The sequence below is a fragment of the Etheostoma spectabile genome, chromosome 9 (assembly GCF_008692095.1).
Source record: "Etheostoma spectabile isolate EspeVRDwgs_2016 chromosome 9, UIUC_Espe_1.0, whole genome shotgun sequence".
In the NCBI taxonomy this organism is placed as follows: Eukaryota; Metazoa; Chordata; class Actinopteri; order Perciformes; family Percidae; genus Etheostoma; species Etheostoma spectabile.
In genome coordinates, this window is record NC_045741.1 from 35,930,812 (window position 1) to 36,002,311 (window position 71,500).

Below are 71,500 nucleotides of genomic sequence, written 5' to 3' on the forward strand. Positions count from 1 at the left end.
AGACAAATCAGGTAGCATCTGATCTCTTCAGTTTTTTTCTCCGCTATGTATTGTGCACTGCATTTGAGGAAAAACCAGAGAGGAAACTTAAGATAACGTTTCCAACTGCGGAACGTCCTCCAACTGTTCATCGCTGTAACCTTTATTTATGTTTCATAATGCATGCACATTCACACGTTCAAAAAAACCAACATTTCCTGGTCACACTGGAGCACAATCTGGAGGTTAAAGGAGGAGCTGGGGTCCTGCTGCTGTTGCTACACAATTAAGTGTCACTCCTCTTTTATTACCACTATTATGTTTAATCATCTACATCCTTCTTCTCTACTCCTGTTTGCTCTGTCTCCCTTGGATTGCATGCTTGAAATGAGTAGTGGGGAGAAGAAACAATCCTCTGTTCTCCTCAGACCTGTAGCTCCAGATAGGAACTAGAGGGAAGAACATTGTGTCCCCGCACACAAACTGGATCTTCACAGCAAGACACTGTTGGTATTATCTCTGTCTTGATAGTCTGATACACTGTTCCTGGCCTGAGCTGTTGATAGTGGTAAAGTGGGGAAACCTAGTTGCTTCACGGGTAAAGATGGAGTATTATGTTACCGCAACGTTTTTGGCGTGAGCCCAGCTGGACACCCTCGTCTCACGTCATCTCCCTCTCTATGTTTCCCCCGAGCTTCTGAAGTGGAAAATAAAGACAAAAATGCCATAAAATAATGTTTTAGTAGCTGTAATGTTAAATCTTCTTGAAGTAAAATGTAACTGGACTGGCTTTACACCTTTACTACGTCTCTTTATACACGTTTAAGCTGTAGCTGTCATGATTGTCATATTACAATTACTTAGTGCCCTGGAACACACTGTGAAATGCTATAAAGGGGATTTAAGGTTTGAGTTAGGTTTGAATTATATTTTGGCATATATCGGGTGGTTTGGCTTACATGTTGGGCAGTGACGATGATCACAAAAAGAAACAAAGAGGCACAGAGCTGCATAAGCTATGTTGAGTATATTTTCTTAACCAATTTAGCCACAAAAAAACAATTAAGTTTGGTAAAACTGCCTGCCATAGAAACATATCAGCACCACATAATAAAGTGCACCATTCAAAAATTCTTATTTTCATCATTTAACGGCTTCTTGGACAACCCTCATACTGCACACACACTTTCCTTAATGTGCTAAATAGGCTCATATGTGCTCACTAATAATCTTAGCAGATTTAAAGCATATAAACTCTTATACAAACATCAGAACACTTTTTATTACCCAACTGTCCCACAGAAGAGGAAAGACTATAGGCTGTGTTGTGGCCAATGAAATAAAATTGATTGTCTAAATAAAACAGTCCTGCGTTAGAGGCTGATGACTAGGACCTTATGTTATGTGTGTGGTTTTGTGTCCTTATTCTATCATTATAAATTTCTATGCCAGGGACAATTTGTTGTTACAACAAACATACAGTATTTGGACTAATCTGCCTTAATTATACACTGTGACCCCCCCACTGCACTGACAGCAGGGCAGAGAAATGCCACTCATAACTGATGGGGCCCTTCTAACAACTCACAAAGCCATGTTAGCTCAGTCAATTTGCTCCAGAGGGCAGGGCCTCCTCTCTGTATTGAGTTTCTCCAGCGTGAATGTGAATGTGTGTGTTTTGGTGAGGGTTTCTGAATTAGGAACAGACAGTCACTCCGCAAACAAAAGCCCGATATACAGCAAAGGAAGGGTGGGAAAGAAAGTACAAGAATGCCAGCCGGGTGCAACAGAGGGGAACCATTGGTTACATCTGCCACCAGAGATGCATGTAACAGATAGTGCCTCCATTTCACATTCTTCAAATCTGCACTTTGATATCAAGCCTGCTTCTATACACACACACACACACACACACACCACCCCACACACACACAATCACACACTCACACACAAACACACACACACACACACACTTTACGCATGACTTCACAGACCTCTTGCTGTCAGACCAACACAATGTCTCCTGTCATCCCCTCACCTGCAGGGTCCCTGTTTTCTCCGTCTGCTCGTATGAGCCCACACAGTGTAGAGGACCCTATACCTGGGGTGAGGGCCCCCTTTCATACCTGCACCCTCCTGCTGTTTTAAAGCCCTGTTTCCGCAGGTTTGTGCTGAATCAGACGGAGGGAACCGTGATTAAGGGTTAAACCTAAGCCAACATGCATAGTAGCTCTTTCATCTTTTCTCACAGCGTGCAATTTAGATGCCAGCAGACACGCGAGGTAAGTAGCCTACATCGTAAAACGCAACAGGTCTGCGAGCCGATACTCACAATCTGTTATTATAATTAACACGGACACACGCTGCTTTCCTTTACAGCCCACTCCACTACAATCACTTCCCACTTCATGCACTTTGCGTTCTCTGAAAGCCTGTCCTGGAAATGCACATTCGAAACTATGATAAAAATGGATATATAACTAGTTTGAAAAAAAGTAGCCTACTCAATCTTGCGGGAATATTTGCACAACCTAGTTTAAAGACGTATTTTAAAAGTTGGGCGAAACCTGTAAACTCCATCCTCTACTGCATCCCTGTTTGTGCGTCTCTCACCAGATCGCTATGCGCTCCTTGGGGTACTCCAGCCTCTCGATGCAGCCCAGGTAATGTGGCAGGCTGTGCGCTGCGTTACGAGCCACAATGGCGATCATAACCTTCGGTTTAAGCATGGAAGACTCGGGCTTAAACGGCTCCTGCACCAGGGTCGACAGCTCCGACACGCCAAAGGGCACCACGGCGGTTAGCAGCGCCCACAGCACACCGACTCCCACGGCCCCGACCGTCCGCATCATCGCTTCCAGATTCCGCCGTGCGTCGTCCGAGCTGGACCGAGAAGTCCTGACACTGAGCGAGAGAGAACTGTGAGTGAGTGAGTGAGTGATGAGTGAGCGACGGAAGGAGGGAGGGAGTGAGCCACAGTGGGAGGGGGAGAGAGGAAGGAAGGTAACATCGGGGGAGAAGCTGGGTGGAGTGCTTCCTCTTTTAACCCTCCTACACCCGTGCTGATGGCTGTGGAGATTTTCCTAATAATAAATTGTCCAAACAAAATAAAAAATTAAAAAAAATGGCTCATCAACATACCAACCACAAATGAGTCAGTGTTTGAATTGGATAGTAAATGGATGTTTCTGTCTGTACTCTGTCAACAAAACGTAAAGGACACCGTGTCTGTTTCTCTGTGCACGTGTCTTTCCTTTTCCATGCCCCTGCCCCTGACAGCCTCGTGGATGCTGCGGAGCAGGAGACCATGAAGTCCACTGCTCTGACATCAACCTTCAGCCAGACTGCTGCACTTCTGTTTGTTTGTTCACACAAGCTTCTGTACCAACACAACTGTTACAGTAACAATGGGATTTGCATAAAGTGGTTACATATTACTTTAATCTCCCTCATCTGTTGTTAGCACATAGCAATTCATTCATAAGCAGATATAAGCCCATTTCTGAGGGTTCATTAATGAAATGTCCCATATTACAGTATATTGTCATTCATTATCTGTTTATGTACCAGCATCTATTTACAGACGCTTCAGAGGAGTTAAAGTAGTTAACAACTACATCAATAAACAAAATATTATATCTGCATAATAACCTAAATGAATTGGTGTGGTATAAGCCATGCATTAAACGTATAAACGTTTTATGCATGTTAAATGGGAGGGTGAAAAAGGAACAAATAACGCAGGGGACATTTATAATGCTAAAGGGAGAGTTGCACTATATAAAATGTTACAACAACATATACAAAGAAAACATTCATCACTGTCCAACAGAAATTAGCATGTTTCCTTTCATTTCTAAATAAACCATTTAAAACCGGATGCATGGTTTTCACAGGAGAGTGACAATATCATATTACGTAACACAGGAGTATTTTTTTTTTGGTATAATTGTGATTCAACTGAGATAAATTGCCTTTGTGACATTTTCAGTGTCTTTGCTGTTTGAGTTGACAGCCAAAAAATACAAAATTTAATCTAAGTATGAAGAAATACTGTAAATTATGACTAAACTAGAGACAAGTGAGACTATTCAAAAGAAAGATGTAAGAGGATACACATGAGAAATTGGGAAGCATATAATATTTCCTTCTATGAAATGAAAATAAAAGGAAAATTTCAGGTCTAAAGGTGTGCATGAATTTACTCAAAACATCAACAGTACCTGATGATGGAAAAAAAACAGTGGCATAAAACGCTGAACAATCAAAACAAATCATCAAACTAGCGCATGACATCCCAAACCAATATGACACCATGACACAAACATTTAACCATAATGGAACCAAAACACTTCAGAAGCTCCACTTCTAATCTTTGCAAAGAAAATCAGACATTGCTGTAAATGCACTGCTAAAGTATGCAAAGTTGATAGAAAACTGCCCACAAATATATCTCTAGCTCCAAAAGTTGGCATCTATTCTCTCAATGCTATGCCAGTATTATACTGCATGTTCTTATATGAATACAGTTAACCTTTAATAACCTTTTTGAATTATAGTGCAGGCAGACGGGGAAGCCAGCTTTCTTCTGTCCCTGTCTGGACTCAACTCTGTTTATTTAAGCTAGGACCTGTGGCGCTTGGTAATGTTTTCCCTCTTCGTTGAGGTAATGAGAGCACACTGCCATGTTCTCGGTTGCTGGATGCTCTTAGACGCCGACAATGAGAGACAAACTGAGAGAGCAATGATTTCATTATGTCCAGGAAATCCATTAGCTCCCTCTAGTGCTTTCCCAACGCCAGTTATATGTAGGATGTGTAAAACAGAACATGAAGGAAGCCACCACAAAATCACAACCTTCCTACACACACACACACACACTTGGCCAAATGTGGATCCCCAGACAACATTGAGATTTCCCAAAAAAAACTTTACTCAGGAAATGGTTGCTTTTATTCCTGCACACAGCTGTTTAAAACAAAGATCAGAGATCAGGATCATCTACAGTCCACAGCTGACAGGAGATGTCTGACTGAGAAGCTCGTAAACAGTAACTTCTGGGGCCGAACTCCAGTCAAACTTGACTTTGAATGTTTACCTTTCCTACTAAAATGAAAGGAAAATGCATATAAATAAATGACAAATTATAACTGTACCTTGTGTGAAAGTCACTCTGTCCTTTCTACTCAGTTCCCAAAGACACCCTCACCCTGTTGGCTCAGTGTCAAGCTTCAACACCGAAACATTTTCAATTTTCAAATGGCTCGTGCTCTCCTTCTTCTGTCATGGCAAAACATCTGCTTTGTAATTTCGGTTGCGTAACTGACATGCAGCCATTTGTCTCTGTAACTGAACCTTGGATGAGAGATTTTTAGTTATGTTTGGGATAAATGTATGTTTTAAAGACTGCCAAGCTTTTGGTTTGTTGAACTGTGGTTTCAAGAAAATGGTAGATATACGCTTTAAATAGCAGGGCAAATCCTTTATAACTTGGTTCAATGAATAGAGAAATATGTAAAAAACAAAAGAAAAAAAAACAACTCCACAACAAATATGTACCAATTGTTGAACTTTTTGTGTGAAAGTAGACACGAAGAACAGCCAGATGAGTGTTATTTACAATCACTTTGGCACTAATTTCAGAAGCTTGACGTCATTTAAAAAAAACTCTAGACACAAAACTCAAAACCGATGATCAAAACGCACACTTTTTCAAAACGCTAACACTTGTTTCAATTGCTTGAATACAATACACATAAACCTAAGATCATTTGTTCGTTTAACAAATCACCTGTGCAATATGACACAACTTAACATTAAAATATTACTACTTCAAAAAGAAATTGACACATTACATTTCAAAAGATTGTCCACTCATTTCATTACTGTAATATATGTACGAGCATATCTACTCGTACCACATTGTTTGCCATGCCCGAAGGTTTTTTTACCAAGATGCTTAACTAATTGCAATGTAGGAGAAAACCTGTGGCTAAATCCACATGATGGAGTTGATAAGATGTAAAATACTGCAATCACTTCTTTGTTTTGCTACAGTACAAGCAAGTTGAGATACACTGCATTTGATGTTTTACAGTACTGTCTTTTCTTTTCTAATTCCTAGCTAATTATTTAGCTTTGATTCAAACAAACCTATGTTGTCATTGTACTGTATTGTTTTTCATCAATACTTTTCAAATTTTGTTCAATGATTCCACTGTGTCTGTAGTATTCTCTCTACTACTGCACGACTTTTACAGGGATGTATTTTCATCTAGTACCATAATGAAACATATATCACCTATTTTGTACTAATGATCGTACGAACAATGGCACAGTGAAACCATGGGTAGCTTGTGTGTGGGTGATCTAAAGTAAGTTTCAATGGTAGTTCACAATAAATTAGTTCTGAACCAATGACTTTGCAAGTGCAATAATTCTTTAAAGATATGGATGCACAATGCAATGTCTTGAGCATTGGACAGCCTGGGTTACAAGTGATGACTGTTTTGAGTTTTTTGTCTAGAGTTTTGAAAAATGACAACAAGGTGCTGAAATTAGTAGCAAAGTGATTGTAAAAAACTGTAGTTTGTTTTAACATTAGAAATTATGGAAACTTATTAACTTAACAAAAACAAACTGCTACTAGCCTCAAACATGAGATATTAGAGAAACCGCACACAAAATCCCAAAGGCTCAGTGGAAACAAGTTGCATTCTGCACTCTGTGTGTGTGTGTGTGTGTGTGTGTGTGTGTGTGTGTGTGTGTGTGTGTGTGTGTGTGTGTGTGTGTGTGGCAGTGGGTCGTTTAGGACTTTGTGCCTCCTTCATGGCTGTCCGGGTGATGTACAGCTCTGAAAGATAGTGCTTTATCATGGAGAGCGTTCTCCGAGGGAACTCTCTAGATGCACGTGTGGGAGCGTCATGGAAATGCCCAAACCAGCAGATGGTGCTCTTGTTTTATCCTGAACATCTCTCTCTGTCTCTCTCTCTCTCTCTCTCTCTCTCTCCCTCTCATACACACAACACACACACACACACACACACCACACACACACACAAACGCACACACACCAGACAGTGTTAGAGAAAACCCCTCATCCTGATCAGATGATTGAGATTGTTGTGTCACCAAACAACTCCTGACACTGCTGTCTACTCAGTGGGCTCAAGTCACCAGGCTTGACCAGGAGCTGGCTGCTTACTCAGCTAAAGCGAATTTGGCAGACTGCAGTAAAAATACAATACGAGTGCAGAACCATAAAGCATCCAGGCTCTCTGGCTATCAATTTCAATACTCTGCTCGTCACTTCAGGGATGCAAAGAATTCACAAAAGATTTTGTCAAATTCTGCTCTAGACGTTAGGTAGATGCATCCAGACGGTTGCATAGTTGTTAAAACACATAGATGAATCATGGTGTGTTTACAATGAACAATTAGCTTTCCTGGGATTAAAGTAGGTCACTTCTTGTGGATGTGTGGCATTCATTTTTACCTTCTTAAAGCCTTGGTCCCGCCCTCATGTGAGTTGCTTCTTTGCCAAAGTAATCCAGAGTATGGATCTGCACAGGAAGGCTTTACATACAAATGGAGAGGGACAGAGAGAGAGAGAGAGAGAGAGAGAGAGAGAGAGAGAGGAGAGAGCAAAACTGCTGGGCTGATTCCCAAGAATATAGTTGGTGTACTGTAGGTGGATGGAAAGTGTATACTTCTCCACACTGAGTGAGAGCAGGATAGTTACGGGGCTGTTGCTGTCACATTTCTAAATGAACATGTTGAGAGCTGCAAGAGACAGATTACTCCAAAGTGGGTATTAGGCAGCAAGGAACTGCTAGGGAGCGTTAAGACACTGAGCAAAGGCCTGCTGGGCATCCAGGCAGGGATCCATCCCTTGACTCATACTCTCTATGTAGGAAATGTTTGCATGTAAACACACACAATCCCACACGAACACACACACACACACAACACACATTCTCTCCATCATTATAAACTTGCCAATAAAAAAGCCGTAACACAGACTTTTTTGATTCATAAAATTGAAATCTCACTAAAACAGTGTTTTAATCATTAGATGACATCAATTTGCTTTTCCAGTAATTCAGCTGTTCTACCAACCAGCCAGTAACATTTTACTGCTGACACATGTGTGCAGTTTCTCTTTTACTGCACATTCACACAAAACAAGCATTTTGTTTTTACACATTTTTGCACAAAACCTGCATATGTTATGTAGGTCTTCTGTGTCCAAGTCTCTTTCCTTTCTCTTTTCTGACTCTGTTTAACATAATAACATTATTATGCACAAAAATGTTTATATTTATAGAAAAAAAGTGACCACACAGTGATAGCGCTGTTTTATTTATTGTAAAGTTGAGGTGCTAAATAAACACCATGAAAGTATGCAATCACTCGATCCACAGAGAAATGCACACAGCCCGTACTCACAGCCATCAGGAATTCTGTACGGTTGTGATGTCACAACTATACCATATATGGGTAGAAAGTGCCGTTACAGTGCCGTTACAGTAATTCCCTGGCTGCAGTAACGGTTCAGAGACTCTGGAAATGCGGACTAATCAGAGTAGGCTGGGCTTTTTTCAGAGGCTTGAAGAGACAGGCGTTAAAACGGAGCGTTTCCCAGGTGAATTCAGACAAACAGTATAAGAAAAATTGTGTTTTTTGAAGAGTAAAGCATGTAAACATGTTCTAGTAGAAACACAAATTACAAGTGTGAACCTGAAAATGAGCATAATATGGAACATTTGAAGCTGGGTGAACTACAGTCACAGCTATCCTTAGCTAAAGTACATTTTTCCAATGTTTCCTGGTACTGAAAATAATTTTTTTTTAACATTTCATCATCTTAGTAATTGAGTTTGTAATACCACATGCATAATTATAAAGATTTAAGGTTAGTAGGGTGGCAAGTCTTTTAATACATGGATTAACTGCAGACAACTGTTTCAGACGCTCCTAAAGCTGCAACCACAGCAGTAATAGTTATTTATAAAAAAAAAAAAGACTGAATCACACAGAGATACTACTATACACCCATGAAGCTTTCAGAATGGGCGTTGGAAGTGTAAGGGAGAAAATGGTACATTTTTGCATGCCTTCTGGGAATGTCCTGTGGTATTACCTTTCTGGAAAGAGGTTTTAAGTAATTGGGAGATTGGTTGGGAAAAAGGTTACCGGAATCTCCTCTGTTCTGTCTCTTGGGAGATGGCACACTTTTGCCACAGTGAACCAACAAAGAACGGCGTGCGTTAATAACCGCAGGCCTCATCTCTGCAGCAAGGCTGGTATTGAGGAATTGGAAGAGCACATCCACGCCAGGGCTCACAGACTGGACTCAACTGGTGACGGAGACCGCATCCTACGAATATTTGATTACCAGGAGTAACAATGTCAAAGGGAAGTTCCATTTGGTGTGGGACTATTTATTTTCATATATTAAGGGCTTGATATATTAAGATATATGTGTTAACACACATGCTTCAAACACAACCCAGTTGATATAATCACAAACAATGTGGTGTTGTCCTTTAAGTTTAAGGGGTGTTGTCCTTTAAGTTTAAGTTTAGCTGTTACTGCCTTTTGCTTTGTTATTTGCAAATGTGTGTGTGTTAAAAAATAATTAAATACTTTCACGACAAAAAAAACAAAAAAACAATTACTGATCTTTCATCGTTCAGACACATTTTCAGCTAGGAATGTGAATTTGGCTAAGATGTACTTAAGGATTTGGACTTAAATCAAACTAGAAGCCAAGAAAATGTAGTTCCTAAGGGCTCTCACACTTAAAGCTCTATGTCTCTCTCTCTCTCACACACACACACACACACACACACACCGACACACACAAAGCAGGGAGGAGCGGGCTCTTTATTGGTACTTACATCAGGGTGGAAAGAACATTTTCTTGCCTATATTCCTGTCTGAGGTTAACAGGCAACATCCGTCTCTTCCTCGCTCTCCCACATTCTCACTTTCCCAACTCCCTCGTCTTAATTTCTCGCTCTTACCTCACCTACCTCTCTCTCTCTCTCTCTCTCTGCCTCCAACACACATTTATTTCTCTATCTGGGGAGCCTTGTTGCGAGCACTGGCCCATAGGGACCCTTTCTCGCTGCTGATGTGCAGTGCCTACTGATTGTAACCTCATGTGCCCCTGCAAGTGAGTCATGTGAGGTAAAGAAGGAATTTGTGTGTATGTGTTTGAGAGAGTTAGATGCAGCTATTAAAGAAACAGTTAGACTGCTGAGTGTTTTTTTCATGATGTGGTAATCTACTCGACCACTGACACTCACTTAAAGCATTGTGGCGTCCACTCCCACAGGGTCCACATTAGGCCGAGCCGAGGGGCAGGATTCAGATTCAGCAGTGTTGGATTTTACATACCACACACATTATACAGTCATTTGCGAAGAAAGGTTGCTCAGTTGTAGTATTATCACTCTATTGGTCATTGTGAGGACAAATGATCAGTGTCCTTATTATGATGGATGAAAACTATTATGTTTTGCATTCTAATGAGTTTTGCCATAAAACTCTTTGAGAAAACTATTTTCTGTTTATATCTTATTATTGATTCCCTGCACGTACATTCCCAATAAGGGACATAAAATAATCTACTACTAACAATAACCCACACATTTTCTGTGCTATTTGTTGTGTTGTGTTTGTTATGACAATTACATTAAACCTGCAATAACATAGCATTTTGAGGCAGCAGAAACACTGACATATCCCTTGTAAAGCTCATATGGCAAATATGTTAGCAAACACTTGCTTACGTATGCATCAAACAGATACGGAGCAACATTAGCTTTCATTTGGAATCACGTTTGTGTCCACCTTATAAATGTAAGGACAGTATATGCCCTCTCTTTTACCTCTGTTTTGGTATGAATAGTGTGTTTGAAAGATGCTGAACTGGCCAACAATTATTGTGATGACTTTGCATTTTTAAGCCATGTTTATTTAGTTTTTCTATAATTTGTATAGATTAGTTCATTTTTAATTAGGTAACTTGATGTTTGTAAGTTGAACCTGGGAACAAAAAACAACAACAACATAAACAACCTTAAATCCCCCCCCAGCAAACACACCTAATGTTAAATTATGTATAAATTTGATTATGGGTGAAATGCTTTGTTTCCGACAATATTTTGCCTACCAGACTGCAGAAGTGATATTGTGCCAGCAGGTGGCTTAACACAGTCCTGGTACTCGGAGTCAGTCTAGTCTGGCTGCATGGCTAGAGGCAACATGACCACAGGAAAATAGACTTCACACCCTCAGCACACTGCCGGCATGATGCTGCTCCATTACTTAGACACACAGACACACACAGACACAAAGATGCCACACATATTAAGCGCTTCTTTGTTTTTATTTTTAATAGAAAAAAAGTATTCAAAATAATACAACAGGAAGTATCTGGTAAAGATGACAACAGAAAATGTGATCCAGTCTGTGTCTACACAGCAACCACGCATCCTCTACATGAGCTCAGCCCAGATTTCTGCTTCAGAGCCGGAGTGAATCAAAGCAGAAATAAAGCTTTACAGAACACCGCTGATTGATGCACACGACAGTCTGCTGGTGAAATGAAAGGGATTTCTGTGTGTGTGGTCTATATGTACATGCTGAATGTTGGAATGAGAGTGTGCTACAATATGTACAATAAAATACTCCATGGTGTGTGTGTGTGTATGTGTGTGTGTGTGTGTGTGTGTGTGTGTGTGTGTGTGTGTGTGTGAGAGAGCTCGGATCTGCGGTGTTATGGTTTATCAAGGAGGATGGATTGGGTTGAGATGCAGATGCTCTGAATTAACACAGCTTTAGTATGGGAGTTAGATTCCTGCCCAAAAGGTTGTACACAAAAAAATGTGTTGCACACAAATAAAGTTGTTTGTACATAAAAAATGTGTTGCACACAAATAAAAATTGTTTTGCAAACTGTCTTCAAACGTTACACACACAAAAACTTGTTTTACAAACTGTCCCCAAACGTTGCACTCAAAATATCATTTATAAATTGTCCCCGAGTCAAAACGGTCTCTGCTCGCTCAAAACAGCCCTCTCCTCGAGTACGAAACAATTCCACACCCCTCTGTGGCAAATTTCTGCCAAAAGTCACATGATACATTAGGAGTATTTCTGATTTTGTGACAGCAGGGAGCGCTCTTTCACAGCTAACACCATGAGCACCCCCACAGGGAGTTTTTCCAAACTTTCCCCCGGTGAAATTTAATATCTGACCCCCTGGTTAGCTTCTCCCTTTATTGTGGTATTTTAAATAGATAGAACCAGAGTGGATACCAAGATAAAGGCATTGTTACAGATCATAAATTCGGGTTTTATGTTGTTGTTTTTTAACAAAAAAATAACTGTCTATTGTATAGGCACTTGAAGCCTACAACAATATTTGATTTGAAAGTAACATGGTCCCTTGCCGTGACATAGCGGTGCCTTTAACTGAAAATTGTAAATGCTCTATCTGCATAGTTATGGCAAAAGTCAGATATTATATTTCACCGTGAAAGTTTGGAAACTCCCCTGTGGGGTGCTCATGGTGTTAGCTGTGAAATGCCGTCTGTCTTCCTCAGCCAAACCGGGCGTTTCAATTGTTTTGAGAGCGCCCCCTGCTGTCACAAAGTCAAACTACTCCCAATGTATCATGTGACTTTTGGCAGAAATTTGCCACAGAGGGGTGTGAATTGTTTCGTACTCGAGGGAGGCTGTTTTGAGCGAGCAAGACCGTTTTGTACTCGGGACAATTTATATGATATTTTGAGTGCAACGTTTGGGGACAGTTTGTAAACAAGTTTTAGTGTGTTGTAACGTTTGAAGACAGTTTGCAAACAACTTTTATTTGGTGCAACACATTTTTTTATGTACAAACAACTTTTATTTGTGTGAAACACATTTTTTTTTGTACAACCTTTTGGCAGGATCTAACTCAATACTTTAGTGTGCCTGCTGTGGTGATGAGGATGATAAGGGAATTGATGATGATGATGAAGATGCTGATGATGCTGATGCACTACGAAGGAAGCCAAGAGTATATATAAAAAAAATAAAAAAAAATCAGAAAGGGGAAAAAATAACTAAACAAGTGGATGTAGAACACAATAATAATTAAAAAAAAAAAAAAAAGGTCCTTGACTTCAGAAGGCAGGAGGAGTTTTGAGTTTCTAAATCACCGGCTCGCTCCTTACTCTCTCTTATTAAAATATCACGAATTTTACACTCTCTCTTCCCTCACCCTCGTTCACCCATTCTCTTAGTTCGTCATGGCCCAGGCTGGCCTGGCTGTAGGTAGGCAGGCCAAAAAAGTTCTGTGTGGATCCTGGTGTTGTGACGTAACTCCTCTGCTTTTAAACATATTCTCTTCTCAGGGCTTCCTTTCTTCTTCATTTGTGTGTCTCTTAGTCCTTTACACACGCACACACCCACACCCACACCAAAGACATTTGTCCTTACTTCCTTTGTCCATTTACAGGGCTTAAATATTCAGGATTGGACTACGGGAGGTACAGACGGACAGATACGGAGGGACAGATGGAGGGATGAGGAGCTGCTGCCGTCCTGCTTGAAGAAATTACTGTGTTTGGCCAGACTGTGTCCTTTTTCGTCACGTCCTCCTCCATTTCTCCCTCCTTTCATCTGTCTGTCCCTTCATTGCTCCGCCACCTCCATCTGTTCGCTCAGGGGCCTGAAGAGATGAGGCGCTAAGAGAGGACGGTTGTAGTCACTGAAGACAGTCTTCTCCATCCCATTCTCTCTCTCTGTCTGTCTCACATTTGTCCCCCACTCTTTCACTTTCGATTAAAATACTATCTTTGCCATACATTCAAAAACCCATGCATGCTCATACCAACAAATACAGTGTCCCTTCACATCAACCCCCCCCTCACCCCATTGGTGAAACACACACAACACACACACACACACACACACAACACCACACACCAAAACACACACACACACACACCACACAACACACACACACACACACACACCACACCAGTGGGGGGGAATGTTGGGGGCCTCTGTGCTATGTCCCGTCTTCCCCCATCTCCTCCTCCGAACAGTAGTCTCGCCCCTGCAAAGAAAGAGATTAGAGAAAATATGAGATGTAGATATTGTTTATGTTTTTCTAATTTAATTAAGTATACTCCGTAATAACGTAATAAACTCCCTCCCTTTCCTCTCCAGAGCCTGTCAAACTCATGCGTGCTGTCTCGATTTAAATAAGGCTGTCTCAGTGGTACGCTGAAAATCAGTGGTGGAAAGTGTATTTCAAAAAGTATGCACTACATGGAGGTACTTAACGGCTGTATTTCCATTGCATGCTACTTTACACATTTAATTTGCTACATCTCAAATGAAAATATTTTCCACAAAATTATTTTTCAATTTGAATTTTCCAATACATTTCTCTTACCGCTATAGTAATGGTTCCTTTGCAAATTAGAGCTGAAAGGATTAGTCGATTAATCAATCGTCAACGGCAACTGTTTGGACGATTAAATCGTTGAAGCAAAATGCCAAACAATTTGCAAGGATTTCAAATCGTTTTTGTTGGCCAAAACTAGCAAATATGAAGGTTCCTCTTGGGTTTTTGGAGATTATGTTCTTGAATCTAGATTTTTATCATACTTTGTGGACCAATCAATTAATGAACTATTTAAAAAAAAACATAATTGGCAGATTAATGGTTAATTAAAAGTAATAATTAACAGCAGCAAATAATTACATACAAAATATTTACACATCAAGCATAACATTAGCATTCATTTGGGGTTTCTGGCAAATATTCCGGTAAATCCGCTGAATGCTCCACAATGTTCACCAGCTAGTCGCTATGGTTATCTGTCTGTCTTTTGATGCTGAGAAGGTAGCGTACTGTAGATTTATCACAGCTTTGTCGTTAAGGTGGCCATCCAGAAACTATGCTGATGAAAGCTGTACCAAAATATGTAATGTTACGGGCTCGAAAACTGAAACAATTCAGGGAATTCTCCGTCGAGGGATACTTCTCTGTTGGTTCATTAATATGAGCGACTTACTTCACATTATACATTACAATGTCATTGTTAAAACTAAAATATTTACCAGTGCAGCTTTAAGGTTCTTTTCTTGATAATAATCAGTTAAGCATTTATTTATTTTCTTATTATTGGACTTGAACCCTAACACTAACCCTAACCCTTGAATGAAGTATTTCTACACTGTGATTTTGATACATTCTTCCCTGCAGAAAACACACTGACTAGTTTCAAGAAAGGTTGAAAAACACCAAAACTCAAACCAGCTATTCACCATCATTTCACCCTGCAACCTCGTCTACAGTCAGAAACAAACCCAGTGTAAAGGGGCAGACTAAGAGTAGTACGTGCTCATCGCTGCAGTGATGACCTGTTCCCCCCCCCCTCACACATGCAGCGCCGAGCGTTGAGTTTGTAAGCAGAGTGACAATGTGCACTAATGGATGTTTTTGTACAGCCTGTCTCTTTAAATGCTCAGACCCAGCTGTGTCATTAAATGCTAAGAGACCCAGTCCATGCCCCCCTTCTGCCAACACACACACACACCTAACCTTCTCAATCTTCTCATCCAGCATCCTGAAAAATTCCTGCTGGCTCTCTGACGTGTGAATACTGAAAGAAGAAAAATGGAAAAGCCAGAGGAGGGGAGAGGAAGTTGGAGACGAGGAGGAGAGGGGAGGCAACAAATACATCATGAGAATTTTCCATTACACACACACCACACACACACACACACACACACACACACACACACACCACACACACACACACACACACCACACACACACACACACACACACACACACACACACACACACACCACACACACACACACACACACACACACACACACACGTCACTGTAGTGTGAGAGAGGCGATGGATTTCATGAACACATTATACCAGTCTCTCATCCAAAGGCTAAATACTGTGCAGCCACCAACAACCAATATGTATACATATACAAACACACACACACACACACAGTCTGGGGTTGTCCAAGAGACAGCGTTACAAAAACCAGACACAACATATCATTTACTTCACATATCATAATATTTACATACTAATTCTACGTTGCATCTTAATGGACGGTGGACATAATGTTTATTAAAGGGTCAGTTCAGCCAAATTACTTTACACATTACTATTACAACAAATGTATCAGTTTTCACTGGAAGTCTTTTCTGTGGAAGTTAAACCTAACCCTATAAAAACAGTTCACAGTGAGCTGGCAAAAAAATCCCACCACCATGTCTATTAGTAGCTGTTCTGGGCCCATTAACAATATTTGTGATGAAGTTATCAGAGCAGTCCATAATACATAGATCATATATTGTTACAGTATCCACCATCAGTATGCAGACTACAGTTGGCCACTTACTTAGACTTGATGTTTGCTGAAGAGACCTCTTTCTGCTGTTTGCCCCTGTACTGCACATTACTCTTCTCCTAAACAGACACACACACCACCACACACACACACACACACACACACACACACATTAGCTCACACCAAACAGCCACACCATGTTGTAACATCTCTAATTAAGATTGTACAGTTTCCTGCTAGAGTGATGAACCAAAAATACTGAGAGAGTGTGAGTGAGTGTGTGGTGTGTGTGTGTGTGTGTGAGTTCCTCTACCACCTACTGTAGTGGCAAGTGGTAGGAAACAAATACTGGTCTAACCACATGTTGTGGCTGCACTGGAGGTTACCTGGCTATGTAAAACTGTGGTCTGTGTCATCCAATAACTCAACTAAATAACATACCATACTTCCCATTTTAAAAACAAGACAACAGTCATCTTCAACAAAGTATGCAGTTCAGAAAATGTGTGTTTGCTTTGCAATAAAACAAAAAAAAGCCAACCTGTGTGGGTTATTCCTCACCCCAGGAATAATAGAACTTTAACTGTTAAAGAGACTATACTCTTGCATATTCACAAAAATTTTCATCAATATGCACGGTCTCTATTTTAAATAAACAGATCTCAATGAGAACATCACCTCATGTCTGCATAACTTTATTTACAACCAAAGGGATAAAAAATCCTTTCTTTGCATGTGGCCGTCATCAGAGTATAACTCAAAAAGTATTTGATTAGAAAATCTTTGCTTTTCTTGTGCTGCTGCATCTGGTTTCAAAGGATAAAAGGTGTTGCCCTTCTTGGTTGTAGCCTTTTACTGCAATAAGGCCGATTTTTGAGCTTCAGTAATATAAATTAGTGGCAGTGTGACTCCTTCTGTATTTCAATCAAGATTTATAGTTCGTTATTTCACAACTTGCAGCCAGGACCCCAGGCAGACTGACCTGATTTGCTGAAGGAGCAAACTACCACCCTTTTTAGACATTTGGTGTGTTGATAAGGGCCTAAACATGTACACGCTTCATACATTTGGGATTAATGTCCAATAGGGATTTGAAAGTGAGGTTAATCGTGTTATTATTACAAAAAAAATGACTTCTTCTTCTGAGACAATATAAGATTTCTTTTCGCTGTTTAAGAAGACCACAGGTTTTGCAGGAAGCGAGTCAAACCAACCAAGTGATCAGCCCCCACATTCCTCAAACGCCAGCATGTTGTCTCTACCTGCTATGAGGCACCTCTTTGTGTGTTTTTGCACGTGTACAAAATACAGTAAGTGTTTATGTGCGGGCTGCTGAGGCTGACGGGAGCTGCCTTTGGACACAAACACGAGCCTGTTCGCTTGAGCTGATAAACTGTCAGGAAAAGGTCTGAGAATGTATTTGGATGACGGGCTGTCAGTGGATGGGGTGTGTGTGTGTGTGTGTGTGTGGTGTGTGTGTGTGTGTGTGTGTGTGTGTGTGTGTGTCTCTCTCTCTCACCAGGTTCTCCAGGTTGCGTGCATTCACCCGGTTTTCATCCCCTCTCATGTACTTCACCTCCTCCACTCCCTTCATCTTGTATTCATCTGAGGAGTATGGTTCAGACAGAGAGACAGCGAGAGAGAATGGCATGATTAAAGGAGGAAGAGAGAGGCAGAAGGGAAACAAACAACATGTATTTATCAGGCGTCTCCCAGAGAACAAACATTGACTGAATCTCCCTGGTCAATATGATCTAAATGGCTAAAATGACTGAACTATGTCATATCAGCTTCACTGTATTCTCACTGCGTTATGTCAACATTACCAGTGACTACACCATTGATTTCAGTTATAATTTGTTCAAGGTAATCTGATTACTACAACCTGATACTGTGTTTTAGAGAGTGGACATGACAGCTGAGGTATAAGTAGGAGGACAGCAGTCATCTCCTTTCCATGTTAGACACAGCAACTCATTTGAGGAAAGCAAAAACAGAGCAACAGCGAGAGGGAATGCACATGTATGTAAAGTAAGAGGGGGTACAGAAGGGAAAAGAGGGCGAAAAAACAGTGAACAGATGAGAAGGAGAAAACTGGAGGGGATTAAAGATCAGTCAAACAGTTTCTAGGCTACATGGACAGCTTAGACAGTTAATACAGTTAAGACAAGCTGAGCGGCGAGAACCGTTGACACTTCCTCAAAACTGCACAGTATCGCCACCACGCCCTGCAACGTGCATCCTAAATCACTGAAAGAGGTAGAAATTAGGGCAATAAACCTGAATGTGTTGTACTCTCTTACTAATCCAAGGTTATGCGTATTGGAATATTCAACACTGTTTGGATCCCATATAACAAAAATAGATGCAATAACCTCCAAGTTCAACGAATCAATCTGCCCAGAAGTCCAGGATCTCTATTAATCAGGAGAAATGTGAAGTGAGTACGCATGAGGAATTAAATACCATGAAAAAGGTAGTTATTCTTACATTGACAGTTATAAAAATGACTCTGAAAACTGATTGTGGTATAGATCTAAGATCATATTGTCCAGCCTAAGTAAAAACACATATGTAAAGCAGTATTATTATTACTTTTCTTTTATGCATTTTTTTTAATGCATTTTCAACTTTTTCTAACAGTTACGTATGATAGTATTTTCACATCAATGAATCATTACCACATTCATTTTCAGACATTGTAGTATGACTTAGCCTCTGCTGACCTCAATAATTGTGTGTTGCACAAGTTTAATTTTCCCATCTTTCAAATGTGACGCATCAACTGTAGGGTTGTTTGCAAAATGTAGTTAATGTTATTATGGACAATAAACTGAGAAATTGGACATCAAAGAATGTAGAAAGTTAATAAGGGAAGGGATTTTGGACACACCCTAAGGTCCTAGTGCATTAATGGCCAAAAAACCTTGGAAAACCCAAAACAGGAAGTAGAACCCCCCAGGGGTGCTTATACCACACAATAGACAATAATTTCCCAATAAATTTGACAGTGACGTAAGACGATAGGACGTCTAAAAACTCTACATGCTGGACCTTTACCTGAGACCAAACCCCACCTAACCTTGAGCGGAACAATACAAGCACACTGGCATTTCTGCTGACTACCTGGTTGGACATTTTACTGATAAAGCAGGCGAGACACACACACACACACACACGCACACGCACACACACACACCCACACCACTACACCACACACACTTATCTGCACACCACCTACAGCACTGCCTTTCTGTTTGCCACTTGATTTGCCCTCCCCTATCAGAGCCTCTCTGTTTTCCATGTCCCTCCCGCTGAGGTCCACCCTCTGTCGTCAATCCACTCGACTGGATCTGTTGTTGAGTGTGCGATGGCTGCAGTGTGTGCGATCGCCTGTGTTTCTACTTGCTTACTGTAGAGCCAAGCCCGGCCTGCTTTCGTCAGATAACCGCTGGTGATGTGAAAAAATGTTAAAGAGAGAGAGAAAGAGAAAAGGATGGGAGGTGGTAGACATAGGAGAAAGATAAGAGGTGAGAAAATACAAATGCCGACTTCTTTTCTGCTGTTCAGTTTGTCTCAGGAATGTAAACCAGTCGGAGCAAAGCCGCTCCTGTCTGAACATGCCGACACAGACAAACTGTGCTATAACACTAAACAGGCTCCCAGAACTCAGATCTGCTCTGTAAACACGAAGCACGTACGGTGCTGCAGAAGGAAAAAAGAATTAAGAGCCATTTCCTCTGCTCTCCTGCATATTACAGGGGCAAGCCACGTTCAATTCAAGCTATTTAATCCGTACCTTGAGGTGGATACAGATAAATAGGAGGGGGTAAAATTAGCTGCTGCCGTGGGCTACGTAAATAAATCTAAAAAGGATATTTTTGAAGCAGCAATTGAGAAAAATGTCATTTTATAATTTGGGTGAGCTGCAGCCTGACGGGTTAAACTGGCTGAAGGTACAGGATAGTCACTGAGATTACTGTGACGGGTATAGATAGATCAAAGTGACCCAGCTTACACCAATCAAGACTCATCACATCACAGACATTGCTTCAATTCAGATAGGAGCAAAAAACGGTCATGCTTTGCGTGTAGTATGTGTGTGTGTGTGTGTGTGTGTGGTGTGTGTGTGTGTGTGGTGTGTGTGTGCAGCAGTCATTGTCACAAGAAACGACAGTGTTTCGTCACGCCGATGCCGGGCTCGCTTTGGGAGAGAAAGAGGGGAGGGGAACCGTCAAGAGAGTGGAAGATGAAAGGGAATAACTATTTTGAGAAGCCGTGATTTTGTGATGTGGACATCTTTCTCATCTCTGATTAGAGACTGTAGCTCTGCGCTGACCTTAAGGTACAAACAAGTCACTGCGCGTGCAGACCAGGCTGCGCGTGCACAAGTGTGTTTCTATTTCAGATAACGACGCTGTGTCTTTGAATCAGCGCGTTTGTCATTTTATGCAAGTCTGGCATTTGTGTAGGTGTGACTCATTTAAATAGCCATCTTTGGGCACGTGTGTGTGCGCGCATGTGCATTCCGGTGTGTATCTGTGTGTCCGCTCTAACAGCTCTAGCTGGCCTGCCAGTCCTGTGGCTATGTCACTCTGTCCTTCCTGCTGTGTGTCCTCCCTCTACGCTCAGCCGGCCATCTGGGCTCCAGGCCACCATCACTGCCCAAAAGTCGTCACTACACACCACGACACACACAGCCACACCACACACACAACAAAATGTTTGTGTACTGAGTCTGTTCACTGTAGTGCACGTAAGCAATCACGAAACACTAAAAAAATTGCTTGTGACACGGAGACTAATTATCAATAAATACGACTGACTCTGCAGGACAAACGACTATCTAACAACATGTGCACAATAATTATCAATAAATAAGAACTGACTCTGGTTCCTATGCATATGCTGTTTGAACAAACTTCAGGCTCCATTGGCCGTGCAGCAGCGGCTACTCATTAGCCGGCTGTTGCCAAAACCAGTGAATTACTGTATTTTGTATAATGCGGTAGACTACTGTTGATTTATCAGGCTGAAAATGCACACGATGAACGTCTAAAATGCTGAGAGCACTTTGAGAGAACCAAAAATGATGATCATGTCTGGAATTATTTAAATTAAGATAAAGAAAGACTGGATTCTGCAAACATTAGGGGTTTGCTGTTTTGTTAAAATATCAAAAAGGCAGAAACATCCTTTATGGAGTCCATCCTGACGTCTGTGCTGTGATAATGACAAAGCTGTGGACAAAGGATGTTAAGAATGCACTGGTTATCCTAGCTTTTGATTGAATGCCAAACCAAACTCACAACAAATATACTGCAGATGGATCAGACAAACAATTTCACCCAATTATGGTTGTGTATGGTTTTATAATATATATATTATATATAATATATATAATATATATATATATATATATATATATATATATATATATATATATATATATGTACACACTAACCATAACATCTAGCATTCTTTTCAGTCCTCTCTTAAGACTAAAACTGGTGCATGTTTGTTGCTCATCTAACATCCAGTTTCTAGCGCATATATCTAACCTCGATTTCACTTGGGTAAGTTTGCTGGGCATGACTTTATTTTCCAGGAACGCCCTGCCCCACAATCACACCTGGAAGCTTCCCAGTACAACCACATTTAACCTCAGTTAACCACTAAGCAGCTCGGCTGGAGCAGCCCAGCAGCCTTGTTAAAGGGCACTTCAGCAGTAAGATAATGAGGGAGGTGCAAGTGCTGCTCTTTCACCTTTTACTGCCATATCTATCCTACCGGCCTTCTCTATTTCTATGTGCTGCCCTAACGAGGAATCGTTTTGCTCTCCACACACTGTACACTAAAACGGTTTGTTGTGAGTTTGGTGTAGAAGAAATGGGTCAGCATAAAAAGTTCACTCTACTTTTTTCAACTGTGTATGTAATAATATTTCCAAGGACTGGGTGATCACTTCACAGTATGATAAAGAAAACTCAGCTTGATTGAAGTGCCAGTACTTCTTTGTGGCACTTTTATACCTTGTGAGTGGAATATACCATTGATCCTTTGGCAGGTGTCTAAATCAGTGAACAATTTAGCAATCCAAACCACACACCTGCTTTTTTTCTTTACACTATTTTCTCTGCAGCTGATACAAACATGTCAGAGGGACAGTTTCTGTCGGAAGGACAGACCCTCAAGCCACTCAGCAGCCTCAAAACAACAAACTCTTACAGAAACAGTCAAATCTGCACGCCACCATGTTGTGTATACATGTTAGGTTGCCACATATGCAATCAGTCCCACATAAGCTATCTCCACTCTAATCTGTCCTTCTCGTCTGGGATTATTGTAGTATGCAATAGCATGATGTTGTGGAGATTGTTGCTATTTTCCTTCGTCGTCTTTCAGTGTTTGTGAATGGAGCTCGGCCTTTTCCGGTTATTGTGTGAGAGAGGGGTGTGGGGGTGGGGTTAGTGGCCGGGGTCTGACAGGGCAGTCAGAATATTGGGACACACACAACACACACACACACACACACACACACACACACACACCACACACACACACACACACACACACACACACACACACACACACACACACACACACACACACACACCACACACACACACAAACCACCCCACACAGCTGTGGAGGCGGATCAGCGTGAGTAAGATAAGGGCTCACTGTCTCACTTAATACACTAATATGCAACACGCAAACATATATGAACACAAACACATGGACACACACTAATACACAGTCTACAGGGGGTAGATTTATGTGTGTAGGCGGGCTGACTGACCAGAGCTGACCAATCTTTTCCGCCTCAATCATGAAAAGTACATTAGATGCATTGGAGCAGTTTGACTTGGATTGGAAAGGGCAGCGAGTTAAGTGGGAACGAATGACTACACAGTATGACTGAAATATTGTAGAAAAAGTTAGAAAGCTAGAAGTATAGAGGAAACAAAAAAGTGGATGAAGATGCAATGAAGAAAAAGGGGCGTGAGGAAAGGGTGTTATTGGGGGATGACTCTAATCCATGCTATCCAGGTCACTCCTGTCTTCCACCTCCATATGCACTGACGAGCTCAAACATTAGTCCGGTCCAGTTTTAACCAACTGACAGCGAGACTGGGGGGGAAAGGATGCGACGAAGAGGAGGAAAGAGAAGGGACAAAAGGTTCTGACCTAATGTTGCGCCAGAGAGAGAGGAAAAGAGCTGGGAAGAAGAAACACTGGGGGATGAAGGCAGGAAGAGAGGGAGGAATGTGCAGAGACCCAAAATAGAGAGAAAGGGGGAGATAAAGAGGAAGGGAAGAACGAGGCCTTGAGCAGGGGAAGGGAAGAGGCGATCTGACCGAGACGGAGAAGTACAAGAGAGAAGGAGAGAGAGAGAGAGAGAGAGAGAGAGAGAGAGAGAAGAGCGGCAGCATCAACACACGTCATTTTCCCTTCCTCTCTCAAGGAAAAATGCTCCACTCCTCCCATATCTCCCACTCATCTACTGCCTCGTTCTGTTGCTCTCCTCAAAAGATGAAGAGGGGATACTTGGGGGAGGAGAAAGAGATCGCAGGAAGGGGAGGTGGATGAGGGGGAAACGTGTCAGAGCGAGAATAGAAGGGACAAGTGCGAGCAGCAAATCAAAGAGGTTGCAGGAAGAGGGTGAGAGGCTGGACAAGGGTCAGGGGGAGAGAGGGCTGACACAGAGAGAGAGGGAGACAGAGAGAGAGAGAGACAGAGACAGAGAGGACCTCCTGTGGATCGTCATCTGCCACCTCCATCCGCCCATGTGCAGTTATACCAGAGTGTTGCTCTTAATTCTTAATCGCTGTTAATCCCTGTCCCACCCATCATCATTTTCATTTCTGTCCCACGTTGCACAACAGCCTGTGAGCTATTAATAGAGCTGCAACTGACAATTACATTCATTACAGATTAATCTGTTGATTTTTTTTCAATCAATCAATTCCATTAAATTAATGTTTGACAGACCCTTTTGTCCATTGTGACTTATATTTTTTGATCCACACAGGGAGCCAAGGGGGGATTCAGCGTCTTGTTCAAGGACACTTTAACGTATGGACAGGAGGAGATAGAGATCGTAACACTAACCCCGCCCTACAACTAATGGATGGCCCACTTAACCACGTGAGCTGCAGCCACATAAAATGTCAGGAATTTGTGAAAGAATTACCATCACAATTTCTCAGAAGTTAACAGAAGTCAAAAAATCCTACAAAAAAAAAAAAAAAGTGTCAAATTTTGTAAAAAAAAAAAAAGAGAATAGCAGGAAAGTCATGCCGTATCTTTACCGCTGCAGGGAACCAGAGAATGTTTTGGCCTTTTTGCTTGAGAAATAATGTGAATGATGAATCAATTATTAAAATGTGTGATTAATTGTTTCTCCGTCTAATCCAGTGACTAATCCAGTGGTGCCCCATCTTTTTGGCTTGTGACTCTTCTTTTTTATATTTGGAGAATTTTTAGTGGCCTGAAGGGGTCAAACCATCTAGTGTTTCACAATACAAAAACAAAGATTAGTTTAATTAATTTTGTCTGACATAAATTTCTTTGTTTTTCTTCTTCTTCTTCTTTGTTTCTTTAGATACATTTGAAGGGTTGCCATCAGAGTTTTCTTGCGTTCATTTAGCCCCTCTCTGCCCCTTAGTTGGAAACCACTGGACTTATTGATTCATCACTAATGGACACTCTTAAAAAGGGGTAGTGCACTCTCTCCTCTCCAGCTCCAAAGACTAAAATATCAAGAACGTACCACCTGAGCGAGCACACGGTTAACACTGCAGTCCCGCTCACTGGTTACTTCCTCTCTCTCTCTCTCTCTCTGAACTGTCAACATGGATGGTTCCAATAAAACTGCAGTGTTGACAGTTATTGTCTGAAATGAAGAACTTAACACTCTGCCAGAGAACTTTGAGCTATAATGAAGAGAATATATCGTGAGGGCAGATGTGGCAATGAGCCTATGCTGAGCAATTAACTTTGTGGAATGGAGCAGGGAAGTTTTATTGACATTTCTGCTTGTATGTGTGTGTGCATGCGTGTGTCTGTGCATACTGACCGGTGAAGAGGTCTCCGTTGCTGTAGGCCTTGCCGCGTCCCTCCTCATCGTTGGGCACGGCCGACACCTGCTTGGCCGAGGTGCAGCCCATGGCCTCACACTCTGAAACCTCTCCTCATCGCACTCTCACCTGGACAAGGACAGAGACAAACATCATAAAATGAACAACACTGGTGTTCTGTTTTTACAATGTACTTCATAGATTCCTTCAGCTTTTGTGGCTGTCACTCATGCTAAATGGCCTCTTTTCTTCTTTATTCCAAACAAACTGGGCCAAGCTGTGTAAAATGTTTCATCCAATGTTTTTTTCTGCCAGCATTGCAACAGCTTTTGAGATTTGCTTCTTCTACAAAGAGGACACCCGGATCTGCAGATCTATTCAATGCTACAGCTGCAAACAGTACCAACACTTTAGAGCAGGGTGTTCAATGCTAGACTTATATTTGTTTAGAAAAATGCATTTAGCTACGTTCAGGGCACGCAGTATATGACCTCGGGGTAGGAAACCTCAAACACGCATCCTTTCACTTCGCAGAAGTGTCAATGTCACACACCTGGTGTTCAGAGCCATAAATGTAGGAGTGGAGAAAATTAAGTGAGCGTTTACAACTACTTCAACCTCGTAAGTGTATCTGTCAGGGCTAAACATAACCAAAGCCATTATATGTTGAGTGGGTACACCAACAAGATGACCTGGTTTCAAGCAGGGCTGCACAGAAGTTAGTGTTTTCATTATATTTCATATTTGATTACAGATTTCAATATGTAATGCCACTGTTTATTTGTCTGATTAGTAAATGAATTGTTCTTTGATGTCAAAAACATAAGGATTGATTCAGATCGCAACAAACAGAACTGTCACTCATTAGGTCTGAAAGGGGATTCAATTGTACAAAAAGTATTTAGTATTTGATAAATTGTCTGAAGAGGTATTTTTTATTTTTTTGCCTGGGGGGCAGCGGAATAAACTGCTGACACAACATTGACATATTATCCCCTATAAAGTAGAAATGTTTGTTTACTCATCTAGCAGACACAGAGCAACATTAGCATTCCCTTTGTGTTTCTGCAACTCCAATATTCCTTCTCCTTATAGCTCTGGTTTGATCTCCAGCAACTCCTGAGGGAAATATCTGGCTCTTTAGCTGCTAAGTGCTTTATTATACACCACCAGCTAGTTTCTAACATTGTCTGTCTGCTGTTTGGTGCTGGGCAGGTAGTGCACACACAGTGGGTATTTCAGAGCTTGTCTGGATTGGAACAGCTGTCTGCCGCGACTGTAGATGATGGTGAGAAAACCAAAGCAATGAGCTAAAGATGGTAAAAATCTCTATAGAGCTGAGGGGAACTGCAGTTGCAGGGTGTTATCTCTCTGTGGGTTCATCGCTACAAGAAACAGCTTTCAAATTACAATTAGTCATTTAATCCATTGTTAATACAAAAATATTGATCACTGTGGCTTTAAAATAATGAATGAATTACTGAAACTGCTGCTGGATCTGTCAGTCGACTCCTAATCTCAACATTATTTGGAAACACTGGCCTGTTGGAGTGTCCTTAAAGCAAACAGCTGCCTCTTAACATGAGGAGGAGGATGATGATAGTAAAATAAACATAACACTTTTTGTTACTCAGAATTTGGAAAGCAAAGCCTTCCCACCCAGCAGGACAGTTGACACGAAGCAGTGAAAGTCCCTGTCAGTCAATCATAGGCACTCACACTGCGAGACACATTCCACTATAGATAGTCTCCATGTCAGTCACACATGCCATATGCTGTCATTGACAGAGCCCATCTGACTGCTGCCAGTCACATGTATACACATTTAGTGTCAGCCAATAATTACCCATCACCAAAATGAAATCTGCAGCATCGCCGGTACATAGGTGAGAGGAGGAAAGCTGAGGGTGCTGGTGAGATGCTTTTTTGGAGAAGCAGTAAAGACAAAGACAAGGAGGAAGTAGAATGGTTGAAAAAAAAGGGACAAGGGTGAAGGAAAGATGAACAATAGGAGGGATAGAAAGAGCCAAGAGAGAAAGACAGGAGCAGAGCTTCAAAAGAGCGCCGCTGCCCCACCCCCCTCCACCCTTCAGTGATCCTCAGAGCGTTTGAAGTTGACAGGCGGCCAGTGTTTACTCCTGTGTTAGGGCTGCTACTGACCAGCCTCCATCTCTCTGCTCGACACGACACAAAGCGCCAGGTGTGTGGTTACTGGGAGTTAACTGTATGGATGGCCAGGACCATGCTGTGTGTGTTGTGGGTGTATAGTTAGTAGAGAAAAACGTGGGTGTTGTTGGGGCTGAGTGATATATGGAGAAAATCAAATATAACGATATTTCTGACCAAATACCTCAATATCGATACAGCAACGATATTTCAGTGGTGACTATTGGTGCTTTCACAAAATATTTACACAATGAGATTTTTGATAAATAATCATCAGTAATGTGAATGTAATGACTAAGTGGGTAAAGAAAAAAATAATAGAACAGTTACAACAGTCTGGTAAGTTCAGAACTTTACTGTAATGCAGCCTTTAAAACCAGGAAAAGACAACACTTATACCATATTACAATATCTAAAATCTAAGACGATATCTAGTCTCATGTCACAATATCAATATAATATTGCATATATATATTATATCATAGTTTTAGCCATCATAACTAATAAGCAATAGTAAAATGGCATTCACAAAAGATATTTGGAAATGGCTAAAAAGATGCCAGTTGGTTGATTACACATGTAAATGAAAAACCGGGCTACAACAAGGGCTCATTAGCCCTCACCTTTTCCCATCTTTTTCCAAAGTGGTTTAGATAGTGTTGGCCTGTGTACAATCAGACTGATTGTCTGAATGAACTTTTTTTTTCTGTAAAAGACTTCACTCCAGTACTGTCACCACATTCACAGATGAGATAAGGCTGTCATTTTTTATCCAAAACTCAAACTACTATTCAAATCCGTGAAATGATTTAATATTCAACCTAAAATGATCTGTCCAAATCTGAAATTTACTGTTTAACAGCAAAGGACATCTGTTAAATGCTCTGCTGTCTTATCAAGAGTTAAGAGCCTGATACAACTATCAATGAACTGAATACTACGCGTGACATTTTACAATAAAAGTTATTTGTCCAAGATCTTTGCTAAACTATAAAATAGACACAGTTTTAAGTTACCTCAAATATGTACTTACATATTTTAATTGTACACGATCTTGTTACTTATATCGGCCTACGTATTGGTCTGGCTCCAGTCCTATTAGTAAACTAGGAAGGAAAAAGAAGGAGGAGGAAACTAACAAACCAAATGGGTTGTCGGGACACCCCACCACTTTGAATCAACACCATAGATGGAAAAACTTGTTAATAAAGTTGAGGCGGTTTGCTTCCTTTCCAAAATACAACTGCCTTAAAGTAACACGACAAAAAATGTGAAGTCACCTAAAGCTTGTCATGCTAGTGAGGTCGTGGCAGTATATGAGTAAAAAGGAAAGCACATCAATTCTATGGTTTAGTTTAGGATTTAATTATGTGTGTTGCAAACTAATTCTGGTTTGAATTTGTGGGAACCCTACGGTAAGTACATTCTAACAAAATGTATGAACATATGACTCTAGTGTAGATGAATTGTCCTTTCATTTTGCTGGGAATGTGTGAGCTGTGTGTATGTTCAGTAGAGGATGAGAGAATTTGTATATGAATCACTTTCTGCCTGAGCAGAGCTTACACATGAATTGCTCAAAGGGCCCGCCGCAGGTGAAAAGAATCAAGACTCTCACACAGGCTTTGGATGTGCGTGGTGTCACCTGTGGCCCGAGCATGTGTGCGGGGGTCTAGAGAGCAGCTTATCAGGCTGTTTAAGGCAGCCTGTGACACCTCTTACACTGGCTTCCACTCTGGAACAGCTCAATTAAAACACACACACACACCACACATCTCATCAGGCATAATGTGTCTCTTGACAGAGAATGAGGATTCTGCCCGGAGGAGGACGACGTGTGCACCCGGAAACACTGCCGCAGGGGTGCTTGTTCCCTGTCAGAGAATCACAGCAAAGTGAAGCGGAGAAGCAAAAGCCAGAGAGGGCCTACATAGACTGAAAAAGACAAAAAAAAGCACATAGAAAGAGGAGACAGAGAAGGAACAGACGGCTTTCTGCTAACTCTGGGCTATTAGTGTAGAACTAAAGTGACTATTACACTAGCAAAGCACAGAGACTCCCTTATGAGACCACTGAAGGAAGTGCACTGAGGAATGTGAGCAGCCTTGATAGATTTTTAAGTTTCAAAAGGGTCTCCTGTGTGTGGGCAGCATCTGTTTGAAGGGCTTTGATTTGTGTGTATTGAAACATCAAATTGTGAGTAGGAACAGGCTAAAAATAGACTGAGCAGTCCCAGAGCTATTGTTGTGTGCAGGGATAATGCTAGGCTGTGTGAATTCATAAGCCAAGCTGCTATTACTTGAGTTATACATAAAAGCTACAGCTAGTAGGGAGACTAGCACAAAGACAAACACAGCTATGAATAAATAACTCATGAGGCTTGTTATAATGCAGAGGATACAGGGGATACTTCAGTGACACACAAATCAGTTAGGCATTCCAATTCAAGGAGTCAGGTCACAAGAAGTCAAGAATGGCATGTTTTCCAAGATGCTCAGACCGCTTCTTTGATTACTCTAAAGTCTTTTTACACCCAACACTTCACCCATCTACACTTCAAAATCCTCCTTTCACGTGCCCTGTTAATTTTGCTGCTTTATATTAATCCAAAAATCAATTCTTTCAAGGCCATCCAATCACTTTGGAGAAAAAAAATAATTGTATAATTTTGTTTATTTTGTTGTGTCAAATGCACGTGTTTTGGTTCCAAAGCAGTGACTCCCATTGTCAAGTGTGACAAAATGATTACCAGTATAGGAAATTAATTTTTTTTTTTTTTTACTTTAGCACAACAAAATTGTGTTTATTTATCTGACTTTTGTCCGTTTTGGGCTAGTTTTTATTGTCTTCAAACCTTTAACAAAATTCTTCAAATGAACTCTTTACAACTCATACACCAAATAGACACTGCTTCTTATCAAGGGATCGTAAGCATAAAAAAGTCTGGGAACCACTGCAATAAAGGAGACCAAAGGTTCATGAACATTCCAGCATGCAAAACACAAATGACTCTTTTGCATGTTTTTCACTGTTTTTCACGGTAATCATGTGATCAGCGAAAACACTTTTAGCACTGGCGACTCCAGCTGGAATCAGCCTGGGTTAGCACTGAGCTCTACCCAGTGAGTTGCTCAGTGCCACATGGAAGACCACAGTGGGGCGTTGTACAGTGTTGATGTAACCCACAGGACAGCTGGGCTGTGCTGCTTTCAGGCTTGCCTATTCCTGCAGACGCTGAAGTGTGTCAATGGGACAAGTTAAGTCTGGCGAGTCTGCTAAGACCCTCACACCAACTATCTCAAAGACAGACAGACAGACAGACGGACAGACGGACAGACAGGGATAAGAGTTACACCTTACGCAACTCCCTCCAGATGCTTCACATTCATCACGGGCATACTCGCCACAGCAGAGTGGTATCTCTAATTTAGAGATATAAATAATGCCATGATGTCAGCTTGCAAGTCTTATGTCATTTATAGCTCAACTTACAACAAATTTGGCAAACAGCCTTCTGTCAGTATTACACATCGTAAGCAGTTTTAAATACGTCAAAACAATAATATAACCCTGAGCAACACTGAAGGGGCTCAAACTCTCTTATGTGCATGTTAAGGCCAAAAAGGAATCCTCAACACATTCAAATGACCAAGCCCTTATACATTTTGGCAAACACAGGCTTGCCCATGCCTGCATACCTGGAGGTGGGAGTTGACCTACTCTCAGTTGTGTGAATAAGCCTTCTTTACAAGTCAGTTTGTCAAAGGCGGAACTCAAAAAGACGGTGGAGTGAGATGTAAGCGTACATGCTTGCATAAACACAAACTGTGCACACAGGCTGAGCAGTGTGCAGCAGCGCGAAGGTTTCTCAAACACAGGGTTGTGCCGGCAGCGGAGCGCGCGACCACAGAGCCTGTCAAACTGGTAGAGCAAAAGTGAAAGAGGGAAGAGTAGTAGAAGGAGGTTTTTTAAGGTGTGTAACAGGTTATTAGTTGTCAATGCAACAGATTTCATCATGGTGCTACAGTAAGCAGGAGCGCCTGGCTGTGGTTCCGCTTCCTGGAAGTCGGGGATTTGAAAACCCGGGGAGGGGATGTGATGACTTCAGCCTCAGTTAAAGCCACAGGGAGTCTCAGAGCTGCATATCCACCTGTGACAGGGCAGAGATTCATCCTCTGCTACATCATGCTGCAATACTGAGAGCCGAGCCACGCTCTGCTGGTCTGCAGTGCTTTGTATTCGCTGGTCAGTGCATTACAATGTGCTAGTGGTACAGCGTCCCCCCCCCCCCCCCCTTCATAGAAATGTTTAGCCAAATTTGTAAGCAAGCCCCACATATCTTGACACATCTCATCTTATGTTTAATTAGTTCGCACTCATTAAATGAGACAGTGAAAGAGTGCCTCTGTTGTTCCTGCCTTGAGGTTAATGCTTTATCTCATAAAATGTTTTAATGATGTTAGACGAGGCTGTCTTTTCTTTAAAAGAGAGGTGGCCCACCTCTGGTATAAAAAACTGCAGAAAGACAATCATATATATACCGCCAGGTCGATAATACAGGGGTAGAAACACTTTAATATCTCTGAGCGTATTAAGCGGTTGCTGGCAATATTCAAAGTGCAAATCAATGAGCAGGACTTTTTATGGCAATATTTTATTTACAGTACCGGTATGTTTTACAATGTGATGAACGACCTGATTTTCCAGGTTTCATCGCTGTATTTCGACAAAAACAGATTGTCTGATTATTTTATCTATACATTTTTTTCCTAGATCATGCTACATATTAATATTGCCATATAAAATTCCTGTTGGGATGATAAAAGTCGATCTTGAGTGTTTGTATTGATTGGTTTTATGATTATATTTTATACATTGGCTAAAATTCGTACCTTGGAATGACGGCAACATAGGATGTTGAAGGCATAAAATGTATAAACTCCTCTATCCCGGCCTATGTTATCTTAGTGTATGTCATGTTATCAATATATATCATGATACTGACAAACTGTGTATGGATAAAATCTCACAGAAATAACAACAAATACAGTAGTGGTGGGACAAAATATCAATATGACAATATATCGCTGTTGTTGCATTGCCTCCGACCCGATAAATCAAGGTGCCTCATCACAATGATGCAAAAATTACAATAATATCATCAAACAATCCTGCTCATTGATTTGAAACTTTGCCCAAAATGGTTTTACACAGCAGATATTTTGACTTATAGAAGGAAAAGAATGGGTGTTCCCATAGACAGTTAAAGAAATGGACCAACAGATCCCGTTGCTCTGGACGGAGACCAGCGAAGGATATTAGAAGCACTTCTCCGGTGATGGCTGAACGTTACTGCGCAAACTCCAACTTGACGACGTAGATGTGACGTGAGCAACCTGTCTGAAAGTTGTAAGTCTTCTGGTAGCTGTGTCAAGAGAAATCTCAATCATTCCCAATCTTGCAGAGACAGAGAGCGTAGGTATATGTAAGGAGATAACATACGCACAGGCTAATTATTGCTAACTAAAATGCTGGTTAACATTAGTAATTAAACCTAAACAACTAATGTTAGTCAAAACTGTCTGCATGCTTCTCCTGACAATGCTGTGATTTGTTGACTGTGCGACAGCAAGTTGCTTGGTTATGACACAATCAATAGCCTATTTTTACAAAATTGTCTGCTAAGGAGCCATCCTGTGAGGTATAAGGTAATGGAGCCTTTGTCGTGTTTCTTTAGAAATTAACAACTTAAGTTTTGAAACGCTACACCTGTAAAGTTATTCGCTGTCAAAGTGGCGCCAAAATGAATGCTAACGGCGGGTGAGGGCTTTGTAGCATTAAAATGGCGCCATGGGAGCTACGCTTTGTGGACGCCCGCTTACCCCCTTGGGTGTTCCTAGTGACATTAACGATGGCTTTGTAAGTGTAATCCGGGACATGTGCAATACCTAAACCCAAGAACCCAACTTCAATTTTCAGTACTTTTTAATTAAATCTAAGAGGACTGATACATTTATACACATTCTCACAGTATGTATCGCCCAACCTTCATGCAACAGCAAATACTTCCCCCTAATGACTAACCTAAAAAAATGTAATATCATGTTTGCTCTTGCAATAAAAGCAAAAACCTAACTGTACCTGAAGTTGCTTTGTGACACATACGCTGTGTGCTGCGGTGTGTCGAGTGTGTCTTTGCCTCTCTCTGGGGACGGAGCAGAGAATTAGTACAACTCCTGAGCCAACGCGCCATAATATTTACTCTAGCCAGGCAGCAAATGCTGCACCTCTTCTCTTGTCCCAGTTTAAGCACTCCATCAGTCTGACAAGCCTGGGAAGCCGTGCCAACACACTGACACAGGCCGGGGGACAGTAAAGTTTCTCAAGAGTGCTGTGCTGCTGCTTTAGGTGTACATCTCCATTCTCTTTCTCGCTGTCTGCTGGCTCTTTCCTCTTTTTTTCCGTTGAAATTAGTCTTGCAAGTGGTCGGGGGGGTGGGGGATAAACTCCGACATATGGGGGGAGGGGAGGGGGGGGGTTGTTAGATACAGGAGCTCCTCTGTTCTGTTGGCTGAAACCATAGCCTGGACGTGTGACTGACATTGAGAGACACATTGTGCATAGCTAAGGCATGTGCTTGTTAAGAAATAAGAGCAGGTTTTTGACAAGTTGTTACATAGGCCTACATATACATTGGCAACAGGCCTATGTTTTTACTCCAGGCCCATAAAAAGCAGTTGTGCTAAAATTGAGAGGTATGCATGGCTTTCACCATCTCCGTTTAACACTACTATAGCTAATGGGGAGAACAGGAGAGACGGAATGAGAGGACGGAACAAAGGAGTGAAGCAGAAGGTGCGCCAGGTAGAGCCAAACCTTACAAAAACGGATTGTTCCACCTAATGCAGGCCAGGCTAGAGGATAAAATGTCTCCTCTGAGGCCTGTTACTGGCTGGCGTTTGTGCCACTGGCTTCTCAAGAGCGAGACGGATTCCCTGTAAAAGCTAGTAGCTGTGCCCGTTTTATTCCCTCTGATACATCTCTGTTCTGCTGCTTCCACTTGGGACTGAGGTAAAAGCAGGTCAGAGCCTGAAGTGGTTGGTGGGTGAAAAGCAGAACCAAAAAGGGCTGGAAACGTAAGTGAAGAAATGCTTTAGCGATATTGTGGCATCCTGCTGTGTGTCTAACATGCAACACACAATTGAGGGAGAAAGAGAATATAGCAGTAGCATCAGGTGGCTCATTAAAGCCAGCTCTCAGTCTAATGGTGGCCAATTTTGTCTAAGTGTGACTCTTCTAACACACTCTTTGCCAAGTTATTTGCCTAACCTTTGATTTGAGATCTTGTTCTATTCCTAAGATATATTTAACATGTGTATTTATGGACTTCACAGTTACTCTGGTCTGGGTAAAAAGCATATCTTTCTGTCCTGGTTACAGTTTCTCCAAGCAAAAGGACGGCTGCTAATTGGAGACATATAAAAAGGGTATTGTGGTGTAGGTTTTTACTTTCATATCATTTTGTATTCAAGTTTAGTATGAGTAAGCGCTTTTTCATCATATTTACCAACAGACAGCTGCACATGCTAGATAGAGGCTCGGTCAGGTCCAACACAGCAACCCCACAACATGCTTATGTTTTCTCATCCAAATCCACCTGAATTGGTAACTAACCAACCCACAACTGCCAAAATAAAAGAATACCAGCATTAATATTAATACAAATTACCACAGCTGAAAAAAAATAGATCTCAATCTCTGTGTGATTGGATAATTTGAAAAAGCGTTTTGGATGTCAGTCTGGTCTGTGAATGAAACGCATTGAAAAACGAGCTGCAGATGCGCCTGTGTTTCATGTCTCACCATGGCTGGTGTGATATGTTCACAATGTTTTGGGATTTTTCCACATGCAAACCTGTGCTTTTCCTCATCTATTATTCTGCAAAGCGACACACACGCCACAGCCAGGAAACCTTTCTCTTCAACAGTTTTTAATCAACTGTACAAGAGCTAAAGACACCTAACATTAGGTCATTATAATACACAATCGGCAATCGGGTTATGCGGCTGAAATCATCAGAACATTAATCTGTATAACATATGCAAAACCACAAAACCGGGTCTACGCAAGGTAACACACACAACTGCTATGTATTACATAAGAGCCAACTCTTTAAATGTGTAAATCTAAATCTGTTGGTATTTAATTACAGAGAGACTGAAAGTTTTTAGTTTGCCACAACAGAAATGTAAATAATATGGTGATAAATAATAAGCCTAGTTGATTAGTCAATAAGTCAATTGACAGATCAATCTCAGGCTAGAAAGACACTTTGTTGATCCCCAAGGGGAAATTCAAGGTACACATACATCATAACAGGACAAAGCAAGAGTCAGAGTCTCTGACTTTCACTACTTTACACAAACAAAACAATTAATCAGCAGATTCATTTCTAATGAAGCAATTTGTAACAATAAATAGTTGTTAGCTGCAGCCCTAAAACAAACACAATCATGGTATCACAATATGGTTCAGCTGGAAGTCAATAAGAAATACTGAAGTATTGCCCTGTTTTCGAGCATGAACAAAAATATTGATCAAGAAATATCCCATCGAAATACTATATAAAGTAATGTATAAGCACAAATCAGAAGAATAAAATTGCATGCAAAGCTGTAATGTGTTCAAAGGTAAACCCACCTATGCCCAACCCAAGACAGCAGTATGTTTGTTATTTTATTTTCCCTATCACCTGTCTTTATATATTAGATATATGGGCTTTTATTGAAGGTTGAACATTCCATTTCTTTTCTCATATCAGTCCAACAGTAGAGTTGTCTTTAACAAGGAACGGGCTGCAGAGATCCTATCAGACACCATTTTATCTACAGCGGGGCACAGATGGATTCTGTCTGATGGGAAAAAACTGTGCAGAGATTCACGCAGCACTTCAGAGTGAGAATAGGAGATAAGAAAAGAAGAAAAAAAAAAACTGGGAAGCTTATTAATCAGTACTGGACCTTGTCTCCATGTCCCATCCCAACTGGACTCTGAACAAACTGCAGTGTTAACACTGTCAGGGACACAGCGAGATGCTGCTTTACTATTGGACAGACAAACACACAAAGCATGCATGCAGGCTGCACAGCAATCCCCTGCTGACTCAAAAGGCAAGCAGTCAGAGTGCAGACCAATGGCAGAAATAGCCCACATCCACTGATCTGCACGTCGACTGCACTGCAGACACACGCAAACCAGAAATAACAACGCAGATGAGGATGACACAAGTGCCGATTTCAGCTTTCATGCTGCAACCTTCGCTACTTGAGCCTAGACTATTCAGTCAGGTAAATGAACCGATCGGCCAGCGAGCCCCTCAGTCAAACTGGCAGACACACAGAACCCAGAGGGATCGCGTTGCGCTGGCCTTGTGCTTTCTGCACTGCAATATACACTACCTCATCACACCTGACAGCACAGCCGCTCAGAGAACACAAAGCAAACACAAACTGGATGTAAGAGACAGTCATGGGAACTCCCTCCCACGCCCACAGACACAAACACACAGACAGAGAAGACATCCTGGTAACCATGGAAACCCTCCACATCCTCACACCGTGACATCACAGGTTTTGCATCATGACCCAAACAAGGACCAAACAATCGCCTAAGCTCCTGTTAATCAACGCAAGGTGTGGAGGCCACAGGTGTACAGGCTGGACGGGCGGATGATGGTGATGATGACTGAGAGGACGAGGAAGACGAAGGAGGGACTAAGAATAGATCCTCCTGCCTGGGAGAAAGAGAGAGAAGTAAAGGGGGAGTGTGTCTTTTGAAGCCACCGGAACCAAAAGCCTATGTGAGCAATCTCACACACACACACACACACACACACACACACACACACACACACACACCACACACACAAAACACACACACAACACACCAACACACACACACACCTCTGGATGAGCAAGTGAGGGAGCAGATGGATGAAGACAAACAGATAAATCAAGTAGGGACGGGGGCTCACAACATCCACTTACAAGATTGATTGTAACCTATATAACCCTGATGTAAGCTGTTGGTGACAGGATGATATGCTCTGGTATGCTGGCCACAACAACCTACTATCACACTAGGGTGCTGCACACAGCACCAGCCCCCCAAATGGATGTAATGGTCGGGTGTTATACAGTAGCTAATGGCCGTATTGCATATTTAAACGTAGCAGCCACGAAGGCAGTTATCGAGCCCCCTTGGTGATGTAGTGTGTATGAAAATGTCTGAGGAAGCGGTGAGGATACATTTGAAGTAGACCCTTGCTGAGTTTCAGTTAATGAGCTTCAAATGAGTCTGTATTTGAAATCTAATTCTGTCTGCAGCTCCTGTCTTCCCTCCTGAGGCAGACATATAGCAGTAACAACCATCATTCAGTAGCCTACTTTCTAAAAAACAAACATGTCAGAAACCCTGGTCATGTGTGGTGGTCAACAGAAAGCAACGGTTTTCCACTAACATGCTATGGAAGCTGTGAGGCACACCGGCTGGAGCAGCAGCAGCGGCGGCGGCAGCAGCAGCCCCCGGCCCGGCCACAGAGCTCTGTCCCGGGGCGGGAGCTGCAGCTCCAGTCAACAGCTGTATCCAGCTGCGCTACCAAGAGGAGACACTGGGCGCTTTGTTCCCCACAGGGGGAGGCAGAGTTGTAGGCAGAGGAGTGAACGGTCTACGCGTGTGTACACATAGTTTCATTTCCACAAAGGTTAACGGCCTGTAGCCTCCGCCAGCCCAAGTCCGTCTTCCATCTCCTGAGTGTTTCCCCACACCCGACGGCCTTACAGCAGGCAGAGGGGGGGCAGCGGGACGGGGTGGCACAGCACACCAGGATGTGTGGAATATTTCAAATGCGCTGAGCCAACACTGTCCAAGCCGAGCGAGCACATTCACACACACTCAAACCGAGCAATGTACACATCTCGCTTGAAGCCCTCTTGTTTATTTTATCGCCCGTGAAATGAGAAGATAAAGCTGCGTTAGCGTTGCAGCGAGCACCTCCACCGACTTAACATCGACAGATGCGAAGCCCAATGTGCAGGAAGGAAAAGCGCCGGGTTATCACGGTACACACTCAGGAAACAACAACAAAAGAGAGGAGTAAAGAGAGAAAGAAAGCATAAGCAGGAGCGTGGTTTTCCCTGGAGGATATATGACACCTCTGGTAGACGGTTAACCAGTAATTCACGCTGGTACTTACTCAGATGAACCGGTTCCGCTCGGTCCACTGGAGGATAGCCGGTCGGTCTTCCGGCTGTGAGTCGGGCGGGATCTGCGCTATGGAGACCGGAGAGCTCAGAGCCTCGAGGACTGAACGTAAACTGTGGCTTGCGTCATTTCACCAGGATGCCACTATTGCGCGCAGCAATGCAGCCATCTTGCTGAGGAGTGCCCCACCAACTCACCAATCACTGCTGGACCTGTGCTGCTGTCTTATTTTGGTCCGAGTAATGAAAGTGGATCCACCGAGCTAGTATTTACACCAATGCAGTGGAATATCGAAAGGAAAACCATTAACAAGTAGAAGGACTGTATTTTTCTTCATAAAAATAAAAACTCCCATGTTTGGTGTCACTTTGATCTCACAGTGTAAAGTAGCCTGCACTTACTCAAGTAATGTAGATAAGTACAATTTGGAGTTAATTGAGCTTCACTTAAGTAGGCCTATTTCAGTTTCATGCCATTTTATCAAATTGGTGAAAAGTTGCATCACCTCGTAGTAGTAATAATAGTCTAACATGATAAATAATAATGTTCCCTTAAAGTGGCCATTCTGCCCAACAAATACTTTGACTTTTAATACATGAAGTAAGTTTAGCTGGTAATACTTTTGTGCCTTTAATCCAGTACTCTTTAATCCAGTAATTTTAATGCAAGAATTTACTTATACCCAAATAATGCTTTGTTGACTTTATTAAAAGATATGAGCAGTTCTTCTACCACTGCTGTAGTCAGTCTGAGTGCAAACTGAGAATTTTCCAATTAAGAGTCTATGTCAGGTTGACTCAACGGATTTTATGTGGGTGTCCGCCCACTATTTATAGAAACAAGTCCCTTGGAAAGGAACTAATTCCGTTTGCATTCAAATATTCCGCTTTCTTGCAAAAGCCAACATGTTTTTACAATTTCTTCTGAAACTCCAGACACGATGCCAGTATGCTAAATATTCTATTAAAGCAACTTTTACATCCTTTCAAAGTGGTATAACATTTACAGTTTACATCCTGTAAGTGAAGTAAAATCAGCCACATTCATGAATCCCCATCCTTTACATCATCTAAACCCAACATTCACTCGTAAAATAGCATAAACTCAAATAATAAAGCCAGTTTTCCCATTTCCTCTCAATTTTTATTTCATTTCATCAGGTTAATTTAGTGGCTTATTTCTGCTCCTTCCAGTCAGTCAGCAGTTAAAGCATGACAGACAGATGTCATAGCGCCCTCCTGTGGCGGCGTGTGGGTGTGTCCGCTCCACCCAATGTGGTCCAGAGGTTGTTGTTTGTACCAGAACCTGAGCAAAGCAGCGCTACATTGTTTCAGTCAATATATCTTGACAAATACATATTTACATTGACAGATGACTTCATATATCCTCCAGAGAAATCAAGTTTGGTGTTGAGTATGTCTACCATAAAGCCTTAAAAAAGATCCTGCAGCTTATTCAATGTCACTCATCCCCACATGAATTAAGTCCTTAACTCACATCGATGTGTACGTACGATTAAGCCCAGGATCACAAAGATAGTAATTGTATTATCACAAATAATCATCACATTTAAAATAAAATTAATTGGTCAATGGATTAATTAGTAGTTGTTGGACCAGCATTAATTTGAGCAAAAAGGAGTCCGAAATGCATAGAGAGAGAATGACAGTGTGAGAAGGAATTTGGAATGGAAAGTGAGACGCTGTTACATACAGTCTGGACTATGTCATTCATTAGGGCTTTGTTATGACAGGTACACAGAAACTGTATGAGAACGTGAGGTAAAAATCCTGGTCTCTTATCCATAAACTATCGGGCTAAAAAGGACTCCCTTATGGTCCAGAGATACAGTATGCGGGCTGCCTTGGCACATGACACCATTAACGGAGAGCAAGAGAACAAACAGTCATTAAAGACATCTCCCCAGCATCCTCTGAGTTCACCAGATTGAGACTGGTGACTTGTGAAGACATATTCCCTCCAGGTTTCTCCCCCACAGTGGGATCAAACCGCAGTCACAGGGCACGGCACGCCCTACGTCTGTCAGAGCTCATCCTTCTCCATCTGCTGGAACGCCTCCAAGTCTTCCCGCCAATCAGCCAGCAGTTCATCCACTGACTGGTTGCTTGAGTCTGTGTCGCCTTCAGGCTTCACTCTATTCTCGGAGTCTCTCTCCTCTTTGGGTTCTGCCAAATCCGCCGTGGCCTCTGTAGGACTGGTTTCCTCTTCCGGGGGTCGAACTTCCTCTTCCGGACTAGTGTCCTGATCTACAGGACTGACTTCCCCCTGTGATGGAGTAACCTCCTCAGGAGCCAACTCGTCTAGCTCCAACGTGCTTTCTTGCGATTGGCTAATAGGTTCAAATGAGGTGGGAGTTGTTGCCTCAGTCAAGCAGTCTTCCTTCGCTTCTTGCACGTCCATACCTAAAAAAGAAAGCAGGGGTGTGAGGCACACAAAGCTCTTTTCCTCCTCTTCAGTCGGTAATCTATACAACATGCCCCTGGTAGCTCTTCTCAGTCAAAAAATAGAACCGGCTTTCAGCGTGAGACTGTCAACTACAGCATAACAGCATGATGCTGATGGTGAGTCATGTTTCCCACAGGATAAAGCCTTTCTCACATAACTGCACAACCAAACAGAGTCAACTGTGAAAGGAAATCTGGCAAAAAGTTATACTGTGGCTTTGCACATATCTGGTTAGGAAAAAAGGTGTATATGACCCGTATTAAAAGTGTTGCAGTTTTTTTTAACTGCATCGTGTATGTATTAAGGAACGAGTCGGTGATGTTTATTAATACAGTCGAGGGACTACACGAGGACTGCTGCAATGACTATAACGCTGTATAATTCAAGAATAAATAGGCACAAGTGATCAGGACATTGTTGTGTCCTGGTGACTTTGTGGTTACAGAGACTTGCCATAAATCAAAGAATCTGTTTTGGTAAGCAACTTGTATGCTGAAGCTTGCAGTCCGATGATCTCTAACAACTCCTACTGTGCGGTTATGCAGCTGATCCTGTTCAGGTTCCTTACATTGATATTAGGGTCAGTTAAAGCTTCTTAGCATTAGTTATTCAAGTTTGCCATTTTACAACCTGAAACACAGCTGAAGATAAAAGTAATTGTAGGTTAAAATCAAGGCAAGCTCACTGAACACAGACTATGATAACCTTTCCACAGAAACCACGTAAAAACACTGTTACATGGCTTGGCTGGGGGTCATACCCTGCCTCACTGTCCAGCAGTGCCATGTATAACTATTGGTTGGCTACAGTGACCAAACATAACAGACATAAAAAGCTGTCATGTCCCAAGCTCTGAAGGGGAAAATCAAAAAAGAAAAAGGACAATACTGTCACTACACTAAGCTTTTCTATCAAACAAAAATAATCTTGTGGTTAGAGGGCCAAATGAGAGGGAGGGACGGAGAGACGAAAGCATGACTATAAGGAGGGAAAGCGGAGATAAAAGGAGAGGGAAAGTATGGAATGAGAATAACAGGCAAAGAAAGAAGGAAAAGAATACTTACTGCCCTCAATCAGGATGCCAGGAAGAGGTTTACCTTTGAATATGGTTTCTGCTCATCCAAAAGGGGAGAGGGTGATGGAAAAAAGAAGAGAAACCAAGAAAGAGAGGAGAGGAAAGGCACTGTTACAGTCCACCACAGGAAATAGAGGGATTTGGCAAATGAGAAAAAAAGAGGAATAGAATGAAGATGCAATATTGATAAGGGTGTAAAACTCCACCATGCACCATTATAACCACAGCTGGTGGGTGGCTTTGGAATGAGTCGCAATCTTTTAGGCTTCGAATAGCGCCTGAATCCCTACATCTCATCTTTATTTCATGAAGCAGGGGCAACATAATGAGGATTAGTCAGCGGAGAGAGAGACAAGCACACTGATGTGATCAATCTTCCCAAGAGCAAGAAGTGAAACAAAGAGAGGAGTTTCAACATTTAGGGAGGCAGATGTGAGGGCGCAATGTCCCACCTCTGTCTCTGGCTTTGTCGCTCAGCAGCACCTCCACCTCTCTGTACTCCTTCAGCGCTTCCAGCAGGATGTTGCCCTCCTTGTGGAAGAGGAAGAGGAGAGGCATGGTGATGTCATCTGTGCTGCGGCCATCCCCGGCCATCTGAAACAGGGGAGCCGTGTCGCTGCTGCTGCCCTCGTTGTCATCTGGAAGGAGAGGGAAAAAAAGGAGATGAGTGGGAGAAAGTAGAGCTGAAAATAAACTGACATTAACCATGTTGATTAGAGGTTAGTCCTTAAAAGTAATTTAACAAGGAAACATTTTTCATCATTGGACATTTTTTTAGATTTAATGATGAAGCTTTTTATTGAAAAGAAAATATAGATATCAGACTGTCATACAGGTTGTTGTAAAGGAAATCAAAACGGCTGAGAAAGGTCTTCTATAGATGCAGATTATTATTATCAAGTTTAATTGAGTTTTGCTTTATTATCAAGTCATCATGTAATGTGCAGGAACCTATTTGACTGTCTGTCTTCAAAATAATCCTTTTAGCGAGCCCTAATCTAGTCACTGAGCGGTCATCTTCCCCGTCTTGTGTCGTTAGCTGCTCGCACTCACCGATGACTATGCCTCCGATGGCGCCAGCCTTCTGGATGTGTCGGGCCTTCTCTGCAAACATGCACTGACCCCTCTGAAGCAGAGCGATGTGGCCCCGGACATACTCCGCATTGGTGATCTCGGTACAGCCGCTGTAGGGTTCAGCCACAGTCACGAAGCCTCGTAACTGCACACGGGAGGAAAGAAGCATGACAGGTGAAGAATGAAGGAACACATGTGTATACTATGGGGTGTAAAGAGCTGCAGTTGTCAACATGTTCTCTTCCGGTGCTAAAACCATGCACTCATTTAATCTTCTGTAAATTCAGAATTTGGATAATGTTTGGAAAATATTCTTGGAGAGTAAGAGCCCTCTTAAAAGTTCCTTGGAAAAGTGAGTGGCACTCTTGGGGAAAAACATACAGCATGACAGTTAAGTGGCCATTTGATACCCGGCAGCTTGGCAAAGCCACAAAGCCCACTCACCCCTGTGGAACTCTTGGACAGGTCTGTGCCAAACTGCGCCGGGCCCGGCGGTCAGCACAACTCTGCCAAAGAATGGATGTGAGACGATTGAATGGCTCTGGGAGGCAGCTGCTCCTTCTGCGCTGGCTGGACAGCTCCATCATTCCTGCATGAAACGCACGCCGTCCTCTGCTGCTACAGCACTCACCGCCTAGGTGTGGGCGTGCCAGAGTGGGAGAGGAGAGGAAAAGAAAACAAAAGAGGATTTATATATATAAAAAAAAAAAAAAAAAAAAAAAAAAGTCAGGCTGGGAAAAAACGACATGAATTGTAGAGTTGGGACCAAAAAATCTAACCTCCATTACACAATAGCACCAGTATAACAGTATGTTCTTCCACTGTTTAATAATAGTACAAATGCACAAGCTGTGGCCTGTTTCATATAAAAAAAATTCTGTATCTTCACATATTAAAAGGGTAGCTTTTTCTAATTGTCTTGCAGTATTCCTGCACAGGTGTGCTGGAAAAGTTACGTGCTGAATCATTCCTATCCCTCGTAATTGGGGCGAAACAACTGAGCATACAAATAAGAGACTAAATTGTTTCAGCCTCGGTTTTGCTGGTTTTTAAATCGAGCACTGACGAGATCGTGCAGATGTTCATCTTCGTTGCTTAAGTGTTTACCTGGGTAGCATGCTGGACCAGCTGCACCCTGCCATCTTTCAGGTGAATAAGACTGACTCCCATTTTCCTCAGCAGCTCCAGATGTTCATGGTTGTTTGCCATGAAGTCCTGAGCCCTCAGGGGAGGACGGCCCATACCGGGCTCCCTGAGAAGAGAGAGAACAGCAACAAGATAAAAACATGAAGGAGATACAGCAGTTAGGGAAAATGGATAATAAGTGCAGGCACATAACCTGCGGCCTGTACGACAAATCAAGATCAACATGCACTGGATTTGTTTCAGTTACCCGGCTTCAGGGTGTCCTAATCCAACGACACGCACGTTCACATAAAAGAGGCGGTGTTTGCACATCATGACCAATCACAAACATGACATGATAAATATGTGGATCCAATTATAATTCTACATAAATATGACAAACACAGACACGGTTTTACAGGCAAAATGCAATAGAGTCGCTGCTTCCTAAAACAGGAATGAAAGCTGGCAAAACAACACCACTTATCAATATCCCTTCTCCATCAGTCAGGCACAAGATCTGACCATAATTACACTTGGGCTTTCCATAAACTGTCGTTGCTTTAGCCTTTTTTTTCAGTTGCAACCCTGGCAGTGGTAAGCGATTGTGAGAGCAAAAAATATATATAAAAACATAATTCAAACCGATGTGTGGCATTGGCACCACACGGCTCAAGAAGCCGACAAATAGCCTATACAGAATTCCCTCTGCTGAAAATCTATATATCTTTCATAAAGATAAATTGGTAAATGATAATGGGCTCTAAATTATGAGTCTCTCTGTCTCTCTCTCCCTCCCTCTCTCCCTCCTAAGAACGGTGACGCTGTTATCAACTGAGTATCTGATTGGTCAGTAGGCTGTGCTTTTACACCGGCTGATCTCTAATCTCCAACATAACCTGCTCCCGACCAGGTAAGGTGCTCAGCATAAGTTACCACGGCAATTTAACCCGCTGACAAGTGATCCGCCGTTGTGATACACAAAACCCTGGGTTAAACCTGAAGTTACCTCGTTAACGCCAAATCTTGCTTTGTAGTACAGGCCTCCGGTCCAACCTGTATGTATACATACCTGTAAGGAGCAGGGCGGGGGCAGCTCTTGTCCACAGCACTACGGATTGGGTCTCTCAGGTTACGAGGGTAGGCGGGGTCAGGAAACAGGAGGCGAGTGTTAGGGCACGTCCAATCGAAGTTAGAGTCGTCCAGCTCCTCCTCTGACTGAAGTAGAATGAGTACAGTTCATTCTGTTAGGAACTGGAATGTGTGCATGCTTTCATTAATTTGTTAGATTTTAATTATGGTATTGTGTTGATTACGCCCTACTACGCATTACTACTACACCCTGCTATTACACCGTGCTACTACGCATTACTACGCCCTGCTACTACGCCCTACTCCTATGCCCTGCTACGCATTACTACTACGCCCTGCTATTACACCCTGCTACTACGCATTACTACGCCCTGCTACTACGCCCTACTCCTATGCCCTGCTACGCATTACTACTACGCCCTGCTATTAGACCCTGCTACTACGCATTACTACTATGCCCTGCTGAGCCCTACTACTACGCTTTATTACTACGCCCTGCTACACCATACTACTACACCCTGCTACGCATTACTACTACAGTTCTACTTACAGTTCTGTTTGAGGGAATAGAGGAAGAGTGAGGGGCTGTGGAGAGGGAGAGGGGCAGCAGGTGGGCCTCGGTCGTGAAGATGTAGTCCTCCACGTCAAACGGTAAGTCCTCCGCTTCAGCAAACAGCAGGAACAGGTATTTGAACATCTCCGCAAGGAAGAAGGAGTCCATTCTGACAGGAGAGAGGAGGTGTGAGAATATCAGGCACAGGGCTAGCACTGCTGGTTTATTCATCGTGTTATTATCAGCTTATCGTAAGGACTGAAATAACAAACGGCACATGTTATGGGCATGTCATGTTTTAAAGACTGCATTTTTTTATGTGTATTTACTTCTTTTTTTTAAAAATCTATCATATATTTTACTCTTTTACATCAATTTTAACCTCATGAATTCAGCATTGGTCATGGTATGATAATCTGATGGTAACATATACTAAGCATGTCTGAATGATGTCTACAGTGGACATTTAGTAGTAGAGCCCGACCAATAAAGGATTTTTAAGGCCAATACAATACAAATATATAATATTATATATATATATATATATATATATATATATATATATATATTTTTTTTTTTTTTTTAAATATCCAGAACCACGTAAAAAAAAAAAAACATTAACAGATTTCCCTAACATTAGTTATTTCTAGTTATTTATGAGTTTTCACTAAAATATGATAATATGTTTTATCGTCACAACAGAACAGAGGAACATCAAAATATATTAAAGTTCCGATGAATAAAACGTATAAAAATACAAACTTAAGATCTGAAACTTAAAGTCCTTTGAACAAAAACACTATAACAAAAATAAATAAATAAGTGAGTCTTTATATTCTCACCTGTCCTCGTGGCTGCCAGTGCGTACGTCCTTCATCGCAGCGAAGCCGCAGGGAACACGAGCGAAGCGGTTTAGGTTGTCCAGGATGGTGCGACCTGCCTCAAGGTAATACGGGTCTCCTGTGGCCTGGGAGGATGAGAGGACAGTGGGGCAATCATAACACAAGACAGTACATCAACTATAAAGAAGGCTCCAGTGAAATCTGATCAGACAAAAATGTAACTTCCACTCCTAAGTTTTATCACATTAACTTCCTTTATACATTTTTTACAAGACACCAGAACGCCAAAGGCAAAGTGTTGGAGGCCGCATAATAACTGCAGCAATGGAGATTGTGTGTCTGAAATTATTGCAAATGAGTCCTAGTGCAGTTAACATCATTTAACTAAATCTGGAGCATGATAATAGGCATTTACCGCTGTACTGTGGCAGTGAAAAGAGAACGTCTGCATAGTGTCAAGCTTCCTTGATAAATTACCTTGTAAAGGAAATAGGTGCTCTCTGCAAACTCAGGCCTCAGGGGATGTTGGGCCCAGTGTACCCTGAAATCAGTAGTGAAGGCCTGGGAAGTGACGGAGAAGGACGAAGGGGTCAGCACACCATCCAAAGCATCATGATTAGAACAGACAGATGTAGCTAAAATGCAGCCGTGGTGTGTGAAATGCAAGCTTGTTCACATCAGAAGAGTTATAGTTGACAACAGAAGCCTTATGGGGTTATTTGACTCCATGGTCAAATGACACAAAGTCATTTTTTTGGAGCGGTTAAAGTCCAAGATGTGGTATTTCACGTTGGATACACAAGAGAGACAGATTACCTCTGGGAGGAAGTTGTGCTTCTTTGTAACTTGATACAACATCTCATGAGTCTCGATGGCAGGACGGATATCTCCCTTCAACACCTGAGACATGAGTACACCGCATAAGCAGTATGCACAATGTTACTAGAATGGCACAGGAAAATATAAGAAGAGTGAAATCTTCACTTTGCGTGATCCAATCTGACCTGCAGTCCAGGGAAGAAGGCCAGCAGAGAGTCCATCCAGGTGCGAGCGGGAAGCAGAGGTTTGTGAATGTGGACATCCAGCAGAAGTGGAGGCTGGCTAATGTACTTCATTATAGATGCATAGTGCTAAATGGGGCGTACAAAGTGGAAGGATTGAGGACATAATAACAGTCTTATAGTGCTCTTTGATAAACACAAACCAATAGGAGCCTGAGGCATTTCTTTAACTCCTATGTTGGAGAACTCAACAGAATGCTGAAATGCATGAACCTAAAAGAACGCTGCTTTATGTTGGAGATGCCACTTTGACAAAATGATGTTATACAGACAGAGAGGCATCAAATTACTCTGTGTGCGTGTGTGTGGGTGTGTGGGTGTGGGTGTCTGTGTGTGTGTGTGTGTGTGTGTGCGCGCTCACAATATTAAACCTCTCCAGAAACAGGTCATCTCCCAAGAGGATGTAAGCCTTTAGCAGGTATTCATAGTACGAGTCAATTCCTGCTCCTACTCCGCTGTCTGGGACACACAATCATATATCACTTTATAACACAAGAAAAAAAAAAATCAGATGGCAAACAAAAGTTCTATTTTTTTATCCATCAACCATCTGTGCAACCAAATCCTCTCTCAACCAGACAGAAAGATTGTACCCTCTATACTTAATTTACCCTGTCCCGTGTCCTTGGCGCCCCATCACTCCATATCTGCCACCGCCTCCTCCCCTCTTCCACCACCCTTACTTCTCTCAACACTCCATTCACCCTCATCTTTCACTCCTTCCTCCATCCTGCCCCCCCCCCCCCCCCCCCCCCCCTCTCACCTCTGCGGACCCACTCTCCTGAGTGGATGTTGATGGTTGTTCCCACCAGATTGCTGTTTCTCTGTCTCTTCTCCCACAGAAAGTCCAGAGCTCTCCGGGCATGGGCCTGTGCGTGTGTGAGGAAGGGTGCATTATTGATTTTGAAAAAGTAAAAAAAAAAAAAAATCAATCTGCAGTAGCTGTTTACTGTTAGAAAGATCCCAGTGATTGACTTTGTGCATGATCAGCAGTCTACTGCTGACAGGAAGTGAACCAGTCCAAGGCTGCAATATCCTTGTACAGGCTAAAATATCAAACTGAAATGTTTTCGGTATAACACATTTTGGTTTTTCTTCAAAAAAGTAAAAACTCAGATCTCAGTGAATAAATGAGATAAATGACAGAGACAGAATTTCACATCATGTGCTGTCAAACAAGAGGGTGGTTTCATAATAACAATTGTCTGCAACCTGATCCTAAAAAAAAATAATTAAAATGACAAAGTATAACCTAGATTACAGATAAAGGACGAAATACAAGCCACTTGTAAGGTGTGGCTGTTCAGCGACACAGCTGATGTTGCACCAGAGACCTCAAAGGAGACCCACAAGTTTAGTTGTCTATTGGAAGAGTTTGGCTGAGAAATAATTAGCGGAGGTTATACAGTTTTAGTCAAAAAAATGAAGTATTCCTTATTACCATTTTGCTGTTTAGGTGACTAAAATACAAATCTTCCTCAACAGCGTAAATCTCTTGACCATGATTTTTAACATTTAAAATGTTATTTCTCCATAGCAATAATGATATTGCTATATATATATATATATATATATATATATATATATATATATATATATATATATAAATTTTTTTCTTTTACATCTGCTCTAAAAAAAAGTTGCACTAAATCGTAGATCACGACATGTTAATGTAGACATAGGAGGATCTTATCATCTGACGTAGATGTGATACCTCAAACACAGGATCCCCAGTGAAGCGACTCAAGGCGGCAAACTCCAGGATGATAGTTCCTGCACATGCAGTGCAGGTGTCTGTTTCTGTGCCCGTTCTTGTCTCAGGACCCCTGACACCATGCTTCAAGTTCACCTGTCAAGCAGAAGAAAACAAACAAGTGTTACACAATCCGTTTTTAGAGTCCCGTTTGGTTTGCAAAAGACTGTGCATAAAAAAACAAGTCAGACATGAAAATCTGCGTTCAAAAGCGGTGACCGCTGCAAGCAGAGCAGTGAAGCAGAAAATGGAAATATGTAGTCACATCCGAGAAGTTACGAATGTCAATTGGACATAGAGCAACCCTGAAAATGTGTGTGATTAAGCTTAGTTGTTTTTTTACTTCATATTATCAAATATGTTTGAAATCAAGATTGTCAAAACAGTATCTTAATTAACAAGGTTTTTTTTTTTTCAACTTAAAGTACAGATTTCTATTGGCTCCAGTAAATGCATCACTAATAATTCACACTCAGTAGGTTTCTTCTCCTTTCACGTAGACAGACAAGGTCTTTATGCTACAATACTCTTAAAAAAACCTCCCTTTATTTACAAGAAACCATGAACAGAATTTGTTTTGTTTTTACCCCATATGGAAAGTATGGAACTACCAACGACAAGAAACACAGTATATATATATATACAATTCTTGTTTAACATCCCTTATTTAAAAGCTCATGCAGGTTTGTTTGTGGCATTAGAGGCTAAATGTAGGTTTTTCTGCCTGTGTGCAGTTGTCTCACCCTGGGATAAGGCAGGCCACTACTGGTGTTGAAGGCTGGAAGCAGTCGGAGACCAAGGTCTTTGGCCATATGTAGGAGCTCATCCTGGTACCACTGCATGTGTTGACCTCCCTCCTTCAGCATCACAGCCATGGAGTGCCCTCCCAACAGACCACTGGACACACGCACACCCAACAACCACATCACTAAAACAGCAGAATCCAGTGATTTTTCAACACTTTTTGGACAGCTGTTCTGTTCGCTGCCTGTCAGAGGGTAATCATTCTCTTAAATGTGGCACTGTACATTCATAGTTTATTCAATAACCATAAACAGGTGTGTTAATAATCTAACCCAATCTCACCCGAGGACTCGAATGTTGGTTTCAAAGACCGAGACCACAATGTCGTTGTCCAGCCTCACATCTGACAGCACCCTTCTCACTGCCGCCTCAAACTCTGTCGTCTTGTTCAAAAGCTGGCAATGAGAAATAATACACAGCTATAAACAAATCTGGCTTGATTATAGACCACTAATATTTAAATAAGGAATTCATTTTTAATTGAGTAACACTGACATTTCTCTCTAAAGTCTGTGAAGGACTCATACGTCAATGTCTCCACTGTGTGCTGTCCTATTCATTTAAAAACTGTCTCAAAATAGTAACCCAAATCAATTACTGTAAGACAATCCAAAAAGACACCCAAAACCAGTACCCACCACCAGAGTATCCAGAGTGTCTATGAGGGTCAGAGAGAACCTGTCAGAGGGAGAGAGAAAAGGTTTAGCATGGGTGTTGATTTTCCCTTGCGATAATGAATGTAATATGATGCAATTATAATTTATGTAAATGTTGTTCAATGTAATAATGGTTCTTCAGCAAGTATAAGTACAATCTGGCTCCACCTTTCACCTCTAGTAAGTACTCAACCAGGTGTGGTGTCTGCACTCACGTCATCATTGCTTTATTAGATCTTAAGGGACAAAGGCAGTATGCTACTTACTTTCCAAGAGCATCGTCTACGTCACCTCGACTGGGTTCAAGCCCACGGACTCTTCCTCTGCATGTTAGTGGCATCAGCTCATCGGCTGGGTATGCATGGTCCTACGAAACACACACAAACACAATTCAAACACTATGCTTTGTTGTTCACTTATTTTCACAGGCGGCTCAGCCTGATTAAATCTCCGTCATCTATAAATGGGTAGGGATACAAAAAGGAAATCTGTCCTGATCACCTAATAAGCTGCTCAATTGTTCTGAATCAAACCCAAAAAGATTGCAACTAGAAAGCCCTATTACAGTGAAGGAATCCAGTGTAAACAGATAACTTACCATATAGTTCTGATATGCATGGTCAAACATCTCAACCACTTGGTTCCTTCCGTGAGAGAAAAACAAAAATCAGCTTAACATGTTTCACTCTGAGGAAACTGTGTGGTGTTGTTTTTTTTCCAACTCACCTCAACCTGAGCTTCTCCTCCCGTGACATGGCCTCTCCGAGGCTGCATAATGCTCCGAGTAGCATCAACGAGAACAGTACAGCAGGCATTGTGGTAGGTGGGCAAGATTGCAGCAATATACATAAAACCACAGTTTGGCACTTGGTCAGTCACAGGGCAAATACCTAGTCATTACCACCGCCCTAACCACACAGCTCAAACCACCACAAACCACAAAAACCCTTAAGAACCATAAACCCACACCAACCCATTAATGTGTTACCTCTGAGATCATGATATAGCAGGTTTGGGCTTTGCCTAAGATGTACCACTTAATAATCAACAGGTACAGAAAGCATCATGAAATCCTGTTAACTTGTTGCTGAATCTTGGCCACCTACACTCCATCTGTGTTGCTCAGCAAACATCCAAAGCACGACGACGAAGTCAAGGAGTTACTATGTACTGTGCGCTTTCATATGTGCACTTACAGCCCAAAATGCTGTTAAACAGTTATGAATGTTTTTATTTCAAGTACCCAGAGATCGAGGTGTAAACCGATAGAGATGTGCCAGGCATTAGTTATAGTGCAAAATTGCTCCACGTCCCGTGAACAGGTTGTGAGTCACACCTGTTTATTTTCCCAGACTGTCACCCGGACCTACTGTACACGTGTGACACGTTGACACGTAACACGTAACATTTAACTGTGCCACAAAACAAACACGCTGAATCAAATTAATCCTGCGTTCTAAATATGAACGTTACAATAACTGTATTTTCTAGATGTAGCTAGTCTTCACGCAAGCGCGATCAAGGAAACGTGTAGTCATTTTTAGTTACCACGACGCGTTGTCATATTTAAGACTCATTGTAAACCAACGCAGCTGGGCTTGTTCTGTATTAATAATCCTACTCCACAAATCATGTACGGTAATTTACTTACTCCACACCATAGATACAGATATAGCTATGACTCCACACTACCGAAGTCACACCAACAGCCTTATAAAACTCCTGTTCATGCCAGCTCCTCTTATCACTCGGGTGTGTCAACTGCAAAACGTTAAAGAGATAACTTGATAATTTCTTCCTCTTGACAGTTGTCTTTCGTAAACCAGTCAGACAAGCAGCCGAGCACTTGTCAGGGTTTAATTAGCCAGTTAGCCAGCTGAGCTAACTGGCCGAGCCGGCGAACACGGACAGACAAACAATATAAGAAAAATCCACAAAAACCGCGTCCATTGTTGAGAAGTGGAGCTGACCGAGCTATCTTTTCTGCCCTTCGTGTTATGAAATGAACAATTTCGCCGTAAGCTTCTGTTTCGCCAAGCTAGTCAGTCTTCCTATGAGCAGTCTTAAACAACCGGATGCCGCTGAGACGACAACCTCAACAACATCCGCTTCCTGTAACGTTGTGGTATTGTGCCCTGACTCTTGCTTCTCAGGTAGCATTTTCTTGCAGGCTGTGTAAATCGTATGTACATCTATTTACAGACGTAACTCTAGACATGTTAATACATCCATGCTATGTGACCAGTATTATGTATATATAACTTAACCTAAGGATAACCGTTAGTTAATGGCTTTTGAGTGGGTTAACTTACAGCCTACACAAGTCGTTGGTGTCGTTACCTGAAAGTCAAGATTAGGGAAATAAAAACGCCAATCAGACATGTCACTTTTGTTGCCTTTTATTTCAGAAGAATCTCTCAGCGCCCTTTATCGTGATAGCGAATGTAGACTTTAATCAAAATAAATACACGGATATATTGTTTTTCAAGCAACAGTACAATTCTAATGCTATGGTAATTATCAAAGTGCATTCCTGCAATTATTAAATGCAACGTTTCCACGACTTCCATTTTCCTACATAGATGTTTTTTTTTTTGTACAAGCCAACAATATTAAAATATCACCCACCAACTAGTGAAAAGTGAAAGCTTTAATGTTTAGTAAATGAAAGTAACTACTATTCAAACCTCTAAATATGTTTAAAGTGATTGGAAACATATAGTGTCCTTTTTATAATGTGAGCTTCATGTATGTCCTGACTCCATAGATATTAACGGTCAATGCCTGACTCTTAATTGGTTGAAGTCCATGTTTATCTAGCTGTATTTTCGTGTTTTTCATTCACTAACTACATTTCCCATTACGCTTTGCGGCATCACTTGATGCTTAAATGGCTTCACATGACATCAACACATTGCTGACTAGTTTCCTAAAAAAGCAAGTTGTAACCAGTAGCCCATTTCCCCAAAAAGAAAAAATTGATGTCCACATCGCACAGAAGGAAAAGCACGCACAGGTAGGCTGGAGCAGACAGCTGACTTTAATTCAATAGTTTTCGACAGTATCCTTTTCTCGTCACAAACAGGTCGCTGTATAGCCTGTGTCTTCATTGTGTATATAGATGCTGTAACGTTATTTATGTAAATCTGGCTTTCTGAAATCCTTTAACAAGACCGTGTCACCAAAGTTACCACTTGGATTACAGCTTCTTTTTTGTAGGCTACCTTATTTTTTTCTGTATTTTGAGCCTCATTCTTTCTGTGTTTCTTACCCACCTATCCTGTATGACATGTCTGTTTGCATATCAGGTACATTCAGTCATGGCCCCTTCTGTTGATAAAATGCTGACCGGCCTAATTGCAGCCACTTTTACTCCATTTACCAGAGAAGGGTAAGTATAACCCACTTCTCTTTGTCTGCTTGTTTTCCCATGACTCCAGCACTGTGTGTTGTGTAAGATGTGTGTGTGTGTGTGTGAAAGTGTGGGATGAGCTTGGGCATACTTGAAACTTTTGGCACAATCCTTAGATCTGGTGGTCTTTTTTTTGCTAAATGTGTAGGCCTATATTTTTCACTATTTCCCAAAACAGTGAAATCAATCTAGTCGAGATTGGTCCTTATATTGACTACTTGACAGAGAAGCAAGGTGTTCGTAACATATTTGGTAAGTTTTTCCAAGTGGATTCTTCTTTTGATCTTTGTCACGGTCTGGGTTCCCATATCACATTGGAATACTAAACCTTAGTCAGTTAGTGGTTTGTTATCTTGTCATATTCTTACAGGCATATTCTGCATCCAGTAATTTCACAAAACTTAGAAAATATTAAGAAAATAATGCATCTGCAAGCTGATGGCAATTCATTGTTATTATTTTCAGAAGAACAGGATAGTTTTTAGTCTTACCACACTGGTTTCTACATTAAAAGGTAATCTCTTACCCCCCCCCCCCCCACTCCCCTCACCACTACAATGGAAATACCAATTATTTCTAAATAACTTTTAAGCCACACTCCATATTCAATGTATTGTGTTAATACCCAACTCTGTAGAGCTTTCAATGAAACATATTCCTTCATAGTGTGTGATTTGATAAGTATTGCAACATCATCATGTCATCATCCTTTCTTCAGAAGAACATGCAGTGTGTAATCGTTTCCACAGCAAAGACAAGTCTACCTTGCACTGTAACCCAACTTTAAAAGAAGTATATGATTTTAAAGACAATGATCCCAATTACATTACAGCATATTCCCAACAAATGGTGCCTTGTGGAGTTGTTTACTACAACACAATGTATCCTTGATCATTACCTTTCTTTTTAAATGTTTGCAAAGCCAATAAAATAAACACATAATACTATATCATTTATGCTTCGTACAGTATTTAACTGGAAAGGGGAAAAAAACTAAGTAACACTTTGACCTTTTTACACTTTTGAAGTTTTTTTTTAAGTTAATGTGTTGCTCTTAAGTTATCACAGTTTTATCAGATTTTTCTGGCAAAATAGGAATAAATAGTTTTGTCTCTCTTTGGTTAGCATCAATCTGTTCCATGTTGACCATTGTCCCTGGAACAGAAAGACAGAGGTTAGATAAGGTGAAGATATCAAGCCTACCCTTTCCTCTACCTTGATTAAAGCTAGCCAGTGTTCCCCTTGTGTCAAACAGGAGTCATATCACACTTTTTCTTAACCCCCCCCCCCCCCCCCAAAATCACGCTTGGTGTGAACTACGATCATTTATTGTAGTAACGCCTCATTTCCATACTATCAGTACTATCATATACTACTACTGTGATATACTATCAATACGACTTTACCCAGCAGAGGAGTTGCATACTGATCTTTTTGTCATGATCATGTTTTTTTATGTTCTTTGTCATCTCCCTGTCATATCTGCATTATTGCTCATACCTTGGTTCTAGCTTTTGTTCTAACTATTCTGTCCGTGGCACATTTTGCATTCCAAGCCATCCGAGTAGTGCTGGATCCCTCTACGGGCCCCACTAGACCAGGTTTCTTCCATTTATTTTGACAAAAGGTGTGGGGCTGCCAGGTAGGCTAACATAGGCTATGTAGGTTAGCTAATGTTTTTACAGTACTATATGTCTATACCATGTAATTAGATGTCTTTTGCTTTGTTTGGTTTTCTTTGTGGATTTTGTATACTGTACTGCAATGTTTGTTTTGTGATTTGTTGGAGCTAGATTTAGGTCAGGTTGTTCTTTGTCCTTTCCTTTCAAACTGCAACTGCATTTGTGACGTGAGAAACAAGATGTTAATAAATGTACTTGACTTTCTTCCAGTGAACGGCACCACTGGAGAGAGCATGTCTCTCAGTGTTACAGAGAGGAAGATCCTGGCTGAGGAGTGGTGTCAGAAAGCCAAGGGCAAGTAAGTCATCACATAGCCTGTTTGTCTGGAGATTTGTCCATATGTTGAGTCTTATACAGCAGGGAAAAGTTAACGGTTTGTGACATTTCCTATTTGTGCATTTCTGTGCAGAATGGATCAGGTGATTGTGCACGTCGGCTGCATGAGTCTTAAAGATGCCCAAGAACTGGTGAGTGGCTGCTTTTTAAGTTGCAATAAAGACACAAAGGCGTGTCTCTTAAAGAAAGTGTGCTAGTTACAGTACTAACAAGGCTCACTGCAGTGGATATGGCTTATTTTCAGGAAAGGTTTCATAAAGCAGGTTTAACAAGTCTATCCTGAATTACCATGGAAACCTCCAGACTAGCCTGGTCCCAGTAAGGCAAGATCTCCAGCAGAGTTTATGTCATTTTTAGCCTAAAGTATCTGTGCAGTGTTCTAGTCACAATGTGACTTTTAAGATGCACACAATGATAATAAAGCCCATATATAAATTTGACCCACCTTCAGCAATGAGTATGAACTCCATAGATGGTCTACAACCTGCTGCCAAAAGTTCTCAAAGTGTTAATATTTTTTTGTCATCACATTAATTGCACTGTTTTAGTATCCCTGTTAATTTGTTCCCACCTTGACAATTTAGGTTTTTACAATTTTGGAAGTAAGGTTTATTCCTGGAAGTATTGATGATGATGATGAAGTGTTTTCAAATACTTTTATGGTGGATACAATTTTACTCATCAGCTTAGTTCAGTCATAGATTTCCCACGTTTTTCAAGGCTTTCGGCATTTCTTTAGCATTTGCAAGGAAATGTAGAGGGACTTATATGTTCTTATAGACAGAAGATAGACTCAACGGCTACTCAAAGCACTTTTACATAGCAACTCAGGGATCAGTGTCTTCCCCAAGGACACCTCAATATGGGTTGAGAAAGTGAAAATAGAGAATAGTAACGACAAGGGGCGCACTTTAGTTCACCTGGTAGAGCAGCACCTGCAGTCCTTTCTCTCTCTCTCTCTCTCTCTCTCTCTCTCTCTCTCTCTCTCTCTCTCTCTCTCTCTCTCTCTCTCTCTCTCCTCTCTCCTCTCTCTCTCTCTCTCTCTCCTTTCCTTTCCTGTCATTCTTCAACTGCTCTATCAAAAAGGCAATAAAAGACCCCCAACAAATACTAGTAATGACAAGACCAAGTTATGCACCCCTTACTAAAAACACATATACATCTTATAGCTCTATTGCATTTTACTCACATACAAATTTGGTGTTTCTGCCTGTATAATTGTTGAATGATGGCAAACTTTGGGGTCTAGATAAAAGTTTTTGGTGTGTGATTCTGGCACTCTGGTGTCCCGTAAATATCCTAAATGTTGGTATGCGGTTGCATATATCTAAATTAAAGGAATAGTTTGACATTTTGGGAAATTTTACGGAGACTTTTTCTTGGCTCTGAGCAATTGCTGGGCAACCGGTAAGGACTAGGAAGTTACTGTTTCCAGCCTGGAAATAGTCCATAGTTTTTACACTTTAGTCTGGAATAAACAACCTGATGTAACATGTGAGCTTTGGAGATGCTGGTAAACAGATTTTGATACCATTCAGCAGAGCCAGACTTCAGTCAGTTTCCCTTTTTGAAACTGCTGGCTGTAGTCACATAATTAATGGACAGATTTAAGAGTGTTCTCAATCTTCTTGTTTAATTCTCTGCCAGAAAGCGAATAAGCTATTCCTTTAAACCAGTTGTCAGCGTAAATGAAAAAAAATACAGAATTGGTCAAGTACATGACTAGAAATGATTAACGTATTTTGTTAAACAATGGGAACTTAACCATAGATCACTCCCTCCAGGATTTCGCGATGTTGCGATTGCGCCAATTCACGAAAATTTAACCAATCACTGCGGATGGTGGGAGGACCTGCTGTGTCAGCGGGAGGAGGTGCAGTGGTAGATCTGACACTTGACTCCTTCTCTGAGGAGGAAGGGGGCGGGGCAGGAGGAGACAGTGAGGACACCGAGGACAGCATTGACAGTCCTGCCCCGAAGAGGGGCCGATACAACTACTGACCCCTTTTTTTACCCCTTGACCACTTTTTTCCTTTGACACACTTCCTTTGTCTTTCCATTTGTGTACTACCAAGAGCCTGGGTCTGTCCAAGGTTTCTTCCTAAAGGGAGTGTGGTCTAGACCTACTCTATCTGTAAAGTGTCTCAAGATAACTCTTGTTATGAATTGTTACTATAAATAAAATTAATTGAATTGAGTCAACAAGTCACTGACGCATACGTTTTGTTCAAATTTGATTCATTCAATAAATTGTTATTTTTGTCTTAAATCCACCAGCCATTTTCATATTATACCAACATTTGCAGCATCTTGAGCTTTTTTAGTAAGGTAAAACTCAGCTTAGAGTAATTTTATTCTCCTTTCCTTTTTTATTTTTAAAGAACCTATACAAAAAAATAATCACAACTTTTTTTGCAACTTTCTCTGTCTCCTGTAACTTCATTGCAACAAACTTACCAAAAACATTGCAACTTTTTATCGCAATTCTTTATAAAAGCTCTTGCAACATCAGGCATTTTGGGCCGCAACAATCTCCAAAAAATCCCGGAGGGACTGATAGATCAAAAACTACAGGGATAGTACACTGTATAAACTACAAACTTGAATATATCCACTGTTGCAGTAGATTGACATTGTTTTGATCTATAATATCCATATTCCCTCTAGACTCGCCATGCAGCACAGATCAGGGCTGATGCCATAGCAGTCATTGCCCCTTCCTTCTTCAAGCCAAGCAATGCAGGTATGCAACGGTTTTATTTCCACATATTCACAGGCAACTTCTGGCACACTGAAAATGTGTGCCGCTTGACAACCACCTTTTTACGTTTTGTTCACATGTCAATACTGTACTTGTCAAGCACCGTTGGAAAGTGAGACCAAAATAAAATAATTTTTCATGATATTCCATATTATTTTCCTCTCATCCTGCTTCAGATGTGTTGAAGTCATTCCTTAAAGAAGTGGCTTCAGTTGCCCCATCTCTGCCTTTCTATTATTATCATCTTCCAGCTATCACTGGTGTTAATGGTTAGTGCCATGGATGATTGATTTTACAGTTGCATACCATTTGGAAATAGAGAGACTTTGCATCTCTAACGATGGTAAAATCATATTGGATGTCTTTACTGATGGCCTACTGAATGTGACAGGGCCTTGTTTTTTTTCTTCTTTTCTCCAGTGCCAGCAAAAGATGTGTTGGACGGTATTGAGAAACTCATTCCCTCCTTCAGAGGTGTGAAGTTCAGTGGGAGTGACCTGATGGACTTTGGCCGGTGTGTCAGCGACAGTCCGCCTCACTGGTCAGTCCTCTACGGCGTGGACGAGGTCAGCTCTTTCTCCCTTTCCATCTTTTTTATGGTCAATCTGTTTCGTGCTGCAGCTGCTTATATTGTTGATGACATTTTGTGTCTCTGACCTCCGCCATAGAACCATTCTAAAACAAATTTCTTTCATTTTGCCATAGCAACTGCTTGCAGCTCTGGCCATGGGAGGCCATGGAGCAGTTGGCAGGTCAGTGTGTGATCCTGCGTAACGCTTTGTCTCCTTTTTGACTCTTAACAATTATTTAGTAAATTGGTCTTCATTTTTCTACCCGCAGCACATATAACTATGTAGGATGTCATGTCAACAAGCTCATATCAGCATTTGAGAATGGCGACCTTGTCCAAGCCAGGACAATACAGGTACGGTCCAACTCTTTTATTGTTGCTCCCATCTTGTCTATGATATTATGCATCAATTTTGGATACTGACATCTTTGTCTGATTTCCATGAACAGTTCAAGATCCAAGAGCTTCTCAGTTATGCCATGAAACTAGGTGAGCAACACTTGTCTCATGAAGTTTTTCAGTCATATTCTATATGAGATAAATGAATGCTCCTGTTCTATAGCTGTCATAATGGAGCTTTGAGACTCCCTTATTGTTATCGACAGGCTTTGATCTGGGAGTGAACAAGCAGCTGATGAGTGAGTTGTCAGGCTTGTGTCTCGGGCCCCCCCGACTTCCTGTGATGCCGTGTCCTCCTGATCACGCTCAGTCCATTGCATGGAAATACCACAGCATTTTCCCTGAATGCTGACGTGTTCATACTGGTTTGTTGAAATCCCTCAACACAGCAGTTCTTACACTTTGAATCAAACTGTACCATTAAATAGGATCTTTTTCCACGAGTCAGTCAAATCTATTGTGTTAACCAATATCTTAATTTCAGTGTTTATCATGTCATAAAATGTGAAAATAACTACGTGAACTAAGGGAATGTGGCACTTTTGGTTTTGCTACATTTAGGGAACAGGGGACTGTCACAAATCAGCAGAGTTATCTTATTATCCCGTACTGTGTCAGCTGAGTCTCATCGAAGGAGTTAGACCACTTTAAGCCTTGTTTTGTAAATCACGTGGTGGCATTACGTTCATAGAAATTCCAAATGAACACAATGAAGTACTTTCAAAAAGGGAATGTTTTGTGGTTCAAGTCTTTAGAATGTTTTAGTCCGTCCCACCACCTTAATTATCATCAGTGAAATGAAAGCTGAACTATTTTCGACCTTGAAAATCACAGTTATGGAAAAATGCTGTCTTTGAGCTGATTCCATGAGAGGGACGATAACAGACAGAAAGGGCATTATTATGAACGCTGTTTCATGAAAAAATGACACTCCAGAAAAGGATGTAACAAAACATCCATGTTGTCAGAAGGGACTTTAAATTAGATTTTAGAAATTAGATTTAGCCTTTGATGTAGAATGTATACTGTCAGTTGTTATTAAATCTGTACTTTACTAAGTTTCATATTGTGTAAAAATGGATGTTTGCTTTGTTTTGTTATGACAAATACTCACTAGTTTCTTACTAATAAATGTGTTTAAATCCATTTGTTGGTTCACACTGATCCACGTCTTTTTCTTGTGTTCTGTTGCTGAAAGTTTCAAAACCGCAAGGCCAGATTATCTGTAAAACTGGCACAAACGTGCGTGTGCATGCGTGTGTGTGTGTGTGTGCATCTGGTCGTCTGGTCGTCCTTGGGGTGCATGATAAGTCGTTTTGGCCTGAAGTTACTACAATTCCCTGTACTTGTTTGAGTATTTGTATAGATGAGAATTCAACTGTAAATCTTTTTTTTTTCTTTTGCTGGCTAAATTTAGTTGGTGAAGAGTTTGGGGAAGTTTAAGGAAATCATCTGAGAACAAGTAATAGTTTGCCCTTCTCAGACTACACGAGTTTGGGAATTGCTATCAAATTCTGCCTTTTTTTTGACAAACCTCATCAGTGTATGGATTTCATCAACTAGTAATTAAATCTAAACCTTGATAAAACTGCGGTTTACACCCAAAATTACTCTCCGGTTATATGCTAAATTTAAATGCCATTTAATTCAAGATAAGTCGTCTAAACCCAAATGTCACGGCTGTTGTTTCAAATGAACCTCTAATTCTTGGTAGAAAAGTTTTAACCAATGTGCTTCTCTATTCACCACATGAAAGTGTATGTACAGAAACAGTGTTAACAGATGTGAGACAGGAAAAACCTCACACTATCCAGCCTCACCTTTGTCAGAAGCTATGCTGCCACCCACTAAGACAGACATGAACAGCATTTATAGATCCACCTCCAAAGGACTTTACTCAACCTCAGCTTGTAAAAGGCATGTTTTGTCATGAGTTGTTTCTCCAACACAACATCTGGATTCAAAACAAGTGCAGTGAGTAGTGCGTGTCTGAGTATTGCAGAAACTCTCGCCTCAGGCTGCAACTTGTTATGAACTTCAGTTGTGTGTATGTGTGTCTGTGTATGAATGTGTATATACAGTATATGTATGTATGTATGTATATATATATATATATATATATATACTATAATATATTATTTTATTAATATGTGTGTTGGTTCTTGTTCAACTACATTCATGGGGTCCAAAAACCGGGAGTTCAGTGTACTCGTGGTGTCCCGACAGCTTTGTGGGGCCAAAATGCTGGACCCCACAACTATAAAGGGCTGTTTGAGGGTTAAGACTTGGTTTTAGATTATGGTTATGGTGAGGTTAAGGGTTAAGGTTGGGCATTTAGGTATGATGGTTAAGGTTTGGATAAGGGGCTAGGGAATGCATTTTGTCAACAACGGGTCCCCACAAAGATAGTGCCACGGACTGTGTGTGTGCGTGTGCGCATTATTAGACACACTATCACAGGGGGCACTGCTCAGACAGGCATTCATGTCCATACAATCGGTTTCTACCCTGAGGCTTGAAGGAGCCCTGTCAGTAGTACCTCTGCAACACAAAAACACATCACACTTATTATAAAGACGTTTTACTATTAGTCCCAAGTTATTCTTCTGCATGTAAATCTCGTTTGTATTGAGACTTACAGTTGCTTTCTTGTGCCCGAACTTGAGTCCCTGCTGCACTCGTATGAACCTACAACTGCAGTGGTACAGGACTGGTGCCATGCTACCAAATGGAGCCCTGGGAGCAAACAGAGAGGAGAGATGATGTAGGATAAAACGTTGATACTTACAGTGCCTTGCGAAAGTATTCGGCCTCCTTGAACTTTTCAACCTTTTGACACATTTCAGGCTTCAAACATAAAGATATAAAATTTTATTTTTTTTAAAGAGTCACCAACAAGTGGGACACAATTGTGAAGTGGAACGAAATCTATCGGATATTTTTAACTTTTTTAGCAAATAAAAAACTGAAAAATGGTGCGTGCAAAATTATTGGGCCCCCTTGCGTTAATACTTTGTAGAGCCACCTTTTGCTGCGATTACAGCTGCAAGTCGCTTGGGGTATGTCTCTATCAGTTTTGCACATCGAGAGACTGAAATTCTTGCCCATTCTTCCTTGCAAAACAGCTCGAGCTCAGTGAGGTTGGATGGAGAGCGTTTGTGAACAGCAGTTTTCAGTTCTTTCCACAGATTCTCGATTGGATTCAGGTCTGGACTTTGACTTGGCCATTCTAACACCTGGATAACGTTTATTTGCTCTCCATCCAACCTCACTGAGCTCGAGCTGTTTTGCAAGGAAGAATGGGCAAGAATTTCAGTCTCTCGATGTGCAAAACTGATAGAGACATACCCCAAGCGACTTGCAGCTGTAATCGCAGCAAAAGGTGGCTCTACAAAGTATTAACGCAAGGGGGCCCAATCATTTTGCACGCACCACTTTTCAGTTTTTAATTTGCTAAAAAAGTTTAAAATATCCAATAGATTTCGTTCCACTTCACAATTGTGTCCCACTTGTTGGTGATTCTTCACAAAAAATAAAAATGTTATATCTTTATGTTTGAAGCCTGAAATGTGTCAAAAGGTTGAAAAGTTTAAGGGGGCCGAATACTTTCGCAAGGCACTGTATCCTCATAAGGAAACTGGGCTGTTGGAGCAGAAATAAATAAAATAATAACATTTAAAGAACATTACAGAGCAAATGGTGATAAGAGGATGCCAGGGATGCTAAACTGGTGTGTGTAACTGCAACTCTTGTGTTACATGGAAAGAAATATATGTTCAACACTATGAAACTTTAAACTCTGGATAACAGTGTTGAGAGGATGAACAGAGTAGTAGCAGCATGAGGAGCAACAGGCGAAGGTGCTGCAAAGCTACGTCATCTCACCATTGAGGGTGTTTCTTGTAACTGGAAGTGCTAAGCCAAGTTACAAAGAACAGTGTGTTGTTGAACCAGACAGATTCACTCTCAATAAGTCCCATCCACCCCCAGTAGAGGGTGGAGTAGTGAGACGGGGCTTCCCCTGTCAAACCGGTCATAAAGCACTTTTCATATTTTTATTCTATACTTGTAAGCCTACTTGTAACCTTTTTGTTAATCTCTATAAGCCTTTGTTTCACATTGTTCTGGTGTTTACTTTTCCATCTGTCATTCTACGTAGCTCCCTGAAGACACACTTCCTCCATGTCTCCTTTCCTTCTTGTAGTAGAGTGGTTTAATATTTTAAGGATTTACAGAAATAAAAATAGGCTGGTTTTCATATTAAATACACTGTGAAGGGTAACTGTACACACTTGTGGGCTTCTATCACGTTCCTCTCAGTTTATGCCATGTCTCACCTCCACAAAATGTCCGACCTGCAGCAGACATGCAGTGTGGCAGACGCCGGTGGTCACTTGGTGGGGGTCTGCCGTGTCAGGGCTGCAGCCTGTGACAGTGACTCCCTGTGGACACGCCACCTGACTCACTCACAAGTGATAAAACTGAGAGGTTGTGAAAGGTCTGGTGAAGTCTTTCTTTCTTTCTTCGTCCCTCACCAGTCTGCCCTCAGCTTGGAGGATGGGACTCTCACTGAGTGTCATCAAGTATCAGCCTCTGTTGATGCTGTCTCAAAGCTGGGTTGTGAGTGCCGACGATGTATAAGTTGTGTGTTGGTTTTAAAATGTGTGTATGTGCATCTGTTTGGGGAAGGTTTGCCACGCTGTAACTCCACTTCTCATGTCAAAGCTGGATTCTCGCTGGCCTTCGTACCTGGAGTTCAAATGATTTGCTGCACGGTTCTGTGTTTCTCCTGGCGCCATCTGACATTTCAAAAATCATTTGCTTCAAATAAACGTTTTTCAGTCTATCCTGGGAAACTAAATAATAATAGCTAAGCAGTGCTTTGAACTTGCCTTTTTAAGATATGACATAATGCATCTGTTTGAATAAGATAGGTTCAATACCATGAAGAAAGAAGGGAAGTCAATTTCTTTGTGTTGTAGAGAATGCTTGTCTCACTGAGGCTTACCCTAACAGTGACCAATGCTGCCCTCAGCTGTAGATATTTTGCACTTACAAGATAAACACAGAACAGTAATCTTTGGTCGCTCCATGTGTGTAAAGGACAATAAAGGATCAGTGGAGTAAGAGGGATATCAGTAGATAATATCAGAGGAATGGAAATGGAAAGGTGGGGTAATGATTCCAGTCATGAGTGTCCTGTTTTGTGGCCATGGCATTAATTTCTCTGGGCTGACTGCATTCAACATCACATTTTATTATTCTATTGATACCAGTAAAAAGACTATCACTTTCATATCAAGGCTTCTTTACTGTCTTCTAAAAAAAACAGCCTTTTTTTTTTACACTTTCTTGTAGTGATGGGGCACTTTTTCTGCAAAGTATTTATGTAGAAATCATATTTGCAAAAACAATGAACACAATAATCATCTGTACAGGCTTAGGCTACACTCATTGAACTGCATACAGCACTGCATTTTACACGTTCATGAACAGATTATCAAATTTGTCAACCTAGACGAATGTATTAATTCTTATCAAACATTTTGTCAATTATTTTAAGATAAGAACATGTTTTGAACTCTTTATATTAGTCATAAAATAAGCTTCTTTTTTAAACTCACAAAAGTCTAATTATAAAGTAGTGTTAATAGGAATTTACTATGCTAATTTAACCGGGACAATTCATTGGAAACAGTAGTCAGTCAAAAATCATTTCTTACTTTTTCCTGAGGCTTTCAGTCGCACCTCGTGGTCTTCCTCAGTGGATGTAGACAGGGGAAGCTTCCGGAAGCTTCATAAAAACGTAGTGCGTGGTGGTGTAGTTATTTATTTAACCCAAACTGTGGTCTTCAGTTCAAAGTTGACCCCTTTTCAAAAAGTTTCTATATGCACGATAAATTTGGGTTTCTTTCAAACAAATTGTTCAAAACAATAACGTGAATGGTTCCGTATAACGTTCTTCAAGAGTAATATAAATTATCAGTTCACTAAATTTATTTAATTGTGTGGCATTTTGAAGATTTCTTTTTTTTTTTATAAAAGAACATTGAGAAAAGGACTTTTGACCCAGAAAAACAAAAAGTTGCATGGTCGACGGGAAGACAACACAAGGGTTATTTGAAGGCGACACGTGTCAATTACACAATAATTCCACAGGATGACGAAGATGGTAACAATAATACACTATGAAATGAAATAAAATAAGAAAAGTCACTATGAACACAAACAAACATTGTAGAAAATGTAATACGGCATGATTTGATTTATTTACCTGAAATTTTAACTTAATTTGAGCCCATTTTACTTATTTGTTTATTTATTTTCTGTTTTTCTCTCATTTCTTTTTTCTTCTTAATGTAGATTTGCTATGTAAATGCTCCTATGTTTTGATTGTATGCTCGACCTGAGGCAAAAGTTCCTTTTTTGAAATGGGTTTTGTTTGTTTTTTTAAATGCCTTGTTTGTTTATATATTTGTACTCTGAATTTAATAAAAGAAAAGACAAAGAAAAAAGAAGGAAAAAAAAGAAAATGTGATACGGAACTGTATTTGTGGTCACAAACCGCTCCCGCATACCGAGAAGGACGGACATATTTAGCTGTGACACACAAAGCTCTCGCGTTTCCGGCCAGCTCAGCGCGTCAGCCCTGTGGTGTTGTCAGTTTACAGCCTGCCAAACCCAGTCCCAGTTCACCTGGAACGTTGTTAGCGGGCAGCGGAACCCCCGGACATCGCGGAGAGATGGTGCTGCTGACGATGATCGCTCGGCTGGCGGACGGACTGCCGCTAGCCGCTTCGATGCAGGAGGACGAGCAGGTTCAAATCTCCGCTTGTTTTTGTTTTTTTCAATGCCAGCTGTCGGTCTGCTGTTCCCACTGCACAGGCTGCTGCTGTAAACGCCTCTCTAAGTTGTACTAATGCTGTAGTGACACGTTAGCTAACGTTACCGTAGCTAGGCCTGTCTGTCTGTACACAGAGCCAGCATTCTAGTTACCTAAAGCAACTGAGTCATCTCTCCGAGTGCTTCCAGGACAGGCTCCCTGTGTTTCAACCCTGACCTTATTATTCATACGCTGCATAATCATTTGAGCATTGCATAACTTCACCTGTAGGTTTCATGAGGCTAAACATGTCTTTTAAAAACCTGGTTTTCCACAGTCTGAGATGTCTGCTTAAACGTGCTCATTATCAGGTTTAATTGTAAATCAGGTCATTAGTGGTTCAAGATTCAATACTTTATTGCCATACATATATACGTAAGTTTCTAGGGATTTGCTTCAGTGTGCTCATGACAACATCAACAAAGACACACAAAAAACACAGAGCATTTATATATTATATATATATATATATATATATATATATATATATATATATATATATATATATAATATCACACACTACCAGTCAAAAGTATGGGGCCACTTACAAATTTCCATGCCACTCCATTATAGACATAATACCAGCTGATCTAAGTGGGGGGCTGATCTGTAATGCAATATCTACATTGCCCATTATCAGCAACCATTCATCCAATGTTCCAAAGGCCCATTCTGTTCACTAATCTGATATCATTTAAAAAAAACTAACTGAGAAAACATTGGAGAACCCTTTTGCAATTATGTAAGCACATAATGTAATCTGAAAACTGCTGCGCTGGTTAAAAAAACAATGCAACTGATCTCAACTGGTATTCTGCCTATAATGGAGTGCAATGGAAATTTTGAAGTGACCCCAAACTTTTGACCGGTAGTGTATATATACATACATACGTACATACATAGACACATAGACACAGGCAGATAAAAAAGAAGGCACACCGCTCACCACATACCTGGATGACAGTCCACGAGGCTATACCAATGAGGTAACACTTGATTAAAGGCATAGTTTGACTTTTCTGACTAGAGCCTGATAAATATATTTATGTTATCATACAAATATATTTTTTTTTATATAGATACCTGTACTGTATGAATGTTGGCCGATAGGTAGAAAGAATTTATTGAAAAGATATGTTACCCATACATAATTTGTCCACCAGAGAGTACGGACATGCTTATTTCTTAACTGTAAAAAGATCTTGCTTACAATTTATTAATAACTCAATTTGGCAGAGTGGTTCAGGTGCAACGTCCATGGTTTACTGCATTTCATACACCTAGGGCTGGCCATAATATCGATGATGAATCGATATCGCGATATGAGACTAGATATCGTCTTACATTTTGGATATATGGTAGTATGGTAAGTGTTGTCTTTTTCTAGTATTAAAGGCTGCATTACAGTAAAGTTGTGTCATTTTCTGAACTTACCAGACTGTTCTAGCTGTTCTATTATTTACCTTTACCCACTAAGTCATTAAATCATTTCTGGATAATATTTATCAAACATCCCATTGTGTAAATAACATTTTGTTAAAGCACCAATAGTCGCAATACCGACATCGAGATATTCGATCAAGAATATCGTGACATTTGATTTTCTCTATATCGCCCAGCCCTACCTGTCCACTGAAAGCAGAACAAATGATCAATATTAGCCTCCGAACTCAACTAGAGTGAGACGACCCAAACGTAACATATGAAAATGTGAAATGGGTGGCATTGTGAGTTGGTTATTATGTTTGAGCATGGCTTGCCAGGAGTCTAACATCTTTCCCTCACTCTCTTGTTTGCTTTCATAAAGGGAAGTGAAAAGGTTTGTTGTGTCTCTGCTCGCTGCTTCAACATCATGCGTGTATCTGTGATGCTACAGTGTTGCTGCACAGGAGCTCTCATTTGCTAGAGTCAACATCACCCAGGAAATGAATACCATCCACCACCCAAATGCTGACCATAAACTACTCACCACAAACCGCAGGAGTGGCTATTTTTTACTTATAAAAAAAAAAAAACACCACATTGCCTTCTGTCTCAGTTGTAGCATCACACTGCTGAGTCTGTCTGTAGTCTTTTGTGCCAACTATTTATTTCCAGCACACTGTACAGGGCAAGAAATGAACACCATCAAGGAAATTAGTGTGAAATCTGGACTGTAGGTGGTTGCTATTTTGGTCTGTCTTGACAAACACTTCAACAAGTAAACTCATATTTTTTGCTCTTGTCTTTTCTGGTGCTAAAATCGTGACATTTGCTTGTGAGCTGTACATGCAAATGTGACATGCAAAAGTCAATTTCTTGCCCTGATGAAGCACCGTATTTGCTGTGTGAGATGCGAGTCGCGTTGTGACCGTTGTTATTTCGTCTGTTCAGTTGGGTCGGGACCTTCAGCAGTATCAGAGTCAAGCTAAGCAGCTCTTCAGGAAACTCAATGATCAGAGTCCCACACGCTGCACTTTAGAGGCCGGCTCCATGTCATTTCAGTGAGTAAGAAGGAGAACATGAGTACAGTTAAAAACATATATTTCTAGAATTCAAAGTTTTCAACCATTAAATGCACAGTGGCGCCCAGCACTAAAACAAATCTGCAATGCGATTATTTCTGTAATGGTGTCTTTTCCCATTTTTATGTTCTCCTTGCAGCTATGTTATAGAGAAAGGGGTGTGCTACCTTGTGCTGTGTGAAGCCAGCTTCGCTAAGAAGCTGGCCTTTGCTTACCTTGAAGACCTGCAGGCAGAGTTTCATGAGCAGCATGGGAAGAAGGTCCCCACAGTGTCCCGGCCCTACTCCTTCATTGAATTTGGTAAGAGCCAGGAGCAACTGGATAACTGCTCGCTGGGCTTGTTGTTTGTTTCAAAATGCATTAGTGACCATTATTATGTTGTGTAATATGTATAGTTGTGATGTAAAAAAAAGTCTGGTATCTACAAATCTGACCTTTTCTCTACAACACATGGAAGTAAGAAATGATGTCGCACTGCTTTTGGCAGTTTCACAACAGAGCTGCCATGGCAATTTCAAACTTTTGATACACTTTTGTTGCATCGCTGGTCAGTTCTGCCTTGAATAACAATGTCACTCGTATCCCAGAGAAAATCAATAGGTGCAAACTCAAATGCCACTCCTCTAGTTCATTATGTCGCTTTGGAAGTCTATCAGAGAGGGGAACCGGTCCAACACCCCGATGACAGGCAGACCACCAGGACCGTGGAGCTGACAGTCATCTGCAGAACCTATTTAGAGTGTGGCGGGTTCGGTAAATGTAAATTTTGGTAAATTTTGGTAAATGTAAATTTACCAAACTCTCCTCAAATGCAAAGCAGCCAGCCCCCCCCCCCCCCCCCCACATACACACACACACACACACACACAAACACACAGCCTCTTCAGCCTCTCGCCATCCGGGAGACAGTATTGGAGCATCCGAGCCTGCTCCACCAGACTGGCAAACAGCTTCCTTCCCCAGGCAGTCAGGAAGCTCGACACGCTCCCCTCTCTCCCTCCCCTTCCCTTCCCTCCCCTCCCCTCACTCCCTCCCCTCTCTCCCTCCCCTCCCCTCCCCTCTGCCCCACAAACTCTGGATTCCACTTTACATAAAAGAAGATCATCAGGAACTCTTCCTGTTTATATTGCAAATTTCAAATATCTTCAACTTTAGGTTTCTGTACTGTTTGATTTTGCCTTACAGTTGCATTATTTACATGTTATTACTATGTATATATTGTCTCTATCTAATTTAAACATATTACTTGTATTTTTTTAATCTTTATTTCTCTACATTTCTTATCTTTTATAATATACCACTTGTCCTTCTTGCACCGTGGGTCGGAGAGAAACTATTGCTCTGTATGTCTGGTACATATTGCATAATTGACAGTAAAGTTGACTTGACTTATTTGGCAGCTAAACCTTTGGAGAAACGCTTCCACACGCTGCCGTTAACTGCTTTTATCATTTGTGCTGCTGCCCCACCAGACACCTACATCCAAAAAACCAAGAAGTCGTACATTGACAGCCGAGCGAGAAGGAATCTGGGCAGCATCAACACGGAGCTCCAGGACGTGCAGAG

At 41.3% G+C, this 71,500-nt stretch overlaps 5 protein-coding genes across 9 annotated transcripts in view; 2 read left to right on the forward strand and 3 right to left on the reverse strand.

The window, feature by feature from the left end:
- Positions 1–2,912, reverse strand: part of colgalt2b (collagen beta(1-O)galactosyltransferase 2b) — a 23,357-nt gene extending 20,445 nt beyond the window's left edge. The window contains exons 1-2 of one of the 2 annotated variants that reach the window (XM_032524810.1): positions 2,593–2,845; positions 576–676 (exon numbers count right to left, since the gene is read on the reverse strand). Coding sequence is in view for 1 of the 2 variants with exons in the window: in XM_032524809.1 (XP_032380700.1) it covers positions 2,593–2,831 (239 nt within the window). In the remaining variant the exon portion in view is untranslated. Of the gene's footprint in view, positions 1–575; positions 677–2,592 lie in introns of both variants that reach the window. The other variant, XM_032524809.1, reaches the window with a different exon arrangement.
- Positions 2,913–11,358: 8,446 nt separating this feature from the next.
- Positions 11,359–39,136, reverse strand: zgc:92140 (uncharacterized protein C1orf21 homolog). Of its 2 annotated transcripts, XM_032524847.1 has the most exons (8): positions 38,878–39,136; positions 25,456–25,585; positions 17,893–17,978; positions 16,425–16,492; positions 15,593–15,653; positions 13,991–14,095; positions 12,950–13,942; positions 11,359–11,826 (listed from the first exon to the last, which is right to left on the reverse strand). In XM_032524847.1, exons 2-6 carry the CDS (start codon positions 25,544–25,546, stop codon positions 14,048–14,050), a joined length of 354 nt encoding a protein of 117 aa, XP_032380738.1. In that variant the 5' UTR covers positions 25,547–25,585; positions 38,878–39,136; the 3' UTR covers positions 11,359–11,826; positions 12,950–13,942; positions 13,991–14,047. The 2 variants fall into 2 exon arrangements, with proteins under 2 accessions (XP_032380738.1, XP_032380737.1); XM_032524846.1 differs by having other exon boundaries at positions 12,950–14,095.
- An 878-nt stretch (positions 39,137–40,014) lies between these two features.
- On the reverse strand, positions 40,015–53,097 carry edem3 (ER degradation enhancer, mannosidase alpha-like 3). Its single transcript, XM_032524800.1, is given in 22 exon segments — positions 40,015–41,308; positions 42,416–42,463; positions 42,879–43,064; positions 43,480–43,645; positions 43,945–43,989; positions 43,991–44,134; positions 44,608–44,752; positions 45,698–45,843; positions 46,268–46,439; positions 47,113–47,237; positions 47,590–47,673; positions 47,929–48,012; positions 48,117–48,242; positions 48,535–48,632; positions 48,937–49,042; positions 49,888–50,022; positions 50,670–50,823; positions 51,013–51,125; positions 51,369–51,408; positions 51,653–51,753; positions 51,985–52,030; positions 52,113–53,097. Coding segments are annotated over 22 exon segments (2,733 nt in total). The 5' UTR covers positions 52,202–53,097; the 3' UTR covers positions 40,015–40,928.
- Positions 53,098–53,140: 43 nt separating this feature from the next.
- Positions 53,141–61,494, forward strand: npl (N-acetylneuraminate pyruvate lyase (dihydrodipicolinate synthase)). 2 transcript variants are annotated; one of them, XM_032524823.1, is made up of 12 exons: positions 53,141–53,539; positions 54,695–54,777; positions 54,977–55,050; positions 56,691–56,778; positions 56,890–56,947; positions 59,484–59,559; positions 59,754–59,846; positions 59,998–60,143; positions 60,283–60,329; positions 60,418–60,502; positions 60,598–60,637; positions 60,754–61,274. In XM_032524823.1, exons 1-12 carry the CDS (start codon positions 53,462–53,464, stop codon positions 60,897–60,899), a joined length of 1,014 nt encoding a protein of 337 aa, XP_032380714.1. In that variant the 5' UTR covers positions 53,141–53,461; the 3' UTR covers positions 60,900–61,274. The 2 variants fall into 2 exon arrangements, with proteins under 2 accessions (XP_032380714.1, XP_032380713.1); XM_032524822.1 differs by lacking the exon at positions 53,141–53,539 and adding an exon at positions 54,197–54,402 and having other exon boundaries at positions 60,754–61,494.
- Positions 61,495–67,127: 5,633 nt separating this feature from the next.
- The window catches only part of sec22bb (SEC22 homolog B, vesicle trafficking protein b), a 6,068-nt gene continuing 1,695 nt past the window's right edge, over positions 67,128–71,500 (forward strand). Inside the window, exons 1-5 of one of the 2 annotated variants that reach the window (XM_032524843.1) lie at positions 67,128–67,365; positions 69,238–69,249; positions 69,804–69,913; positions 70,074–70,234; positions 71,407–71,500. The exon at positions 71,407–71,500 is cut by the window's right edge and continues 53 nt beyond it. In XM_032524843.1, the coding sequence (XP_032380734.1) occupies positions 67,291–67,365; positions 69,238–69,249; positions 69,804–69,913; positions 70,074–70,234; positions 71,407–71,500 (452 nt within the window). In that variant the 5' untranslated portion in view covers positions 67,128–67,290. The remainder of the gene's footprint in view (positions 67,366–69,237; positions 69,250–69,803; positions 69,914–70,073; positions 70,235–71,406) is intronic. The other variant, XM_032524844.1, reaches the window with a different exon arrangement.

What these genes read in the sequence shown, in the direction of transcription:
- zgc:92140 (XM_032524847.1), bottom strand. Translation starts at nt 25,546, where the DNA reads ATGGGCTGCACCTCGGCCAAGCAGGTGTCGGCCGTGCCCAACGATGAG. An exon ending in CACGCAACCTGGAGAACCTG is followed by an intron (nt 16,493 to 17,892) that starts GTGAGAGAGAGA and finishes GTGTCTGTTTAG; the next exon opens with GAGAAGAGTAATGTGCAGTA. An exon ending in TGGATGAGAAGATTGAGAAG is followed by an intron (nt 14,096 to 15,592) that starts GTTAGGTGTGTG and finishes CTTTCTTTGCAG; the next exon opens with GGGCGAGACTACTGTTCGGA.
- npl (XM_032524822.1), top strand. Translation starts at nt 54,277, where the DNA reads ATGGCTTCACATGACATCAACACATTGCTGACTAGTTTCCTAAAAAAG. An exon ending in TGTCAGAAAGCCAAGGGCAA is followed by an intron (nt 56,779 to 56,889) that starts GTAAGTCATCAC and finishes ATTTCTGTGCAG; the next exon opens with AATGGATCAGGTGATTGTGC. An exon ending in AGCTATCACTGGTGTTAATG is followed by an intron (nt 59,847 to 59,997) that starts GTTAGTGCCATG and finishes TCTTTTCTCCAG; the next exon opens with TGCCAGCAAAAGATGTGTTG.